This window comes from Haliotis rufescens, unplaced genomic scaffold (assembly GCF_023055435.1).
Source record: "Haliotis rufescens isolate VD_foot unplaced genomic scaffold, xgHalRufe1.0.p SCAF_11, whole genome shotgun sequence".
NCBI classification, from domain to species: Eukaryota; Metazoa; Mollusca; class Gastropoda; order Lepetellida; family Haliotidae; genus Haliotis; species Haliotis rufescens.
The window spans coordinates 2,851,875-2,915,700 of NW_025963791.1; the positions used below are offsets into that span (position 1 = coordinate 2,851,875).

At 42.0% G+C, this 63,826-nt stretch overlaps 1 protein-coding gene across 2 annotated transcripts; it reads left to right on the plus strand.

The window, feature by feature from the left end:
• The first annotated feature begins 27,813 nt into the window (after positions 1-27,813).
• LOC124144544 (long-chain-fatty-acid--CoA ligase 5-like) lies at positions 27,814-59,988 on the plus strand. Of its 2 annotated transcripts, none has more exons than XM_046513997.2 (22): positions 27,814-28,074; positions 39,645-39,816; positions 40,286-40,397; positions 41,632-41,699; positions 42,347-42,448; positions 43,242-43,341; positions 45,226-45,398; positions 46,425-46,457; positions 47,057-47,108; positions 48,253-48,326; positions 49,539-49,616; positions 50,778-50,912; positions 51,617-51,699; positions 52,247-52,397; positions 52,961-53,033; positions 53,881-53,969; positions 54,643-54,759; positions 55,253-55,306; positions 55,989-56,078; positions 56,712-56,813; positions 57,764-57,835; positions 58,404-59,988. In XM_046513997.2, exons 2-22 carry the CDS (start codon positions 39,646-39,648, stop codon positions 58,536-58,538), a joined length of 2,064 nt encoding a protein of 687 aa, XP_046369953.1. In that variant the 5' UTR covers positions 27,814-28,074; position 39,645; the 3' UTR covers positions 58,539-59,988. The 2 variants fall into 2 exon arrangements, with proteins under 2 accessions (XP_046369953.1, XP_046369952.1); XM_046513996.2 differs by lacking the exon at positions 27,814-28,074 and adding an exon at positions 28,995-29,142.
• The last annotated feature ends 3,838 nt before the right edge of the window (positions 59,989-63,826 follow it).

Sequence of the window (63,826 nt, forward strand, 5' to 3'; positions counted from 1 at the left end):
TTGTTTTTCAGATATATTGCAGGTGTGTCATGGAATAAGAGAAATATTCATATCATAAATGGGGTTGTATATACATCACAATGTCTTCTAGAGACATGCATACAAGGTGGACAGAATACGCTAAAGAAGATGACTGTTTCCCATCATCTGCTTGGAATGTCGTTGTTCTCTGTGGTGATCTCAACCAGATATTAACCCAGCATCTCAACCAGAAGCGACCCTTGTGCAAAGTTAAGGCGTTCTAAGTGATTTCTCGGACACATAATCTGATAGCTCAGTTTTATCTGCCCTAAGGTCAACCATGATTGCAATGATCACAGTGACCCTGCCAGCGTCAGTCGTGATGAAATGAAGTTCGTGTAATTACAGTTCGTGTACGTTCTTCCTGACAGTTAAACACGTAGTATCCTGTACAGAACAAAGGCGTTATGGTTCATCGGAGTTAGTGAATAGATCTTGTTAAACATTATAGTCAGGACTGAAAAAAATCAGAATTGTTGGTAGTTTTAATGGCCATACAGAAGGAATATGGACATGAACAAACTGTATGTCATTGGAAAGTGAATGATGAGATGAACTGAATGTGTTTAAATGTACATATCCAGTCTTGATTATTCGATGAAACGTATTCTATTGGACGTAAAAGGCAAACTAGCGGTGGAAATAATATGATGTCATTCATATCAATAACTACGCATGCATATTCAAAACCAATCATATTGTCTTATCATAATTAAACAGCATCCTCAAATCTTTTAGTAGTCTCACCTTGATCCCAACTACTGTCCTGATCCCAAAAATACCACACACACACACGCACACGCACGCACACACACACACACACACACACACACACACACACACACACACACACACACACACACACACACACACACACACACACACACACACACACACACACACACACACACACACACACACACACACACACACACACACTCGTCCTCGGGGACATCAGAGTTCGCACCCTCATCCTCATCTTCATCTTCATTCTCGTCCTCGTCCACTAACCATCGACATCCCAATAAGTACGTTCATCCTCAGTTCCAATCCCTTTCATGTCCCCCACATTTGGTGCACCTGTATTCTCATCACCATCCTCCCCCAATATATTCATCTATATTCTCAGTAATCACCACAAATATCCCCATTGACATACTCAGCGGTATCTCTCTCCCCGATACCTTCCTCCTTATCCTTATCTTCATCAGTTAATATCCCAACCACTATCGGCAATCAGAGCATTTAGGCTCAGGTGTGAGTTTCAATAAATACATGTCAAAGCGTTATTCTCCCCACACCATGACCATGTCGTATATCCAGTGAATCCTGTCAAACGGCACACTCAACTTCTATGTCGGCATCAGAGAAGACTGACGTCTAATATTATTTAATTTACTCTAAATTAGAAGCAGAATACAGGCCTACAATCATTACAGATGGTAATGAGCAACGCCTCACAGGAAGGCAGTGGTGACGGGGAGTCTGGCCGCATGTGCTGTTACATCAATGAAGACTTTTTACATTTCAATAATACGCTAATTATGTCAACTAAAAAATAATGAGATTATCAATCAGAAATCCATTTCCTGCACGTTATCATTCAATCGTGAGTCTTAAAACACGTGTGCATTCTTAAAAGAGTTTTATACACGAACAATAGCAATGAGGTAGCCTAATAGTTCAAACGTTCGCCCGTTACGCTGAATCGGGTTCGATTCCCTATGTACGTACTATGTGTCCAATTTCAGCTGTCCCCTTACGTGATGTCTTTGGGAATATTGGTAATAGTGGTGTGAAACAAATACTCACTCATTCACCACGCCCTTTCACTGTCACGCCTCTTGTGGAGACTCCGTGGACGGAGTCATGTAGGTCCCCTTCTATCCCAGGAGGGGCGGTCGGGTAGCCTAACTAGCGGTAAAAGCGTTCGCTCGTCACGCCAAAGACCCGGGTTCGACTCCCGACATGGGTACAATGTGTGAAGCCCAATCCTGGCGTCCCCGCCGTGATATTGCTGAAATATTGCTGAAAGTGGCGTAAAACCATACCCACTCACTCTATCCCAGGATTGTAATAAATGCCCACTGAAGAAACTAGGGTGGACAGTATTGGTTAAAATTTACCCCAATGCATGAAGGGCGTATCCAAAGAAAAGTATATAACATGTTGATGTATTTCGACAACATTGGTCGTAATACTTGGGTAGCATCTGTTCGTAACATTTTATTTTCGTATGGTTTGGGATTTGTATGGTTAAACCAGTCTGTTGGGGACAATATAGCTTTCATTGGGGTGCTTAAAACGTGTCTTGTAGATGAATTTCGTCAAAACTGGATGTCAACACTCAACAGCAGTACCCGATATATGATGTATAAAGAATATAAATCACTGTTTGAACCTGAAAGATATTTGAGCATTTACAATGGCAAACATGTACGCAGTGTTTTTATTAAATAATTAAGATGTAACATTTTACCTTTACGACAGAACGAGGGTAGATGGTAATCTATTGAATCATGTTTACGTATGTGTCCTGTTTGCAATATGTGTGTTGAAGATGAATATAATTTCGTATTGATCTGTAAACATTATACTGAGCTGCGTAAAGTTTATTTGCCAGAATTGTATTGGAAGTTTCCAACTATATATATATATAAAATTATTGTGTACAACTCAGGATGAGTAATTAAAACGTCTGCAATATTATGTTTATTATGCGTATAAACAAAGACATGAAGTCGTAAAATCTATGTAATGTGCTTCACATTGTATTATTGGCACTGCATTTCTTGTATATGGGCCAAAGGCCTACACGCAAATAAACTAATTTTGACTTTTTTTTAAATCTGGGATTTCGCCAATTACGTGTCACTGAGCCTCGTGGACATGGATCGCTGACATATTGTTATCTGTGACCTACAGCAACATTCTCTTACACGATTAACAAGCACAGGCACATACACTGTGTGGGGGTTATTTAGTTTGACTTGACAAACACAGATAATTGAATAGGAAAGGTGTTGCCATATCATAAATATACTTTTTTTTAAATAAAGATTTTGTCCCACAATCTTGACAAGATGAAGTTCCTTTAAATTTATACAACACGTCTTTGTCACAATTTAATTCAATCTTGCCTTTGTGAAACAAATCTGTTGACCAAATACGATATTAAACATAAAACAAACTCCGGTCCTCATAAACCTTCCCACAAATTGTTCCATCAACTTCAATACACTTTCTTAACTCTTAGAGAATCACATCGACATGCAGTGTAGGCGAAATGTCTGAAACAGGCCAACATCTTGTTAGGTATTGCTACGAATTTAGATCGACACAAATTCCTCAAAAGACAGCGCTTTGGCCTTATTAACGACAGCTCATCTGGCAGTCATTCTGTGAGGGTTATTTTATATGTGCGACCAATTCCTCACGCTGTCCTTTTTATGGAACATTTCTAACTTATATTACCCACTAATTAAACACAGGGGGAACACCATCATGAGTAACTGAAAGCAGTCCGTTTTCGAATCTAAGCCATTGTTCTGTGCTCTTTGATACAAGGAACGCTGCCTTCAAGACACATTGATCATTGTCTAAGGTAGCTCCATTGCTTACGACAATTTAACGTGATCACTGTCGCGGACGTCATAGACGACAACAAGGTGCCTGTGGCTAGGTTCTGTAATTCTAAACATACCCTATGATGCATCACGGTTTATTGTGCGAGACCTCGGGCTGCAGTCGCGCCCTGTCTTTAATGTCTAGAGATGCTCGTTTAAAGTTAAATTGCCTAATATTTGCGTCGTTGCAATTGTCTGTTGTTTCCACGTCGGAAGTGTACTTTTAAACGTTTTGGAGAAAGGGACATTATTATTTTGTTTGTAAATTCTTTTAATACAATGTTATTAAGAACGAATAGAATCCAAAAAAAATCGTTAAGGGAGCATCTATTTGATCTGTACGGGGGAGGGGGTGGGGTGGTGGTGTTAGAACAATCTCTATTTTCCTATCCGTATCCAACAAAGTATTTATTTACTGACCACTGTGTGTTCATTTTCACTATTCAACAAAATAAATTGACGTTTGGGTATTCCCACAAAACAAACTATTCATTTCTCACCACTGCAAACAAAAACTCATCTATGGGGCATATTCTTGAACAAACCATTGATTTAACACACACACACACACACACACACAAACACACACACACACACACACACACACACACACACACACACACACACACACACACACACACACACACACACACACACACACACACACACACACCTCTCACCCCTCCCTAGAAATTAAATGGATGGTGCAGGAGTCTATAAAGGTCAGAAGTTTTCAGCCATTTCTTAATCTTGACACAAGATCCTTGGATGACACGTAACATAAAATTAAATTTATGTTTATTAATCAAGCATAACCTTTTCTTTCGACGGAATTCAACGCACTTTAAATCTTGCTTTTTATGACCTAGTGTAGCACATTATTGTTTTAACTCAAAGCTGCGCAACACCTTTTTACGGCCTCCTTGGTACCAAGCGGTGTTTGTGCAATCAAAACAATTGGTGACTGTTAAATGTCCACGTAATGGTACCTAACAAGAGAGCAAACCGAATCAGTTCACGGCCGTTGTCACCTATGCTAAAACAGTCAAGTGCCCCAAGCCGTGCGTCTCGTCGAGATAGGATTTATCCGGCACAAACGTGCGTAGGCCGTCAAGGTTGTGTCCAGAAAAGGCGTAAAATATGGACAGAGCATGGAAGAGGACCCATTAAGTCCTTAAACCCACGTGAACATATATGATTTTCTTTGAAAAGTAATGGGTTGGTTTTATTTTTACGAAATTAGCGAATTCACTTAATTTCACCATTTTCTTTAAAGGGACAGCAAACCCGTTATCGATGGACCCATTCGCGGACAACGGCCATCACCCGATGACAAGCCACCGCTGGTTTAAGAGAGATGACTACATTAGGTTGTCATGGCACCTACATTGTAGATGTTTGTAAATTCACAGTTGACTTACTTAAAGACAACTTGAAGGCTGACAATTACTCAAGGACAAGGCTGTTTGTATGTAAACGTTCCCGAAAGGAACTTTGTTCGTGCTATCAAACACTAGTCGATACTATAGTGATACCTATTACTGTAGTATATTATGCTGAAATGTATGTGTTTAAACTAACCAGAAATTATTAAGAACACATTGTAATATTGCAGTCAAACGCAAAGTGTTTCAACCCCTTCCTTCCAATTGTTCGATTTTAGAATCGTCTTGGGTTCCATTCAAGGGTGTTATCGATGAAGTTAGCATGATCTCATGCAATATTATGGCAAAGATGCTTTCTTTAGCTTTCTTTTACTGAAAGTCTTTGTAATTCAATTGTGACATGGCTTCACGCCAACGCCAAAGCCAACGCCAACACCAACACCAACCCCAACGCAAACGCCAACGCCAACGCCAAATAATCGAAAAACGAGGACTGAGGATTATATATTTTACGCTTAATAGCTTTTTAACACATCACGTACCCAATAAAATCTAAACCTCCATTTGTTTATTGTTTTCGGTATTAGGGCACGGGTGGCCCACTTATCTCACTTCTCGCTGTGAAGAGTTACCTAACTTAAAGATGATAGGATCCGCTGATATCTTTGGTTCGATTCCCGAATGCCCTAATAGTGTCATCACCACACACGTGCTCTTGAGTTTCACCACACTGTAAAACTTAATCACTTTGACATTTCTTCCAAACTTAAGCTGAACAGTATATAACTGAAATACTGCAGCGTTCTGCCAAACTCAGCGGATCTGTTTGTTTGTAAGTGTCTTGTCTTGTTTAAAGAAGATACAACTAGCTTCCTTAGACCTATGAAAGACCAAGTGAAACTGGTGAAACTGGTGAAACAAACGACATGAACTTGTGATTGTAGGCTGTAATCGTCGTGAATCCAGGATTTTCGATGGAAATTACAAATCTAATATCAAAATGAGTAGCATCGAACCCGGACAATGGAGAGCGAAAGGACTACCCACTAACCCAATCCAATGATTTCTCTCTTCAAGATAATCGATCGCATGTCATCACAGATGTTACCAAGAAGGTGGTACGCCATCATTCTCAACATGGCAGAATTAGGCTAATGCATTGAAACGATCTATGGTCTAGCGTGCGTACTTAGCAAAAACATCATTATCTTTGCTCGCGTGTTTTTTAAACGACACACAAACAGTCGTGCTGACGTCATCCTCTCGTCTCCAACAGCTACGACATCGGTGAACGCCGAGTGACCTCTGACTAATTGAAAGCCTCGGACAGTCTCGTAATCGTTATCTGTATTTACCAATTACATTTCCCCACCTGATTTGTTTGTAATTACGGCTTTCCAGGGCAGGGTGATATGTTTAATTAATCGATAATACAACAATTAGGTCGTGGGATTAGTCAGAGGAAATCTAGGTTTATGAGGAATTAGATGAACACACAAATCTACCTGTGCACCGGAGCCCCATTCGTCTGAACCCTGCAAATCCGAAAACCAGGCTTAACGGACGATGAGTGATGGACGTGTGCTTATTCAAAATACATTATTAGGTGAAATTTGTTAATTTAGACACCTGTTAATCTGAACGAATTCATGATCACTAGGAACGGTCTTGTCTGGATGTGCGGGCAAGGGCCATAACGGCCGCCAATAACACATGGTTTATTCTAATAACATTGCCAGTCCTCTCACCTTGGCTGCATAAGGTGCACACCCCACGTTCACATGTTAACTGCGCCTTTGGACAAGTGACTTCGTGATTTGCTAGTGCAATGTTATATTCCTGGGGCATTCCAAATTTTCTCATCGCAGTCGTGCGAAAGTATCCAACACTATTCAATCTGATCAATTTGAAATTCAAATTGTTTAAACATCGTAATCTTTTTTATTCTTTAATTTCAAAAACTGTTGACATATAATTGTTTGATCAGGACTTTGGTGATATGTATTCACTTTGGATGTATGATAATATGTCTACCTAATATTGATATGAATTTCCTAGGGCGTACTATATCTAGTGACACCATACATTTGACTCAAAAGACGAATTAGGACCGCCTCCGTGGTCTAGTGGTAGAGCTTCCGCATTGAGAGCGGAAGATCCGGGGTTCGATCCCCGGCCGCGTCATACCAAAAGACGTTAAAAGAAGGTACTTGTTGTTACCCTGTCTGGCGCTCGGCATTAAGGGGCTAAAACAAGTACTGGTCGGCTCGGAGTCAGTATAGTCAGAGTGGGGTATTCATGTTAAACTGCGGCATGTTATCTCAGTGAGCGAGCACTATAAATCGGCATCAGGTCCGGACTAGTACAAGCAGCCACACACACACACACACACACACACACACACACACACACACACACACACACACACACACACACACACACACAAACACACACACGCGCGCGTACATGCACGTCGCTATATAAGTGCAATAATCGTGGACCCATTGAACCCCATTTCACCTCACCTCACCAAAAGACGAATACAATGTCACCGGGTCACAGTGGGAGGCGGTAACTCCAGTGTGCAGGTAACATTCCAATCTCTTCCCAGCACATCCGGTTCGTCTCACTCCAAAAGTACTTTGATTAAGCCAAGGAGACTGGACTGTTCGGAGCTGGGTGTAAGGGCATGGTGCCCTGACATTAATTGCTGCTCACACTTTCAATCTATGGTGTGTGGCCCATGGTCAATTCCTTTACACAAACCCATCGTGCCACGTTCTCAATGGCCACGCATTCACTTGTGATCCGTGCATTTTATAGGTGCTTCAAACAGACAGACAAAGACAGATTGAGTGAGTGGTATATCGATTTTTACGCCGCTTTTAGCAATAATCCAGCAATATCACCGCAGGGGACACCAGAAATTGACTTCACACATTGTAACCATGTCGGGAATCAAACCCTCGCCTTCAGCGTGACGAACCAACGCTTTAACCGCTAGGCTACCCCATCGCCACCACAAAAAGGCAGAGCTCCATGACACCTTACTGAAACTGCTGCTTTTTCAAAGGTTTAGAATTGACACTTCAGTGACATGATGATAATGAAGATGATGATGATGATGATGATGAATCACTCTTTTGTTGATCTATTTATCCTGTTGCCATTACTTTTACATAGATGACATGTATTAATTAACTTTGTTTTTTAGCAGCTTTTTCTTTAAAATAACTATAACTTTAAAACGTGTGCAGTTCCTTTTTATTAAGTTTTTGATATGACTCCTAAAGTCCTAAAGTAAGTATCACACTTATTGCAATGTATTGCATTTCATTAACTGCTGTCGTCGGCAGCTAGTTTTCTTCTGCTGCTCTTCTAATGATAACTGTTCAAGTTCTCAGGCTTACTGGGGACATTGATCGGTTAATGTTAAATGAATCCCTTGATTTTAAAAGACATGAAAATTGAAATCTAACGAACCGCATGACGTTTGATTTTATTCAAACTGACAAACTGATTTATGATCTTTGAAGAAATATGCCTTAAAAAGTACAAAGTAATGAAGATAAGAGAATCACGCATGGAAGTTCGTTCAAGGCAATATTACCGACGATTTTTAAATGATGCATGATTTGTGAACAGTCAGAAATTAATCACTGAGGTTTGACTTGAATGCATTGCTTTAACTCGCCGTGACATGAGCTCAGTGATGGAGTGTATCAGTGTAGGAGTCACAGACCTTTCGTCGCCTAAATAACAAGTCAGGTTTGTAATGTGGGGGCGCACTGCCTGTGGGAAGAGGAAGGGGATTAGGGGAGGAAGACTAGCCCGCCTGTGTCACATTGAAGTGTTTCCACACAAGCCCAATACAAGTATGTGTCCAGCATTGGGCAGAGAAGGGCACTATAGTACAGGGCATAGGACACGTCTCAGTATATGGGGAACGGGATGACACATCAAAGTATATGGGGAACAGGAGGACACATCACAGTATATGGGGAACAGGAGGACACATCACAGTATATAGGGAACAGAAGGACACATCACAGTATATGGGGAACAGGATGACACATCACAGTATATGGGGAACAGGAGGACACATCACAGTATATGGGGAACAGGAGGACACATCACAGTATATAGGGAACAGAAGGACACATCACAGTATATGGGGAACAGGATGACACATCACAGTATATGGGGAACAGGATGACACATCACAGTATATGGGGAACAGGATGACACATCCCTGTATATGGGGAACAGGAGGACACATCACAGTATATGGGGAACAGGAGGACACATCACAGTACATAGGGAACGGGATGACACATCACAGTGTATGGGGAACAGGAGGACACATCACAGTATATGGGGAACAGGAGGACACATCACAGTATATAGGGAACAGGAGGACACATCACAGTATATGGGGAACAGGAGGACACATCACAGTATATGGGGAACAGAAGGACACATCACAGTATATGGGGAACAGGAGGACACATCACAGTATATGGGGAACAGGAGGACACATCACAGTATATGGGGAACAGGAGGACACATCACAGTATATAGGGAACAGGAGGACACATCACAGTATATAGGGAACAGGAGGACACATCACAGTATATAGGGAACAGGAGGACACATCACAGTATATGGGGAACAGGAGGACACATCACAGTATATGGGGAACAGGAGGACACATCACAGTATATGGGGAACAGGAGGACACATCACAGTATATGGGGAACAGGATGACACATCACAGTATATGGGGAACAGAAGGACACATCACAGTATATGGGGAACAGGAGGACACATCACAGTATATGGGGAACAGGAGGACACATCACAGTATATGGGGAACGGGATGACACATCACAGTATATGGGGAACAGGAGGACACATCACAGTATATGGGGAACAGGAGGACACATCACAGTATATAGGGAACAGGAGGACACATCACAGTATATGGGGAACGGGAGGACACATTACAGTATATGGGGAACAGGAGGACACATCACAGTATATGGGGAACGGGATGACACATCACAGTATATGGGGAACAGGAGGACACATCACAGTATATGGGGAACAGGAGGACACATCACAGTATATGGGGAACAGGAGGACACATCACAGTATATGGGGAACGGGATGACACATCACAGTATATGGGGAACGGGATGACACATCACAGTATATGGGGAACAGGAGGACACATCACAGTATATGGGGAACAGGAGGACACATCACAGTATATGGGGAACAGGAGGACACATCACAGTATATGGGGAACGGGATGACACATCACAGTGTATGGGGAACGGGATGACACATCACAGTATATGGGGAACAGGAGGACACATCACAGTATATGGGGAACAGGAGGACACATCACAGTATATGGGGAACGGGATGACACATCCCTGTATATGGGGAACTGGAGGACACATCACAGTATATGGGGAAAAGGAGGACACATCACAGTATATGGGGAACAGGAGGACACATCACAGTATATGGGGAACGGGATGACACATCCCTGTATATGGGGAACTGGAGGACACATCCCTGTATATGGGGAACTGGAGGACACATCCCTGTATATGGGGAACAGGAGGACACATCACAGTATATAGGGAACAGGAGGACACATCACAGTATATGGGGAACAGGAGGACACATCCCTGTATATGGGGAACTGGAGGACACATCCCGGTATATGGGGAACAGGAGGACACATCACAGTATATGGGGAACGGGAGGACACATCCCGGTATATGGGGAACAGGAGGACACATCACAGTATATGGGGAACAGGAGGACACATCACAGTATATGGGGAACAGGAGGACACATCACAGTATATGGGGAACAGGAGGACACATCACAGTATATGGGGAACAGGAGGACACATCACAGTATATGGGGAACAGGAGGACACATCACAGTATATAGGGAACAGGAGGACACATCACAGTATATGGGGAACGGGAGGACACATTACAGTATATGGGGAACAGGAGGACACATCACAGTATATGGGGAACGGGATGACACATCACAGTATATGGGGAACAGGAGGACACATCACAGTATATGGGGAACAGGAGGACACATCACAGTATATGGGGAACAGGAGGACACATCACAGTATATGGGGAACGGGATGACACATCACAGTATATGGGGAACGGGATGACACATCACAGTATATGGGGAACAGGAGGACACATCACAGTATATGGGGAACAGGAGGACACATCACAGTATATGGGGAACAGGAGGACACATCACAGTATATGGGGAACGGGATGACACATCACAGTATATGGGGAACAGGAGGACACATCACAGTATATGGGGAACGGGATGACACATCACAGTATATGGGGAACAGGAGGACACATCACAGTATATGGGGAACAGGAGGACACATCACAGTGTATGGGGAACGGGATGACACATCACAGTATATGGGGAACAGGAGGACACATCACAGTATATGGGGAACAGGAGGACACATCCCTGTATATGGGGAACTGGAGGACACATCACAGTATATGGGGAACAGGAGGACACATCACAGTATATGGGGAACAGGAGGACACATCACAGTATATGGGGAACGGGATGACACATCCCTGTGTATGGGGAACTGGAGGACACATCCCTGTATATGGGGAACTGGAGGACACATCCCTGTATATGGGGAACAGGAGGACACATCACAGTACATAGGGAACGGGATGACACATCACAGTATATGGGGAACGGGAGGACACATCACAGTATATGGGGAACAGGAGGACACATCCCTGTATATGGGGAACTGGAGGACACATCCCTGTATATGGGGAACAGGAGGACACATCACAGTATATGGGGAACAGGAGGACCCATCCCTGTATATGGGGAACGGGATGACACATCACAGTATATGGGGAACAGGAGGACACATCACAGTATATGGGGAACAGGAGGACACATCACAGTATATGGGGAACAGGATGACACATCACAGTATATGGGGAACAGAAGGACACATCACAGTATATGGGGAACAGGAGGACACATCACAGTATATGGGGAACAGAAGGACACATCACAGTATATGGGGAACAGAAGGACACATCACAGTGTATGGGGAACAGGAGGACACATCACAGTATATGGGGAACAGGATGACACATCACAGTATATGGGGAACAGAAGGACACATCACAGTATATGGAGAACAGGATGACACATCACAGTATATGGGGAACAGGAGGACACATCACAGTATATAGGGAACAGGAGGACACATCACAGTATATGGAGAACAGGATGACACATCACAGTATATGGGGAACAGGAGGACACATCACAGTATATGGGGAACAGGAGGACACATCACAGTATATGGGGAACAGGATGACACATCACAGTATATGGAGAACAGGATGACACATCCCTGTATATGGGGAACTGGAGGACACATCCCTGTATATGGGGAACAGGAGGACACATCACAGTACATAGGGAACGGGATGACACATCACAGTATATGGGGAACGGGAGGACACATCACAGTATATGGGGAACAGGAGGACACATCCCTGTATATGGGGAACTGGAGGACACATCCCTGTATATGGGGAACAGGAGGACACATCACAGTATATGGGGAACAGGAGGACCCATCCCTGTATATGGGGAACAGGATGACACATCACAGTATATGGGGAACAGGAGGACACATCACAGTATATGGGGAACAGGAGGACACATCACAGTATATGGGGAACAGGATGACACATCACAGTATATGGGGAACAGAAGGACACATCACAGTATATGGGGAACAGGAGGACACATCACAGTATATGGGGAACAGAAGGACACATCACAGTATATGGGGAACAGAAGGACACATCACAGTGTATGGGGAACAGGAGGACACATCACAGTATATGGGGAACAGGATGACACATCACAGTATATGGGGAACAGAAGGACACATCACAGTATATGGAGAACAGGATGACACATCACAGTATATGGGGAACAGGAGGACACATCACAGTATATAGGGAACAGGAGGACACATCACAGTATATGGAGAACAGGATGACACATCACAGTATATGGGGAACAGGAGGACACATCACAGTATATGGGGAACAGGAGGACACATCACAGTATATGGGGAACAGGATGACACATCACAGTATATGGGGAACAGAAGGACACATCACAGTATATGGAGAACAGGAGGACACATCCCTGTGTATGGGGAACTGGAGGACACATCCCTGTATATGGGGAACTGGAGGACACATCCCTGTATATGGGGAACAGGAGGACACATCACAGTACATAGGGAACGGGATGACACATCACAGTATATGGGGAACGGGAGGACACATCACAGTATATGGGGAACAGGAGGACACATCCCTGTATATGGGGAACTGGAGGACACATCCCTGTATATGGGGAACAGGAGGACACATCACAGTATATGGGGAACAGAAGGACACATCACAGTATATGGAGAACAGGATGACACATCACAGTATATGGGGAACAGGAGGACACATCACAGTATATAGGGAACAGGAGGACACATCACAGTATATGGAGAACAGGATGACACATCACAGTATATGGGGAACAGGAGGACACATCACAGTATATAGGGAACAGGAGGACACATCACAGTATATGGAGAACAGGATGACACATCACAGTATATGGGGAACAGGAGGACACATCACAGTATATGGGGAACAGGAGGACACATCACAGTATATGGGGAACAGGAGGACACATCACAGTATATGGGGAACAGAAGGACACATCACAGTATATGGGGAACAGGAGGACACATCACAGTATATAGGGAACAGGAGGACACATCACAGTATATGGAGAACAGGATGACACATCACAGTATATGGGGAACAGAAGGACACATCACAGTATATGGAGAACAGGATGACACATCACAGTATATGGGGAACAGGAGGACACATCACAGTATATAGGGAACAGGAGGACACATCACAGTATATGGGGAACAGGAGGACACATCACAGTATATGGAGAACAGAAGGACACATCACAGTATATGGGGAACAGGAGGACACATCACAGTATATGGAGAACAGAAGGACACATCACAGTATATGGAGAACAGAAGGACACATCACAGTATATGGGGAACAGGAGGACACATCACAGTATATGGGGAACAGGAGGACACATCACAGTATATGGAGAACAGAAGGACACATCACAGTATATGGAGAACAGAAGGACACATCACAGTATATGGGGAACAGGATGACACATCACAGTATATGGGGAACAGGAGGACACATCACAGTATATGGGGAACAGGATGACACATCACAGTATATGGGGAACAGGAGGACACATCACAGTATATGGGGAACAGGATGACACATCACAGTGTATGGGGAACAGGAGGACACATCACAGTATATGGGGAACAGGATGACACATCACAGTATATGGGGAACAGGAGGACACATCACAGTATATGGGGAACAGGAGGACACATCACAGTATATGGGGAACAGGATGACACATCACAGTGTATGGGGAACAGGAGGACACATCACAGTATATGGGGAACAGGATGACACATCACAGTATATGGGGAACAGGAGGACACATCACAGTATATGGGGAACAGGATGACACATCACAGTGTATGGGGAACAGGAGGACACATCACAGTATATGGAGAACAGGATGACACATCACAGTATATGGGGAACAGGAGGACACATCACAGTATATGGGGAACAGGAGGACACATCACAGTATATGGGGAACAGGAGGACACATCACAGTATATGGGGAACAGAAGGACACATCACAGTGTATGGGGAACAGAAGGACACATCACAGTATATGGAGAACAGGATGACACATCACAGTATATAGGGAACAGGAGGACACATCACAGTATATGGGGAACAGAAGGACACATCACAGTATATGGGGAACAGGAGGACACATCACAGTGTATGGGGAACAGGAGGACACATCACAGTATATGGGGAACAGGAGGACACATCACAGTGTATGGGGAACAGGAGGACACATCACAGTATATGGGGAACAGGAGGACACATCACAGTATATGGGGAACAGGAGGACACAATGCAGTATATGGGTAACAGGAGGACGCATCCCTGTATATGGAGAAAAGCAGGACACATCTCTGTATATGGGGAACAGGAGGACACATCCCTGTATATGGGGAACAGGAGGACACATCACAGTATATGGAGAACAGGAGGACACATCCCTGTATATGGGGAACAGGAGGACACATCACAGTATATGGGGAACAGAAGGACACATCACAGTATATGGGGAACAGAAGGACACATCACAGTATATGGGGAACAGGAGGACACATCACAGTATATGGGGAACAGAAGGACACATCACAGTATATGGGGAACAGGAGGACACATCACAGTATATGGGGAACAGGAGGACACATCACAGTGTATGGGGAACAGGAGGACACATCACAGTATATGGGGAACAGGAGGACACATCACAGTATATGGGGAACAGGAGGACACATCACAGTATATGGGAACCAGGGTGACACAATGCAGTATATGGGTAACAGGAGGACGCATCCCTGTATATGGAGAAAAGCAGGACACATCTCTGTATATGGGGAACAGGAGGACACATCACAGTATATGGGGAACAGGAGGACACATCACAGTATATGGGAACCAGGGTGACACAATGCAGTATATGGGTAACAGGAGGACGCATCCCTGTATATGGAGAAAAGCAGGACACATCTCTGTATATGGGGAACAGGAGGACACATCACAGTGTATGGGGGAACAGCAGGATTTTGTATGGGGCGCATGCGGTCAAGATTCTGTATGAAGCAAGTGAGGGCTGGCTGATGTATGGGGCACGTGAGGACAGGATTCTGTATGGGGCACGTGAAGACAAGATTCTGTATGGGGCACGTGAAGACAAGATTCTGTATTGGGGGCATGAGGACAAGCTGATGTATGGGGCACGAGAAGACAAGATTCTGTACGGGGCATATGAGGACAAGATTCTGTATTTGGCACGTGAGGACAAGCTGATGTATGGGGCACGTGAGGACAAGATTCTGTATGGGGCACGTGAAGACAAGATTCTGTATGGGGCACGTGAAGACAAGATTCTGTATTGGGGACATGAGGACAAGATTCCGTATTGGGCACGTGAGGACAAGATTATGTTTGGGGCAGTGAAGAGAAGATTCTGTATGATTCTTAGATGAATAGTTTGTTCAGAAATGTGCCCCATGTGAATAGTTTGTTGGCAGTGGTGGAACAAATGAATTGTTTTTTTGGAGGAAGATACCCAAATGCCAATGTTATGTATTTATAGTGAAAAGGAAGAGATTGTTAGATGATGCTCGGTAAATAAATAGTTTGTTGAGTACAGATGGGGACAAAAATAGATTACTTTCACTGAATCACACAAGTATCGCCGTATCACAGCAAGTGTGCTCGCCCTGAAATGTTGATTTGTTAGACACACCCATAACAGACATAAGGTCGAGCGTTACTAATTTCATTATGAAGGAAAAAGTTGAACTAGATGAACGCCGTGAAAATTACTTCCTTGTACTTGGTTTGAAATTGAGCAATATGTCAGCGAAGCCAGTTTGGACAGGATATGTCATTTCCACAGTGCCAATTGTCTGCACGGTGTCAGATTGCCAGATTGCGTATCACATAAAGATACACGAAATGAAATAGAAAATTATATGTTACAGAAGTCCTCGAAATCGGTTACGGAGCATCCATTTTATGTCTAGTTTGGGGTGGGGTGTTGAGGGGTGGGGGTGGGGTGTGTGTTATAGAGGGTAAATGACTAGTTTGTTCAGAAATATGCCCCAGTTGCAGAGGTGAGAGAAAAATGAAGTGTTTGTTTTTGAGGAAATTTTTGGGAAGATACCAAAATGTCAATGTTTGGTGTTAATTGTGAAAAGGTAGAGATAGTTAGATGGTGCTCAGATAGTTTGTTAGATACAGCTTGGGACAAAGATAGATTGCTCTCAAAACAAATATCCACCCACCCCCATACAAATCAAATGGATACACCCAAATGGGCCATAGTGCATGGAACACCATGGTAGCATCTCCCGTTGAGGGAGAACCGTTTGGTGAAGGTGTTTTACTGAGAGGGGTGGGGGCTTAAAACAGACGGAAATTATCAGTAGATGATGAAGAAAGGAGTCGGAGAATGAGTTGGGTCGAACAGTATTCCAGTTACATTACAGCGGGTCAGCTCAATTTGGGAGGAAAGCCCGAAGTGATGCAGATCTCTGACGTTTATCACTGTGGTGAAACCCGTGAGCACGGGCATGGTGCTGACAAACCTAGAAACATCGGGCCGGACAGGGACTCGAAGCCACGATCACAGGTATCTAGCGTGTCCAAGGGACGCAACTCTGCACAGCGGATTGAGACGCCTCAGAAGACCTGCCCCGGTAGCTAAGAGAGAAAACAGTGGGTTACTTAACACGATATGTGAGGTTGCAGGTCCGATTCACTTCATGGAAATGTGACTTTTAACCAATCATCAAACACAATTGTGTTCACATAAAGAGGCAAGTTTATGAAACGTTAATTGTAAAACCAAGGTATTACAAGGGAATGGTTAAAGCCTTCGCTCGTCACGCAGAAGACCCGGGTTCGATTGTGTGAAGCCCAATTCTGATGTCCCCCGCCGTGATATTGCTGGAATATTGCTAAAGCGGCGTAAAATCAAACTCACTCACTCACTACAAGTGAAAGGCCGGGAGTTTACCAACATTTTGAAGAACCTTCTGTTACCGTAGTGTGACGTCACCAGATGTTTCTAAATGTTGTTTAACGCCGATGGTGTTCCAGCCATATCACTTCAGTCTGTAAACAATCGTGTGTGGTCGAAACAAACCGGTGACTGATGGCATGAACCTGAAGTCGGTGTATAATGACATCAATCAACGTTATCTTAAATGTGACCACCTGATCCCCACTTAAGATCAGAGTAATTGGGACCTATTCTTTCGCGGAATCCACACCTGGTCGGTAGATGATGGATAAGGAAGGTACCTGGACCAGACAAACTAGTGGTTGATAGCATGAGCAACGCCCCATGTCATCGGGGTACGATGACATGCAATCAACCGATTCACTCCTGTAATCTCATTTTAGTCGGTTCCTACAAGCATGAGATACTGGGGGCCTATTCAGCCCCGGAATCCACACAGAGCTGGGGGGAATGATGCGCAGACTACATGTACATGTTGCTGAGACAGGGGTTCTAGCAAACAAAAGAGTCACAAAGGATGTAGGAATGGAGTTTAACTATTAAAGATGTAAAACGATGAGGCCGATGAGGTTACAATACACTATGAGTGAGTGAGTGAGTATGGTTTTACGCCGCTTTTAGCAATATTCCAGCAATATCACGGCGGGGGACACAAGAAATGGGCTTCACATATTGTACCCATGTCGGGAATCGAACCCGGGTCTTCGGCGTGACGAGCGAACGCTTCAACAACTAGGCTACCCGCGCGACCCCAATACACTATGAAAGCTCGTTTATCAGGACGACACTGATATTATTAGCGAAATCATCAGATCTATATAACGAACTGTTTTATGGTCACGTCCATGTGCTGTATATCCCCTTGTTATAGTTTTTTTGATGGTTAAGAAACACACGTAGTTTTTTACTCTTATCACATGAACAAATGTAAAACATCTCATTTACTTTTAAAAGAAGCCATCATCTGAGTATTTACATGGTTACACAGCAGAACGTCCTCCTGTCGAACTCGTGGGACCTTCGAAAATTTCGTACATGTATATAAAAAAAAATGCCCAGAAAGCGTATGACGGACACACAAACAATTAGCATTTGCTTACAATAGATAAACATAAACATAGTGAAACAACACCGAAGCGCATGTAAAATCATACAGTAACTGCAACAAGTACATGTATATATTTTGTTTTTGTATGTTGTTTAACGGCGCACTATTAACTGCAATAGTCCAGGTATAAGACGGAAAGCAGATGCTATATGAAACCTGATCCAGGACATGTTACCTGCTACTAGCACATCTTTGTCAGCTACCGACTGCGACTGTCAGTTACAAAGACGGACTCTCCGCCCCTGGAGACTAACTAACACTACTAGCTGACGGTACAGTCGAATAGTATGTCTACAGTGGCACATTTCACGACATAATGGAACACGCAATGTCCGACACATCAGAGGGTAGGATGTCTGTCATCATTACGACATTTACCAAAAGACGTTAAAAGATGGTACTTGTTGTTACCCTGTCTGGCGCTCGGCATTAAGGGGCTAAAACAAGGATTGGTCAGCTCGGAGTCAGTATACTGTGTCTGAGTTGGGTATTCATGTTAAACTGCGGCTCAGTGAGCTAGCACTATAAATCGACATCAGTCCGGACTAGTACAAGCAGCCACACACACACACACACACACACACACGCGCGCGCACACGCACACGCACACGCACACGCACACACGCACACGCACGTGAATTCACGTCGCTATATGAGTGCAATAATATTGCACGTGATGTTAAACCAAATTTCACCTCATTACGTCATTTATCTCCGGCCATGGTCATAACTGGGTCGTAACAGTTACAGCCAAAGCTAATACCAGACTTGGTATCTCCATATGGTATTACATGTATTTGATACACCACCTAATTACCAGCAACCAATTGATATAAATTTACATGTAGTAATCCGGTTCTAATTATTATATTAGATGGTTTACAGCTTTTATTCATACATGTGGTTGTTTATTTTAATGTGTATATGTTTTGATATAACTATCTATAATTGTAACAACAATCGGTACAATTTTAAAATATTGGCAAACGACAGATCGCCCTGTGGTGGTTAGAAAGAGTTATCGCCCTTGGCGCTCAGTTTTCGATCAATTACATGTCGGTCAGATCTTGCTATTTGTTTATCTGTACTTACTTGCTAATTGGCCATAATGTTATCTAATCTTTGCGCACACAAATGTTTTCCAATACAGTCTACAACCATTCACGTTAGTTTCTTTTTTTTATTTCCAGATACTCAGATCAAGAACGACAGACGTCAACGTGCCTCAGACCGCCTCCGTGATCTTAGTGGTAGAGCGTCCGCCCGGAGAGCGGAAGGTCCGGGGTTCGATACCCGGCCGTGTCATACAAAAAAGACGTTAAAAGATGGTACTTGTTGTTACGCTGTCTGGCGCTCGGCATTAAGGGGCTAAAACAAGGACTGTTCGGCTCGGAGTCAGTATACTGTGTCTAAGTTAGGTATTCATGTTAAACTGCGGCATGGTATATCAGTTAGCTAGCAGTATAAATCGGCATCAGTCCGGACTAGTACAAGCAGCCACACACACACACACACACACACACACACACACACACACACACACACACACACACACACACACACACACACACACGTGCAGGCACGTCGCTATATAAGTGCAATAATCTTGGACGCAACGTTAAACCCAATTTCACCTCACCTCACCTCACCTCACCTCACCTCACCTCACCTCACCTCACCTCACCTCACCTCAACGTGCCTCTGTGCCCGATGCATGCATGTATTCTACGTCTATATGTGTATATCATCAGGGAAGGGTCTTATCTCATCTGGTATGTATGTATGTATGTATGTATGTACGTACGTACGTACGTATGTATGAACGTACGTACGTACGTACGTACGTACGTACGTACGTACGTACGTACGTATGTATGTATGTATGTATGTATGTTCGAGAAAAAACATATTCAGGGGAGCTGCAGAGCCACAAGGCTGTATATATTATAAACACCTTTAGTTTAACAATATCTCTGTCCATCATGAGGACAGTCAGAAATAATGAAGGGGAACTTATCACACGTGTATCAGTTTTATGACACCAATACAATGGGTACATCTGGCCTCAATGAGGTTGAATCTAGTATTCTGTGATTATATGAGCTGACGACATTGAAGCCATATTGAACGTTATGTTGGCCAGGTACTCATGTATGACGTAATTCATTTAACAGGCACTAATACTATGTTTCAATGTGCTGTTTCAATATGTTCCATTTGGTAATGCTGTCATCTTTCACCTTTATGTGCCCTCATAATGTAATGTACGAGTAACAACCTTGTTTTTGCATATTTTCCCATGATATTTTTTGAGAGCTGAAGCTACGATTGTGTATAGTTGTATATATGTATTATTCATGCGCTCCACCAATCTTGTCAAATAGTGTTGTTTTCAGATTGGGGGCGGTCGGGTTGTCGGTGTCGGTGTCGATTCCCGTCATTGGACCAATGTGTGAAGCCCATTTCTGGTATTCCCCGCCGTGATATTGCTGGAATATTGCTAAAAGCGGTGTAAAAAAACATTCTCACTCACTCACTGACTTTTCAGATTGCAGACTTCAGATCCAGTTCTGGAGATACAACTAAAAATCTGTGTCACTGAGGCAAATGTTACCCCATTTCATTCTATACAATAGGTTTTCGCTTTTCGATTAGTTTTTGATCATGCCATGGTCATACCCTTTGCATAACCCTTGTATCTAGATAACCTGTATTTAAACACCGTTTGGACTGATCCAGTTGCATCCAGCGAAGGTAACAGGCATCTCCTCGAAACGTAGATTTCATGTCTTTAAATATACTGGTTGTAATAAAGCATAGGTTATCTCTCCCTGTCCCTATTTAACTGTTTTGTCAGACATGTCACAGATTGTTGTAAAAGGCCACATTATTATGTTTCAGAAAGACTTTTTTCAGGAAAATACTTGTTGAATAGTTGAATACAAAAAACATGGCCTGCTTAACTTTTGTCTGATGTTTGTCGTCCCGACGCATTTATTTATCAGAAACCACAGGATTTATGAGACTTCCGTCCGGAATTCATGTTCCTCAGTTCATGATGACGTCAAATGTCTGGACAACTCGTTCCTCCTTGGAAATAAATTGAGAACTTAATAAACAAAACAGAAACAATCTCCAGAAGGCTGAAGCTTTGTGGAAATGATGATGATAAGCTGTAGCGTACACGAACTGACGGTTCAAATAAGCTTATGTCATGGCTGTCATCTCTGTGTTCATCTGTACCAAAGGAGAAAAAACTGTGGTTCGTTTTGGGTGGTGTAAATTTTCTGTTTCATATTGTAAATAACAACAACACATTCATTGCCAAAACCCATTCCTCGTAACAGGAGACAGAGACAAGCATAAAAGAGGGGCTGTGTAACAACTCAATTAACAATGTCAATATAGGGTGTGACCACCATTTGCGTTGATGCAGCAGTGCCATATTGAAGAATTGAAGACACCAGACGTACCTTGACATCCCTAATGTTTACATCTTTGTGAAACTTAACCGATGTCGGGGATATTTTGTCACCATAAAGTATATGTGTTTGATTAAAACTATTAATAGCAATACTCTTTCCACCATTGTTATAAGAATTGAACGTTATAAAAAATAGTTATGCTCCTTTTTTGCTGACTATCTGATTGTGAAAGGTGTACAGATAAGTGCGAGGGACCTATTAACAACACGTTTAGACTTACGTTTTAAATGTTGTGGACCAGACCATGGAGCCAAGTCTCGTACATTTTAATGAATTCTAACAGTTGTATTATATGTATATGACACAGCAATGATATACGTACTAATCGGAATATTAATTGTGTTATAAGGCAACATGTGTCTGTTGCAAATTGATACAAACATTCTGTAATCATTATCATCAATACAATAGCAGATTGTAATACTAGAGAATCAGATGATTACAACATGTAATTTGTACAACTAAACATATTAAAGATGTGCCCATGACAATGTGGCACTTGCCGCCTAGACAATACAAATAAATGCAGTTGTTATAATAATGCCACACTGCAAAAACAGATTCTCCTTGTCGAATCATATTCTAATGATATTGGCATGTCCTTTGGATTCGACAAATACAACAGTCTTCATCTGAAACGTGGCAAGGTACTAGTAAGTTGGAGGATCAGTCAGTTTACTTCGGGGAGGAGTCATTGACCGACTGGTCAGGCCTATAGGTACTCAGAGATGAAGTTTAGAAACAAATTTATAAATAAAGCGACAAAACCCTTTCCATCTCCAATAGAAATCTCTACAGTTCAAAGTGTTCGCGAAAAAGTGAGCGTATTCTGCCCATCGGTGGCATTCGTCACAAACACATGCAAAGGCAAGTCAATTGTTCACCTGAAAAACACGGGAACATATGGTACAAGTCAAAATAGGGCATTGTATCAGACATCATTTTTGTCTCTGATGCGTCAAATTTGGAAATGTCCTCCACTTTTTGAAAGCTTGAATGTTGTGTAACCTTGATCAAACAACGTCTGAGCAAGAGTCGTATGACGCGCTTTGAAAATCTTGGTAAAAAGAGCATGCTCGATTGAATCTCAAAAGTTGCGAAATCTAAACACCAAAGGCAGGAGCTGCTGGAATACTGCTCCACAAAAAGGGTAAGTTGACTATTGGAAATTTGAAGTCATCCCTATTGTCATACAGTCTTGTGGAGAGCGTTTTCCCACTCTGACTCTTTATGCATAGATCTAAATATGAAACAGATGAGGCGGTCTCATTGGCGGTCCGCAAAAAGGGGAGCACGATTGGTGCCCAACGGGATGCCTACATCTTGCCTCATTGTCTTACCCCCAGACTTTACACAGGTGTTATCAATGAGGAAGTCCAGCATTTCACATATTGTTTTATCAGTAAACTTCAGATAGCATTTGCTTTCATTTTACACAAATTGTCCTGAACCTCTCAATATAGATACGTAACTGTATCTGTGTTCACCACGTTTTGTAAACAAAAGCCGCATTGTTCAAGGAATGAAGTTTTTCCTTAAGTTTGCCATGTGGGATAGTGGTGTACAAAGTTGAAAAATCAAATGTTTTGACAGAAAGGAATTTGGTTCTTTCTGAGATTGCAAAAAGTCAAGCAAATCCTTTGAGGTTTTTGAGATTCTTCATGGTGTTAATTCCACTTGTATCTAATACTTTCTGTGAATATGAAGAAAGACTTCAGGTAAACTTCTTCTGAGACAAACTTCTGGCAGAAGACAAATGTAGAAAATCTGGAGTTCAGAGCAGATCGCTCGCAAGCCACAAATACTGATGATGTACCCGTCCTTTCGTATTCGTTTGGTGTTATTGATTGGACGAAACAAGAAATTCCGGGTATTGACACCCTCACACGAAATATCATGTCAGACAATAGATCGCACCACCCTCTCTCTTCCTAAATCGCTTATATTTACCAACTTTAATCTGAGGGCGTGGTTTGATTAACGTGGTTGGTTTTCATGATAGAATTGTATTGTGCGCTTTGTACACATGTATTTGTCGAATGATCCTCTTGTGAAGCATGTCAAGACTCGTGATGAAAACAAGGCAATCCACTGTTTTCTTAAACGAACCAAGGATGTGGGACATAATCTCAATGTCAATGTTGATTTTGTTGATGGTTCTGTCCGGCTGGACGGTACAGAAATGAGTGTCAACCAAGTGAAGTGCAATGTCCCAGACTCGTTTTTCAAGGAGAGGCTATCTGAACGACCACTGCATCGAGTTATAGTACAGTTGAGAAGATCAGCAACCCCACAGAGTCCTTCTTGGATGAAGTCGGCTGGCCTGAAAAGTGAAACAGAAGGCATTCTGTTCGCTCCTCAGGACCAGTCATTTCCCACTCGAAACCGTCAATGTGTGATTTGGCATCAAAATGTGAATATGAAATGTGGATAATGCAATGAATTTTAATGAGACTGTCCAACACCGTGTCAGTGGATGCCAAGCTTTGGCAAAAACACAGTATCTTAAGCGACATGATGAAGTGGATCGATCCTTCTATTACCTTCTTCACCATAGTTGTGGTTTTGACACAGACGTCCATCCTTGGTACGACCTAGAAAATCTAGAGGCCGTCATGGAAAATGATAAATACAAACTTCTTTGGAATAGGCTCGGATATAGCGTTAGGCCTATCCTGCCCAACAAACCTGATCTTGTCCTTTTTGATAAATCCATTGAAGTCATCTGTATCATTGAATTTTCTGTCCATTCTGACAAAAATGTGATTGACAAGATTCAGGAAAAACATTGCAAATATGCGGACCTCGCTTTCGAAATCTCACGCTTGCATCATCCTAAGTACCAAGTTGTCCGACTCCCTATTGTTCTCTGTGCCTTAGGTTTGGTACCTTCTAATCTGTTGCCTGACATTGGGAGAGTACCCGGCCGGTTTGTTGCCAGGAATACAGCCCTTCTGACAATCTGGGTAATGCAGAAGGCTGCAGTGTTAAGGAGTTTTCACATTCCCCGAAACGTTCTGGGTGGGTTTAACTAGGCAGCGTTTCCTGGGAGAAGTCCCATTCGCTGTCTGGGCTGTGTGTACAGGGGGCAAGGGCCCTGAGCCGATGATGAGCCTCACCAGCCTGCACAGGATCACCCAAACCCTCTTTGCCGCATTGTTTAGTTTAATCTGTAAATAATAACTTTGCACTGCACTTCTCCTACTTGTATAGAAAATGTACCACCCAATTGGAAAAGGATCCGAGAAGTAGAAGGATCTTGCATGGATTGCTGAAGACCAATGGAAGGATGTTTGTCCCAAAGAATGGGTTTTGATGTTTGGGACACAAAATACTGGTACATCTCCTGGTACTGTTATTTGACAAGAAGGTTTTATTTCCATTGCTTTTATTCCCTCAAACACTAAGAAACGAACACATGTGTTCTTAGTCATAATTAAGCTGTACTGGTACTGTACAGTCAACTCTTATTTTGGAGTATTTCAGAAATAACAGAACTACTGCAGGCCGGTAGACAACGTGAATAAGAAAATTATGATATAACCCTGTCAAACATCACTACTTGGCAGCTACTACACTATGACATACGATGTGTGAACAATGACATTATACTTTAGGGATCTGATTATCCTTACTGAACAATAATAATGGATTCTCAGTTTCTTTGCTCATGGACAGATGTCGTGTCTGCTACGGTGAACATTCAAACATTCACCCATCACCCAACTGTATTTGGTTGAGTTAAATGGAGACATATTCGTCAACCAAATGTTGTTTTTCTTCAGACATTCAGTTATCGGACGATAAGGTAGGTAGTTATAATCTTATGCAGATTTAAATATTCAGGTTTAAACGGATAAATTTTATTTCTGTTCACAGAAGTTGCATATAAACAATACAGATGAATATGTAGACTAGTGTAATTAACTTAAATTAGGCATATAGTGATCATTATTTATCATGACGTCTATCAGCCCTTCTTCTGGAAACAAGAAGTTACAAAACAATCACTTTCACCAGCACGACCAGGGACACTAGGTGATGGTGTTTTAGAGCATTTTCAATTGTTTAGGACTTGAACAATTTTTCTCCCTCTAGTGCATACTGCTGAAATGTAAACAAAGTACGGTATATAATGGTACTTACTACTAATTTGGCTGTAAACAAAAAGGGCGAAAACTCAAAAGTAACAACGTGACCCAATCGTCTTTGGACGTCGATGGCAGATCTCAAAACATGGGCGTTTGACACCAGACGACAACTCCAAGACAAAATACAGTGGGTAGTAGGCCAAACTGTAATGATGAAAGGATAACAATATTTGTTTAAAGAATAAACGACATTAATGATGCGTGACCTTGCTTGTGCACGTCGACGCTGTTTCTCGGAGCGCAAAGAATGCAAGGTCAGTGATGCGCATATAGCCTAATGCCAGAAGAAAACCAGCACAACATTACGTACCCATGTGTATAAATGGCAGGAATATTGAAGAGTATTCATTGTAGGTGAGAGTATGGTTTTACGCCGCTTTTAGCAGTATTCAGGCAATATCACAGCGGGAAGCCCCAGGAAATGGGCTTCACACATTGTACCCATGTGGGGTATCGAACCCGGGTTTTCGGCGTAACGGTCAAATGCTTTAACTACTAGGCTACCCCCACCGCCCCTTTATTGTAAGTAAAACACACATGCTGTGCTTTAGTTAGAGAACAGACACAGTTAACTATACCTAGGCTGAGTAGTAGAAATGACGTGACCTGACACAACATGGCGGCCGCGGATGATGTATGACGAGGTCATGTGACCAGGAGGTTATGTTTATTTTAATTATTTGTTATAATCTACCAACCACAGTATATTGTTGTTTATTTCAAGTTTACTTCTATATATAAGCGAAAGATGGTTAACGTTCTTCCTCACTGGTTAAAGGCTGTAGTTGATCTGCGATGATCTGTGATTTTTCAGTAGAGACAGAGCTCGGCTTGCATACGGTCTACGTTGTCTCGTTAACCAATGAAAATCAAAGACATGCTACTTTGCTAGTAGCCTGCAGTAGCAGTAAATGTTCGCCTCCAGGCGCAGAAAGGCAGCCTTTGTAACTGCTACTAGCAGCTCACAGTAGCTAATAAGATGTGCTAGTAGTAGGTAATATTTCTTAGATCGGTACAGAGAGACTGATAGATTTAACTCTATATATACTAGATGGAGATAAACAATAGATAAATATCTACCATCCCCGCTTGTTTGACATATGACGTGTCGTTATCACTCCACACAACGCCACACTCTTGATATTCACAATCTTCAGCTACTTGATTTTCGGGGGTCAGCAGTCAAATGTACGGTCTGCAAATCATTGTGTGCGTCCACAGGCCCTGATTGTTGTACACTGAGCACATATGGGTTACGACAGGGCATGTTGACATATTGGAGGGACAACCCCCTTTTCCACGTGGTTAGTCTCGTCGTCGGACTTGTAAAGACCTGTCCATTGCTCTTGAACTCTGACCCTTGGAGTTGATACGGGTAGATTTTAACTTGTACATTCAAGGATCGATAGCAAGGTAAGTGAATGTTTATGTGTATAAGCATGGATAGAGTTTATCCTAGTGTGGGAGTAAACGTTTCTCTGAATAATTAACCGTAGTTAAATATTTGGAAAGTAGTCCAAATACCGTTAGATGGGAGACACATGACCATAAGCTCACTCGATATTGGGATATATCAAAAGATCTTATCGTGTATGAGCCAAGACCTGTGTCCTGTCATAGTTTTCACACAATACCCAAGTTATAATATATTAGTAATAGAGCCGTAGCAAAACCTTTATAAAACAGAATCCTTGTTTAAAACAAATCTCACATACACACTCACACACACACTCACTCACTCACTCACACACACACTCACACACACTCACTCACTCACTCACACACACACTCACACATACACACACTCACACACACACACACACTCACTCACTCACACACACACACTCACACATACACACTCTCACACAAACACATACACACACACTCACATTCACACACACACACACACACACACACACACACACACACACACACACACACACACACACACACACACACACACACACGTCCAGAGGTTGACGTCCTCTGTAACAGCGTATATTTTCCACGTCTATAGTTTAGCCCCATCATTCCAAGAGACATCGTCCGGATTTATATATGTCTGTCTGCAGATGGCCTTGCAGATATCAAATCCGTGTAAGAGTGACCCTGTTACAATTCGATAAAATAAATACTTCCCTACATTCTACATTACCAGGAATTTGCATTTTCGTCTGCTCAAACTCTAGATGTAACCTTTTCCCATACTCTCGGCTATGACGATGAATGTGGCGACAGAATCCTCCCAGGGACTCAAATCTTCACACACATACACACGGTTCACGGTGAGGGTTGCTGCGACCCACACGCGTTCCCGGGCTAGCGAGCACACAGCTGAAACATACCATGTAACAGGGCCACACATTGTAGAATCATTGTAGAGCTGCAGGAGTGTTCCGTTAGCTGCAACCCCCGGATATAGACGAAAACCGTGGTTGAAGTTGCACTGGTGTTGACTGTCCTTATTACTTGATCCTGATGGTACGTATCGTAGAGTAGAAACCGGTTTCAGTGCAACTAATTAATTTGGATCATAGCTTATCATGCATTAAACCCGTTTTGTGTTGATCTTGTATTGAGAACAGTTATATTGTCATATGTTAACACCGACTCGACAGTATTTTGTCCCTATAACTGTGTCAGTTTTAGGTGGAGCTGTACTGATATATTAGCCCAGCAGCACAGGCATGTTGTGCTAGTTTACACTGTTGAGTTGTGTACATCTATTTAATACATGCCTTCTCTTATCTGAGAGAGCTGCTTTAGCTAACATGACGTCCTTTAAGCTGTTACATTGTGTATGGAAGTGAAAAGGTGTTACCAAAATTCTTGTCAAGTTGTTCAGCAATCCGTGTTGCGTGCGAGTGGTACAAGCTAGCTGAGGCGATGACGGTCTACGATATCAGGGGGATTTCATTTTACGATGACCGTTAAACATCGTGATGTCATATGTTTGAGAGTAGTGTTGGTGTGTAAGTGTGCGTACGTGTGTGCGTGTGTAAGCGTGTGAGTGTGTGGGTGGTGGTGGGGTGGGTTGTGGGTGTTGTAGTGACAGTTCTGCAAAAATGAACTCTCCTTGGATGATGTACAGGTGTAGTCAACAACTTACAGCTCGTCACATTTCGCATTGTACGAACAATTTCTCCACCATATCCAAAATAGGAATTGAGTGGACAAACAGTCGACGTGAAATACTCGATATCTGCCCTCTAAATCATGATAGTATTGGATCGACGAAACAGTCTGTTTAATAATGTTCACGGTTGACATTCACGTTTTTCGGACTTTGGGATATATCTCGGAACCGAAGGAATAAATAATTAGATATTTTAACATAAAACTTCACGCTTAGTTCACTCTTATCTGGCAGTCGAGTACTGAATGAGTAATAGCTCAGTTTGTAACACAATTCACATTTGTTTCAAGTAATCCCAGGAAATGGTTATCTTTAGGCCAGGTTCACAGAGTGCCGATTATGGCTCCCGTTTGAGATCAGACAGCGCTACGACACGAAAAGTGTAAAAGTCGGATTACTATCCTCAATGATCTGGAATGTACTATCATTGTCTGAACGCAGTCGTATACGTTCGTCCTACGGATCGGGAAAGGTCCAGGTCGGCCAAGCACTCTCGACAGTATGGTGCGTCCCGTAACATTCGGGAAACTCAGCCGATGTAGTCTAGTGGGCTTACAATCGTGACTATGTCGTGACAGATTCTGTTGTATCGGATCAAAATCGTAACAATGTCCTGTCTTGTCTGGACGGTGTCCTGTGGATCGGAACGCTGTCGTGATGAACGGGCATGAATTGTTCATTGCTGTTTCTTGTCGATATAGTCCAGATTGCGCCCAGATCTTGCCGAATGCGAACCGTCTTTGTCGGTTCACTGTCCGGTCATTGTCTGGTCTCTGTCGGGTCGCATTCGGGAGAATCGGGACGCTTTCGGGAGAGATTCGGTCGTTTTTTACCATGCGGAAGATACAAATCGGATCAGATTCGGATTTGAGAACGGGAGAATCGGGACAAATTCGGCTGGAAACGGCTCAGTCGGGACGCTTCCTGAACACTATCTGATTGTTTGTGAATTTCCCGCCACGAATCACAGGATCTTGATCAGACTTGACAAATTTTAATCGGGAATGGTCCTATCAAGGACGGCAGTAAAAATCCTGAATGTGTGATTGAGCCCTTACCTGATGTGGCTGTAACGTTGTTTGTCGTTTTGCGATTCGTGATTGTAAACCGCAACTATGAAAGTAAACATGTTTGTTTGGTCTATATGAGTCAAGGGAGGAATTCACACGGGTCTTCCAGAATCCCTGTCGTGGCCGTTAACAGAATTGTTCAAGCGTGGTAAAGTAGGCGGGTAGGTTTGGGACTAAACAATTGCTTAGGAATGTGGTTGTAAGGGACTATTACTCTAAGCGTTGGGATTGGATAAGACATACATCAAGTGCAGTGAACAGTGCAGCATTTCTGTATGAGGGGTGCGATGACCCATTTATTCACATTTCAGGTCACATTCAGTGTTACAAACAAGTTACCTACAAATGTTATAAAAAAAAAAACCATCTCAGAGTTGTGTCCCTTTCCCCATGACAACTGCACAACAACAATATTTCAAGCTGTGGTTGATAGTACGACCAGCATGCACTGCCGGGGTGCGATGACATTCACTCAACCACGCCGGCCATTGTAACCATCTGATCCCCAATATATACGAACCTTACAACAAGAAACGGTAGACTTGCTTGGTGTTTGGGGGGGCCTATTTTGTGTTGTTCAGCAATAGTCCCGCTACAGAAAGGCGGTCTGTTACAATGGAGACAGTATGGGTATCGATCAAAGCAACTGGGAGACGATGACGCGAAATCAACCAAGTCAACGATCCTGATCACCCGATCCATTTAGTCGCCTCTAATTGGCATCCACGAGTTGGGGTACTTGGGTTATAATTTACTCCGTAATTCCCAAGGGGAGCCACGTATATGGATGGAATACTTGTACCTATTCTACCCCGAAAATCCCCACGGGAAAACCCAGGATTGGATACATGAGACCTACTCTATGGGGAATTTCAACAGGTACGGGGGCGGTCGGGTAGCCTAGTGGTTGAAGCGTATGCTCGTCACGCCGAAGACCCGGGTTCTATTCCCGACATAGGTACAATGTGTGAAGCCCATTTCTGGTGTCCCCCGCCGTGATATTGCTGGGATATTGCTAAAGACGGCTAAAATCAAACTCACTCACTCACTAAACAGATACCGAGCAGTAACACATCACTTGCAGTCACTGACCTAGCACTGACCCCCCCCCCCCCCCCCCCCACAAACCCCTCCCCCCCCACACACACAAACAAATACGTGCACATTAATTCAGCTCACTACCTCTTTTCTACCTAATAACAATATACAGCATTCTGTTATATTTACAATGGTAATGTCGAGTAAAATGCGTTATTACGTTTTTTCATTATCATTTCAAAATCTAAGCCAGCTGTGGTTTGTAATATATACTCGTTTATATTTCTCCAATATTGTATTTCCATGTCAGAGCCTGGTTATTAATGTGAAATCTACAGATTTTTCCTGTGAATAGTGTAATCAATTTATTTGAAATTGTCGGAAATGTAACAGAAACTTGATATATTATTTTTTGAATCTGGCGTTAAATCAAGTACAGATGTTGCCGTGATACACCAGTGTACACTTCAAACGATAGTTGGTGTTGCTATCTAATCTTCAATTTCACTTCCAAGCCACGTTCAACTCAGTAAGTATAACCATAATAATTAAGCATATTATTACGCACACCCTACAGGGGTATTTTAATTTCGTATGTAATTGAACCTGGGCGCCGTTACTTAGTCACGTGATGGATCACCTAACTTGCAGTGATAACGTCTATAAAACGAATATCTAACGTTTCACAAGAAGGCGTTACGCTATAAACGTTTACACGTGTGTGTTTTTTGTGAATGTTTGTTTATAAGAACAGTGTTTGTGAAACGTTAGAGAGAGATTTCAAATACGTGGTCACGTGACAGACGTTGACAGAACGTTTTCTACAGTGTGGTTAAACAGATTTTCGTGAAAGGTTGCAAAAACATCCGTCAAACGTAAAATATTAGCGATCGTTGTTTCTAATATTCAAACAACGTCTTGGAAAACCTTGGCCGAAAATTATGTACACGCTGTGAAACAGCACGCATGACTCTTAGGGCAGCTGACCAGTGATGTTTTTGTTTGTTTGTTTGTTTGTTTGTTTAACGCTGCAATCACGAAATTCCAACTATCGGCGGTATGTAAATAATTGAGTCGGGGTACCACTAAGTCTCCCAACTACAAAAGTAGTTTTTGATATAGGGACTAAATTTAATCCAGTTTAATGAAAATGTTTTTGAAAGTCACTGTGAATGTCTTGTGAGTTGTTCGTGAGTGAGTTGGGTTTAAAGCCGCTTTGAACACTATGTATTTCTCTGTGTGTCCAATGTAACGTATGATGTAGCAAGAACGTGGAGCCATATTTAGGAGAAACAAACGATCAGGGTAGCTATTCACGATTACGGGACGCAACTTTCGCTTTAGACAACTGCTCGGCCGTGGATTTGATACAAACTATGTAAAATTCCTTGACACAAACTTGAAAACGTTATCGCCATACTACTCTTGCTCAAAAGTTCCTTGATCAGGGTAACAAACTGCAAGTCCTTAAACGGTTTTATGTAGACATGTGGGAGACGTTTATAAATTCGGAGACAAAAATTATGTTCGTTGCAATTCCCTATTTTAACTTGTACCATATGCCCCCGTGTTTCTGTTTCAGGCGAACAATTGACTTGCCTTTGCATGTATGATTTTCTGGTCCGTGCTCGAGTTCACAAGTGCTGCGTTCTTACCTATTATTACAATGATGGTGTAGTTCAGGGTAGCAAACAATTGTGATAAAAAATAGTCATCAAAATATTACTCATATAAGCGCCTGTAAATGATCTAAATAGCCAATGAGCATAAGTAAAGAAAAGTGAACGAGTTGGATGCGACGTCGCTTTAAACAGTATTTCAGTAACATCAGAGCGTGTCAGCTTGTCGTGGGAGGAAAGCCTGACGTGATGCAGGTACTGGACGTTAAGCACTTTGACGAAACCATGGGCGCGGGCATGGTGCTGGCAATACACATCATCCACATAATATACATAATTTAAGAAATGAGCAAATTTGTAGATATTATTATGAGTGAGTGAGTGAGTGAGTTTAACCCCCTTTTTTAACAGTATAACAGTTATACCGCAATCTCATTAAAATCAGATCTAAGTTTTAGCTACCGCTAAACAAAGATCTGAGGACATCCCATTATGGGTCACGTCAGAACGACCTTTCGCGAATTTTGACCGACCAATGAAATGACTGACAAGTAATCGACATTGGCCAATCAGAAGGTAGCTTTCTCGAGCTTTACGACACTGGTTTCAAACTGGCGACTACGCTTCGAAACATATTTTGACATATTCTCGATTAAATTTTTTAGAACTGATAAGAAGAACATTCTGGAATGGCTTATAGATGGCCTAGATTGTATGGATATAATCATAAAATCCGTAACTATCGTTCGGAAAACCCCGTGTTAAATATATCGCGGTTGCATGATTAGAAAACACATTCCGACTATCACTTACATGATCTGGTAAGCGACGCTTTGATTGGTCGGATGAAAGGTCGTTCTGACGTGACCCGTAATGGGATGTCCTCAGATCTTTCTTTAGCGATAGCAAGAACTAAGATCTGATTTTAATGAGGTTGGTTATATCGCGGCGTGTTAGCTTAATGTGGGAGGAAAGCCCGAAGTGATGCAGGTCTCAGACGTTTAAAAAATTCGATGTGACCCACGAGAACGGGTATGGTGCTGACAAACCTAGAAACATAATCGGGGCGAACCGGGATTCGAACCCACAATCATAGGTTTCCAGCTCGCCCAAGGGACGCAACTCTGCACAGCGAATCGCGGTGCCTTAGACGACTGGGCCACCCGTGCCCCAGATATTGTTATGAAAGTAACAAGATGTTTACAAAAACTAAACTACAACTGTATCTTCATTTTGACACACACAAAACGTACACTTGAAAGTTAACATGTGCTCAAGAATCTGTTTTGAGATGTTTTTAGTATGAATTGTGTTTACATTTGAACAAGAGCAAGCTTTTGGCCCAAGTTAATTTTCGTACCTGATGGAGACAAGTTGTACACACATGGTAAAATCTTCATAGTTAGATTGCTCTTAAATTTCGAAAGTCGTTTTGGTCATAGTAGTAAATTCTTTGAAAATATTTGATCTTGGCAAAAGTCCAAAACATACGGACCTTTAGTAAACAAATGCTACATGAAGTCGTAAACCATTTGAACATGTGTGATTATTTTAATACCAATATTTGACCGCATACAGTAACATTACATTTTCCAGTGCGGCGAAAAAATCCTTTTCCTATCCCGTCCTTCCATGTGTCTTACACCTGATCTCTCGTTAGTAGAGTCCTCGTGTTTATAGGTTGCTCACAAATGGTAACTGACTATGACCTACATCTACGTCACCATCATGTCCTGATATTTTATTTGGTGCAAATCTGCGTTAAATTCACCATCAGTGACTAACGCAGTTATACTTGATTAAAACCAATTAATTTTCGAAATTAATGTTCTCTTAACTAATTCAAATTAACAGCTTTCAATAACGTATGGCGTTGAAACGATTAGTTAAGTTTACTTTGATGCATGTTATGTGAAAGCCTGTTTATATCTTTCTAAATCAACCACACGTGTGTCTGGTGTTTCAATGAAAAATGCACAGCTCAATGAAAAACCACGTTGTTTCTATAAGCGGAAAGTTAGCATTTAGCATTAATCAGAAAAGCTGAGACTAACATTTAGTTTCTGAAATATATACATTTAACTTTTCTTGTTAAATTGTCTTTCAATATTTAATAAAAAGAAACCCAGAGAATGTCGTCATTTTCAGAACTGAAGAAATCTCTATCTTTAAGTGGCACTGTTGAAGTTGTTGTATCACTGAAGCCTCACAGAGTTGACCTTTGGATTTAATCTTCTTAATTCTTTCAGGGCGATGTTTCAGCACAGGTGCTCGAACCTTTATCAAGTATGAACGATAAAAACAATAAAAAAGTTGAAACCCATGAGCAGACCGCTGAACTACGATGAACATGCTTATGAGTTTTCGTGTATTTTTGTTTCATGGTATAAATTGTATTTGATAACAGTACTATACTTTAACAACTGTTTTTTTCTGTAAAACATGTTCATTTCAGAGACTAGATGTTAGTCTATTAGCTAGGGTCCCGTACACTACATTATATGTCTAGGGTCCGGTACACTACATTATATGTCTAGGGTCCGGTACACTACATTATATGTCTAGGGTCCGATAAACTACATTATATGTCTAGGGTCCGATACACTACATTATATGTCTAGGGTCCGATACACTACATTATATGTCTAGGGCCCGAAACACTACATTATATGTCTAGGGTCCGATACACTACATTATATGTCTAGGGTCCGATACACTACATTATATGTCTAGGGTCCGATACACTACATTATATGTCTAGGGCCCGATACACTACATTATATGTCTAGGGTCCGATACACTACATTATATGTCTAGGGTCCGATACACTACATTATATGTCTAGGGTCCGATACACTACATTATATGTCTAGGGTCCGATACACTACATTATATGTCTAGGGTCCGATACACTACATTATATGTCTAGGGCCCGGTACACTACATTATATGTCTAGGGCCCGGTAAACTACATTATATGTCTAGGGTCCGATACACTTCATTATATGTCTAGGGCCCGGTAAACTACATTATATGTCTAGGGTCCGATACACTACATTATATGTCTAGGGTCCGATAAACTACATTATATGTCTAGGGTCCGATACACTACATTATATGTCTAGGGCCCGGTACACTACATTATATGTCTAGGGCCCGGTACACTACATTATATGTCTGAATGTCAATCACGGTCAAAGACAGACGAGTCAAACAACCAGAACAAATTTCATAGTAAAGTTCACGCAAGGGCATTGTTGTATCCCCTCGTCCGTTCCTCGTTAATTATCAAGTTGACTGTTTTCTGTCAGTACTGGGGGCTACGGGGCGACCCGTTGGAAAAGTCAATGCGTACTGTATGAATCTGTATGTCAGATTGTAGAGAAATAATAAATCTATGTTTAAAGTATTCCTAGTTTAACCAAATTTATTTAATTATTTTTTCGATTAACGCGATCATGAGGTATAGTTCTAAGGGAGTTGAGAATGATAACTGGAATGCATATGGATCCACTGTTCGGGGAGCAAATAAACGCATCTGGACATACACAAGTACCTGGATTAGTGCGGTATTATATATCAGTTAACGGTTTATTCTTCCCCGCCCTTAAGGCGGGGAAGTATACGGGAAACGTTAAATTTGTGGCATGTATGTCGACATGTTGGTTTATTTGAAATTTCAAGCCACGCATTTACGGAAACAAAACATACAAATCATGTGCGTCGAATGTTGATGCTATTCTTTTCCAGCAATAAGAGATACTTCAAAATCGTCTTTATGTAGTTAATTGATGCATCTGACCGTTTCTGGTCATTAGCTGACATTATTAAACCATTCATGTGTAATCCGATGTCCTTTTTTCCTCAAGGACTAATTTTCTGATTTTCACGGTGTATACAAAAGAAGAACTGTGCTCCGGAGATCGTAAATAACAGCATAATAAAAAATATGTTCTGAATATGTTTATTCATGAACAACGACGACATCTCAATTTAAATGTAATATGGCTGAATTCCATATTCTACATACCACACTTTTGATTGTTTGGATGCACATGTTCACTGGAAATATTTGGAATAGTTATATTCCGTATTTTGAATTAACCCAGTCCCCCGTGTGTGTTTTTTAATCAGTGCACCGCACATAACCACATGTGAAACGTTTGATAGCAAAGTCAAAGCAAAATCGGAGTAGTGTGTCAGCGAATTTGCATCAAGGCTGTAGTATTTTTCAACCGTTTAATGGAATTCAATGTACAGCCGTAGCTCTGGTCATTCATATATTTTGTGTCCCATAGCTCAAATCTATTTGCGTCTGTACCGTGTTCCACTGACCTCGATAATCTGTTGGATGAAGGCACAGCTCTCTACAGCCACAAAGTTAACACCGAAGGCTATGAGGAGTATTTAGGTCATAATCAGTCCCCAGCAGCCACTGCCTCAAGCGATATTTTCTACATAACAGATCAGTTTTATGGCTCCGTCACAGGTGCTCCAAATATTGAAGCAGGGAAAACAAATTTCATAGAATCATTTCAAAAAGCAATATTGATATCCACGTCACTTTTGGTAACTTTTAATGATGTCTCCATTGCAATTTTTACGGATTTCGATTCGTATGCATTATTTGACTGTCATCAGCGGAATGGTCTTGGTCAGATTGATCCGAATGGACAAGCGGTTTTACTTCTGTTAAATAGTATGGATGAATTGTCATGTTACATCTTAACAGTATATATATATCAGGCTACTATGCTTGTCGTAAGAGGCGTCGATCCCAATTGCGTGGATCGATGCTCATGATATTAGGCACTGGATTGTCTGGTCCAGACTCGATTATTTACAGACCGCCGTCATATAGCTGGGATATTGCTGAGTGCGGCGTTAAACGACAAACCAATCAATCATCATCATATGAACTCAAACCAGTCATTGTTACAAGTAAACCACATTCCACAACAGTTACTGACACTGGATAAAAGACAGTATATAGAAAAAAACCAAGTAACTCAACTCATCATGATCACAATTACTATTCTTTGAAAGAAAGAAATACAAAAAAAACTGACCAAAAAACGTAAAACAAGGGATCTCCGTTATTGATTAGTCCCGGTATTGAAATGTTCTCCAACTACGTGATAATATTTTGAGTATGTGCATCTGTGGTTGTGACAAAGAGACCTTATCTAGTATGACTTTTTTTTGCCATATGGAGCCCTTAGTATTTGCATTTACATTATTATAACCAAATGCTAAGTGTAAAAAGAATGTGATCTATTTTTTGAGTATGTGCATCTGCCAATGTTGTTGGCAGTTTTGATACTATTTCCACATGTTTACATTTGTGCAAGAAATTGCTTCCATTTCCTTCGATCTACTTTTTAAATAAAGACCCAGGTAAGAATAGGTCTTCAGCAACCTATGCTTGCCGTAAGAGGCGACGAACAGGATTGGGTAGTCAGGCTCGCCGACTTGGTCGATGCATAACATCATATTCCAATTGCGTAGTTCGATGCTCTTGGTGTCAATCACTGGATAATCTGGTCCAGACTGGATTATTTACAGACCTCCGTCATATGGCTGGAATAATGCTGAGTGCGGCGTTAAACAAGAAACTATTTTTAAATAGACCTACCCTATGCAAATGTATCAACTGTATTGCCCAATACTCAAAATAAATAATATTTTTTTCCACAACAGCGTTGTGTTATTTGTGGTTAATATAATTATGCTCCATCATGCCTTTCAGTAACATCATAATTATGCGTTTGTGAGGCATCACATATGGCGGGGAACTTTGATGCTCTGCATCAATGTTTTCTTGTTAACAGTTAGTCCAGGTAAATCAGCTTGTAACTAACGAGATTCAACTGTAGGTTTTGCAAAGGCAGCTGAATATACAAAGCTTACCTAAACCTAAGATATCATTATAAAAACGCTAAAAGCCGTCAGATCGTTAAGGGGTATGGCAAATAAGCAATCAGCCAGAAAATGTATTTCCTTCTTTGGTACATACTTGATTATACTTTAATAAATTTTATTTTGTTTAAAATCTTATTGTCGATGTTTTTAACTGTTTGTATCACGACACGATAATTGTTTTTGTAACATACATTTCAGGATGTCTGACACTTCGTCGGCGCTGACGGAAATATTCGAGGGTCACGTGGGGTTAATCGGTGCGAGTGCACTAACGGTTGTTGGATTAGCGGCAGCAAGCTACTACATGACGTCACGGCCCCCGCAGGTGGTCCCCCCAGTGGACCTCAGTGACCAGTCGGTGGAGCTCCAGGTGAGGGGTTGAGGGGGGGGTTAACAGTTATCTTAGAACAATTGGTAGTTGTTGTAGGAGGAGGTGGAGGAGCAGCAGCAGCAGCAGCAGTAGCAGTAGTAGTAGTAGTAGTAATAGTAGTAGTAGTATAGAAGTAGAGGTCGTAGTATTGGTAGTAGTGGTTGCACTAGCATTAGTACATGTAATAGTAATAGTAATAGTAGTAGTAGTAGAAGTAGAAGTGTAGTAGTAGTAGTAGTAGTAGTAGTAGTGGTGGTATAGTAGTAGAGGTCGTAGTATTGGTAGTAGTGGTTGCACTAGCATTAGTACATGCAATAGTAATAGTTATAGTAGTAGTAGTAGTAGAAGTAGAAGTGTAGTAGTAGTAGAAGTAGTAGTAGTAGTAGTAGTAGTAGTAGTAGTAGTAGTAGTGTTATCACTTTAATCATCATCATCATCAATTTCATGATGACATACGTTCTGACTTCAGGATGGAAGTCGGATGACCGCCTACCCGAAGGCCAGGGGTCAGTTGATGCACTACCTGTACAAGGACGCACAGACCCTGTATGAAGTCTTTCAGAGGGGCATACGCCAGTCTAGTAAGTTCAGACCTGTCCGGCTACGCCCGTGGGTCTCTGCAACGGTTTTTTATCCAGGTTTTATTCCCAATGGTGAAATGTGTTGGGTACAAGTTGACCAGCTTAAAACAAAACCTGATACATTTCTGCTGACAACGAGGCCACTGAAAAAATTCAGAAAAAAATCTTTTATTGGTATTGACATGTTACGTTAATGATATCGCGGAGTAAAATATGAAACTCGATTTGGAAGTTCTTCTGAAAATACAATCGTCGATATCAAAATATACATAGGCGTGTGAATGTACCTGGGCCCTATTCCACAAAGCGACCGCAGCGGTAAGGAGATTGTAACATCCAAACTTTAACACAAACTTACGACAGTCGTAGCCCTACGATCTCTGTGTGGAACAGGTAGCTGGTCTTTACATGTATAGTGGAACCTCGTTAATCCGGACGCATTCTCAGTGAAATCGTCAATCGTGACAGGCAACTTTCCGAATAAGTGAGTGAGTATTGTTTTACGCCGTTTTAGCAATATGCCAGCAATATCACGGTGGGGTACATGATCCTCCAAATATCATGCTTGTCGTAAGCTGCGACTTATAGGGTATAGAAATGGAGTACTGTTTGTTGATTGGATGTCACGGTTCACCAACACCGGACCGTGCGGTTGAGTGTAGATGGAACAACTGAGGCAATACAAACAATATATTTTAATAACGATTTCTGTCGACATTAATGAGCATTGTGTCCGCCTCAATGGTCAGGTGGTAGAGCTTCCGCCCGGAGAGCGAAGGTCCGGGGTTCGGTCCTAGGCCGCATCATACCAAAAGACGCAATAACATGGTACTTGTTCTTACCCTGCCTGGCGTTCGACATTAAGGGGTAAAACAAGGACTGGTCGGTTCGGAGTCAGAATACTGTGTCTGAGTGGGCATTCATGTTAAACAACGGCATGGTATCTCAATGGGCAAGCACTATCAACTTGGCATTAGTCCGGACTAGTACAAGCAGCCACGCACTATGTAAGTGCAGTAACTCCATTTCACCTCATATCACCTACAATGGGTATAGGCTTGGAGTACTACTTGGAGATGCTGATTGTATGTCACCGTACGTCGATTCCGTGGATCGATGCTCATGCTTTCAGTCACTGGTTTGCCTTACTCTGAGTTGATTATCTTCAGGCCGCCGCGATGTAGATGACACAAAATATACACACATAATATCCTACTGTTTCACCTCATTGCAGACAATGGCCCCTGCCTTGGAGCTAGGACCGGCCCCAACAAGGAATTTGAGTGGCTATCTTACAACGAGGTAATGACATTTAATATTTCAAAATACTATCTGATAGTCGCAGTTAAGTGTAATGCCGCTTCGGAGTATAAATATGCCAGATTCGCCCCGATTATGTTTCAAGGGTTGTCAGCACCATACCTGTGCTCGTGGCTTTCACCGAAGTGGTGACCGTGCGAGACCTCAATATTCCAGCTTTCATTGACTCAAGCTAACACGCTGATGCAACTGAAATACTCCCAGCTCTCCCAATCTAATATGTGGTATTCATGCCATAATATTATATTCATTTTTCTTAGGATACGGGTTAGAATAGGTCTTCTTTGCTTGTCGTAAGAGGCGTTTAACGGGATCGGGTAGTTAGGCTCGTTAACTTGGTTGATGCATGTCAACGCATCCAAATTGCGTAGAACGATATTCATGATGTCAATCACTGGATTGTCGGTTCCAGATTATTTACAGACCGCCGTCATGTAGTTGGAATATTGCGCAGCGCGGCGATAAACAACACAGAAACAACACAGAAAAAACCTTTAACTGTTTCTGATTGGCCATTAAATCTTATAAGAGCATTTACGTTGACCTAATTTCTACAAAGATGTGACACGTTTCAATATGGCATCACCCACAAACCCTACAGTATAATATATGTCTGTCTTCACGTGAAGGTATACGAGAAAGCCCGTGCCTTTGGATCAGGTCTTCTTCACAAGGGAGTGAAGCCAGGGAAAGACTCTTTCATCGGAATATACAGCAAGAACAAGATTGAAGTAAGTATCATCCTCGATTGTCCAGGGCAATATCTCTACCGCTATCATGGTAAGAACCCTGGATCTACCAACTTCATGGTCCACCTCTCTAACAGTAACGCCCATGCCACTGAGTGTTATTTGATTGGGTGCGTGTTTTTAGAAGTGAAGGGGTTCAGGGTTTGTATAGATATAGATTTGAGATATAATTAATTCGCCGGATAAAGTTCGTAACTGCAATGTTTCGAACCTTTAACCCGTAGATGGGAGGTTGATGAGTGAGGTTGTACTCAATATTCAAGCAATATCACGGCGGGGAACACCAGAAATGGGCTTAACACATCGTACCCATTGAGGTACATTAAGGTGGATGAGCTACAAAAACTGAAATAATTTGCATCTATTGTAACGTTTCAGTATGCGGCGAAATGCACGCCCTATGCATCTACCAAGCTCTTACCACTAAGAGAAACACAGAAATTGACCGCGAATCTCCCTAAACTTCGGAATCTGAACGGGCTTGACAACGCCACCTTCCTCCATCACATAGCTGTAAAGGCTCGTGAAGCAATGACTGTGCATTAACCGATATGTTTTGCGAATCATCCTGTTAAGATCTGCATCATATAGAATCCCATATTGTGTATGTTTATTGTTTTACAGCAGTCTTCAATACCCCAGCTATATATAGACAGACGATAATCATGTCGGACATGTGTCGGTCAAACCAATGATTGGAAGCATGATCACCACAATGTTAGGTTTTCAACCTACAGTACACTCGTTTCATTTTCTACCCTTTTCATTCTTTCAGTGGACAGTGGCTGAGCAAGCCAACAACATGTTCTCCATGGTAACCGTGCCCTTGTACGACACCCTAGGGATCCAGGCCTGCATCTACATCATCAATCAGAGTAGGTGATGGAGAGACGTTGCTCCAGATATTGACTATATGATTGACGTTGACAATATGATTGACGTTGGGATTCATTCATTCATTTCTGTATGGACAAGGTAGGATATCCGGGTCCTAGGACACCTCAGGAACCTCTACTTGTAAGGACCGACTCGAGAGAATCGGATGGTCAGTTTGTGTGATTTGGTTGATAGCGTGTCATCATGGCGTGGATCGTTGCTCTTGCTTTCAACCACTGGTCCAATACGCGACTGAAGCCGCCGAGATGGAGCTGTAATATTGCTGACTATGGCGTTCAACAAGCACTTATTATCTGTTATCTGTTATCTAGTCATCTGTTACCCGATGTAACAACTATATATCATGTGCTTGACTTTAACAAACTACAGAAAACTACGTTTAAAACGAACTGACGGACATAATGAACTGGTTGTTTATTTTGTCCCGACCATTTCCTGTATATATGCTTATAACGAACTACGTTTATAAACGAACTAAAACTAGTGGTCCCTTTGTGTTCGTTAAAGCCGTAGTTTACTTTATAAGGACGAGTATCTTTGTAAATATATGATAATTATAGATTGTGGTACACTTAATATGCTTTTATCGAAGGATAAAAGTCACAAATTTGGTATAAAAGGGATTTTTACTTAATTTATGACGATGCATGTATCAGCTGAGCTGAGCACCATGGTGTGTAACAGTCATGGTTACGTGATGTCATACAATTTGTGACAATGCACTTATAAATTGTCAGTTGAGCTGAGCACCTTTATGTGTGACGGTCACCGTATGTAATGTCATACAATTTGTAACAATATGTTTCCGACAGCCGAGCTGAGCACCTTTATGTGTGACAGTCACCGTATGTAATGTCATACATTATGTAACAATATGTTTCCGACAGCCGAGCTGAGCCCCGTGGTGTGTGACAGTCACCGTATGTAATGTCATACATTTTGTAACAATATGTTTCCGACAGCCGAGCTGAGCACCGTGGTGTGTGACAGTCACCGTATGTAATGTCATACAATTTGTAACACTATGTTTCCGACAGCCGAGCTGAGCACCGTGGTGTGTGACAGTCACCGTATGTAATGTCATACATTATGTAACAATATGTTTCCGACAGCCGAGCTGAGCACCGTGGTGTGTGACAGTCACCGTATGTAATGTCATACATTTTGTAACAATATGTTTCCGACAGCCGAGCTGAGCACCGTGGTGTGTGACAGTCACCGTATGTGATGTCATACATTATGTAACAATATGTTTCCGACAGCCGAGCTGAGCTTCTTGGTGTGTGACGGTCACCGTATGTAATGTCATACAATTTGTAACAATATGTTTCCGACAGCCGAGCTGAGCACCGTGGTGTGTAACAGTCACCGTATGTAATGTCATACATTTTGTAACAATATGTTTCCGACAGCCGAGCTGAGCACCGTGGTGTGTGACAGTCACCGTATGTAATGTCATACATTATGTAACAATATGTTTCCGACAGCCGAGTTGAGCACCTTGGTGTGTGACAGTCACCGTATGTAATGTCATACATTTTGTAACACTATGTTTCCGACAGCCGAGCTGAGCACCGTGGTGTGTGACAGTCACCGTATGTAATGTCATACATTTTGTAACAATATGTTTCCGACAGCCGAGCTGAGCACCTTGGTGTGTGACAGTCACCGTATGTAATGTCATACATTTTGTAACAATATGTTTCCGACAGCCGAGCTGAGCACCGTGGTGTGTGACAGTCACCGTATGTAATGTCATACATTATGTAACAATATGTTTCCGACAGCCGACCTGAGCACCTTGGTGTGTGACAGTCACCGTATGTAATGTCATACAATTTGTAACAATATGTTTCCGACAGCCGAGCTGAGCACCTTGGTGTGTGACAGCCCTGACAAGGCTCAGCTCATACTGGACCAGGCACAACATCTGCCCTCGCTCAGAAGGATCGTCATGATAGAGGCGATCTCCCAACAGAACCAAGACACTGCCAGCAAACACAACATCGATATGGTCCTGTTCGGTGACATAGAGGTATGTGTAATTAGAGACCTTCAACAAATGAGCAGTGTTCGAAATAGCTGCTTGCCCGTCATACCGTGACCAATAATATTTCAGGCGGACCACATATTATTCAAGTCGCTTTCCTCGTATCCTTTTCCCAATAGCTTTCACATAAAGTGAAACCCCTTTAATCCGGACAGATCCGTTACCCTTGAAATCGTCCGAAACATTTAAAAAACATTGACTCATGGATACATTCGTTCCCAACTGTAATTGTCCGCAAGGCAGGGTTTTCAGATTAACGAAGTTTCAACTGTAATTTATAATAAAGTTTCTCAATCTGATTTCACATGTTACGGAGTTACGGTGGTCAAATCGTTAAGAAAACTTTGTAAAACGGGTCCGTGTAATGTACTTTGCATGCAGCAGGATGGTAGGATGAGAGGAGATTTTATATAATTCCCTCACATACGTATTTTACTACATTCAGGTGCTAAATAAATCTTATTCAAAGTAGAGATAATTTACGGATAGTAACTTCTTTATTCACAGACAGCATAGTGCCCAGATGTAATGTCTAGTATATAGTGTACAACTCAACCTGGCACATGCTGATCTTAACGCGTTCCTCACGGGTTTACCTGTGTTCGTGTTTACGGTCCTTGAACAAATCGGATTTTCGCCCCCACTTGGGTACAATGGGTTTAGCCCATTTTCCGATCTCCCCCGCCGTGATATGGCTGGAATATTGCTAAAAGCGGAGTAAAACAATACTCACTCACACCGATTTCCGCGTCCCCCGACACCTTGTAGTCAGGCTTCTAATCCGTCTATTAGTAAAGAATACCCATTTCTATTTATATAATAGACTGAGGATCATTCTATTAACTTTAAAATAAGAATCGAGAAGTAGATGCTGTTAATATTAAAAATATGTAACATACTTTAAAGTTAAGACTTCTAGGCATCACACATTGTGTTCAGACATCAGAACCAATTTGTATGTGACCTTACGTTTCATTGTAGCTATGAAACCATTTGGTTTTCTGTTTTCAGAAACTTGGACGTGAGAATCCCAAAGACCTAGTAGTAAGTGTTAGCCTCACGTTCTTTGTGGTGACATGTTGCTCGTTAAAACAACCTGAGGGGCAGAAGAAAGTATTCCGAGTAGTTGTTTATGTAGTTGAAAAGAATTACGTCTGTTTAACCATCACTCATTCCTGCAAAAGTATTCTGTGGCTGGGTAATTTTGAGTAAATATGTATTAGTTCATTGAAGACGGGGGTAAGAAATGAATTTGCAACTACATGACCCCTACCATGTTTGAAATGTTGTACAGTTGTGCCGGAAGAGTTTGCAAGTTCTTGTTGTTTGTATTTTCAATGACCGTCCTCTTGTAATGAGGGATCCCCTGATCGTCTGTTCGAATCCCAGAGTCACCCTGGTCAATGTCTTTGGTATCTTTGCACCACTTTTGTTCCTGGGTTTCACCGAAGTGACAAACATCTAAAACGTTTTCACTTTTGACTTTCCTTCCACATTAACATGATCACAACACCGTAATGTCACAGACAGGCTGTACATAACGGCATTGAACACACTCAGTTACTCCAGTTATCCTAATAGTATTCTATGGTTTCTGCAATCGTCAGTGTGTTAACCCTGTCCTTGTTTGCATTCTCTTGCAGCTTCCCACCCCGTCTGATCTAGCCACCGTGTGTTACACCAGCGGCACCACAGGTGATGTACCGTTCCTTCAGTCAATAAGGTTCCCAGTACCTCCTGCGTGCCTCAGTGTGGGGATAACGGGGAGAATAGGTCCCCGACCCTGTGAGAATTACAGTTCAGAAGAGGTCCCCAGCACCCCATGCTTGTCTCAGCGTATGATTTCAGGGACAGAACAGGTCCCCTCTACCCCATGCTTGTCTCAACGATTGATCCCAGGCACAGAACAGGTCCCCTCTACCCCATGCTTCTCTCAACGATTGATTTCAGGGACAGAACAGGTCCCCTCTACCCCATGCTTGTCTCAACGATTGATTTCAGGGACAGAACAGGTCCCCTCTACCCCATGATTGTCTCAACGAGTGATTTCAGGGACAGAACAGGTCCCCTCTACCCCATGCTTGTCTCAACGATTGATTTCAGGGACAGAAAAGGTCCCCTCTAACCCATGCTTGTCTCAACGATTGATCCCAGGGACAGAACAGGTCCCCTCTACCCCATGCTTGTCTCAACGAGTGATTCCAGGGACAGAACAGGTCCCCTCTACCCCATGCTTGTCTCAACGATTGATCCCAGGGACAGAACAGGTCCCCTCTACCCCATGATTGTCTCAACGATTGATTCCAGCGACAGAACAGGTCCCCTCTACCCCATGCTTGTCTCAACGATTGATCCCAGGGACAGAACAGGTCCCCTCTACCCCGTGCTTGTCTCAACGATTGATCCCAGGGACAGAACAGGTCCCCTCTACCCCATGCTTGTCACAATGAGTGTTTCAAGGGACAGAACAGGTCCCCTCTACCCCATGCTTGTCTCAACAAGTGATCCCAGGGACAGAACAGGTCCCCTCTACCCCATGCTTGTCTCAACGAGTGATCCCAGGGACAGAACAGGTCCCCTCTACCCCATGCTTGTCTTAGCGAGAAATTTCAGGGACAGAACAGGTCCCCTCTACCCCATGCTTGGGGTTATGACCCAGTGGTACCTGGGAAAACTAGAGCCCCTATAGCCGCTGCTTATCATTGCATATCACCTTGAGCATATTATCTTTTTTAATTGATGGGAACTATCATTCATTGTTGAATGCATGTCCATGTATGTATCCTTAACATTTACACATACATGACGTGATATATATAATTGTAAACTTGTATTTCAGGTGACCCTAAAGGGGTGATGTTGTCCCACGCTAATCTCATCTCCAACATTGGCGCTGTTATGTTCCACATATTGGTAAGAAATCAGCGTCATTAACTCTGAGTCTCGCGGACCTACATGTCCATGTTTGATATATATAAAGAAGCCAAAGTGTCCTCTTTCGGCTGTGTAATCATCAATATATATAGAAATAGTCATCAATAATCAAAAGGTTATGGTAAACTTATATTATTTTAGAGTTTTACACGCGTAAAAATATGACTCTTGCAGAGTCCTGTCTTAATCAGTCTAACATGTTTAGTTTAGACAGATTCCAGTGTGTTTATTAAAGGATCAACCAGTGTTATCAGATAGAAGATGAGGCGAATGCCTTTTCAATATTTTATGTACGGATCCAAGAAAAGTGGACACAAATAGAATATTTTGTATTGATACCATACCTGGCCATCACGCTTAGGAAGAACAACAATTTGTTTCCCTGCCTGCCCTACAGTCTTGTAGACAGGTGCTACATGATCAAAATAGCAGTAACTGTTCGCTTTAATACCAGTTATAGATACAGTTGTACTCCAATCAATGTGTGGCTTTGTTCCCACACTTTACAATTTATAATATCTGTCACATAAATAAAAGTTCCTGACGGTGATATTTAAATCCTAAAGATCCTATGATTTTACGAAAACAAAAGAAATAATTGAAGGATTTAATTTTGCCTTTACCCTCATTTCGACTACCGACTAAAGGTTTTTAGAAAAGCGAGAAAGTTTTTCTTTCGACAGATTTTTTCAATTAAGCATCCATAATTCAGAAATTATTCTCCCGTCCCCCAATGTCTACAGTCCACCATGCCGCCAAAGGAGGATCTGGTGGTTACAATTTGAGATCTTCCTGATTGAGTGTCACCGCATCCTGACGGCGTGGATTCTTTCAACCGCTTGGTTGCCTGGCCAATATTGTATTATTCGTGATGTAGGCGTAAAAGTAGATTCAATCACAGGCTACAACAATGGCTATATCACGTACCGCGCCCTATCGTAGTGACTAGCATTCCATTACAAGCTGATATCGCCCAGTGAAGATCCCGGTTAACATTTGTCTTCAGCAACCCATGCTTGTCATATGAGGCGACTAACGGGATCATGTGATCAGACACGGTTGATGCATGTCAATCACTGGATTGTCTGGTCCAACCTCGATCATTTACAAACCGCCATTATGTTGCTTGAATGTTGCTGAGTGCGGCGTTAAACAACGAACAAAACTCAATGTTTTTTGTTATTTCTGCAGGATCACATTGATCTTGGCCCGAGTGACCGCCATCTCTCCTACCTCCCACTTGCCCACATGTTTGAAAGGGGCATGCAGGTATGCTACAGTAGCCATGGTTACCGTATCTCTCCATCCATTCATCGTTTAATATAAAAATATTTCTATATGTCGATGTGATCGACCCATTAGAAACATCTGCTGCTACAGGTTTGGGAAAGCAAGATGGCCGCCCCACGAAAACGCTAACTGTTTTTGTTTCCGATCTTGAATCCTTATTCAAAGATCATTTTCGACGGCAAAAATATACGTGTTTGTAGGTATGGGATTGAGAAAGATAGTAATAATATGGTTTGCCAATATTTATGAATTTGTAGGCCGTCTGAGATGAAGAATTGAGCTGTAAATCGTACACAGTGATAGACGTCTCTAACGGGACATCCGTAGCGGTATATAGACAATGTGATATTAATTATATTAAACGATGAACGGAGGAGATACGGTAACCGGGATTAACAAAGCACCGTGCTCACACACCATTAAACAAAAAATGATGATTCTGTAAATGTCAACCTTAAAATTGGTGTGCAGCAATTTGTCGTTGAAATAGCTGCATCCCCACTGTGGGCCAATTATTCCTCGCCCGGCCACCGACTTTTCATTGCAAACTACAAATGTATTAACGTTGTTCTGAGTATAACCATTGAGGATCGTCAGATTATTATTGAAATGAATACAAGACGGAGGCCAAGGGAGGCGATTTTAGGAACGATACCAATGTCAGCGTGCATTTTCCAATGAAGACAATATGTAGAATTAGTAGTGGTAGTAGTAGTACTAGTTGTAGTAGAGCTGTAGTGGTAGTAGTGGTAGTAATAACAAAAGTAGCAGTAGTAGTACCAGCAGCTGTGGTAGTAGTAGTAGTGGTGGTGGTGGTGGTGGTGGTGGTGGTGGTGGTTGTAGTAGTAGTAGTAGTAGTAGTAGTAATAGTAGTAGTAGTAGTAGTAGTAGTAGTGGCATCAGTAGTATTACATGTAGTACCTGTAGTAGTAATAGCAGCAGCAGTCGTAGTGGTGGTGGTACCAGAAGCAGCCGATGCAGACTGATATCTTGCGTACATAACATTCTCAAGGCATAGAGCGTTTGCTCCTCGATTCCTGGGTTTGATTCCTCACAAAACTCTATCAACTGAAGCCCTTTCTTTTAGTCTTGTTGTGATACTGCTACAATGTCTGTACCGCCATGTTCTCCATCACCCAGATACTGATGTTCACGGTGGGGGGACAGATCGGCTTCTTCCAGGGGGACATCAAGCTCCTCACCGATGACATGAAGACCCTCCAGCCGTCATTCTTCCCCACGGTGCCCCGCCTCCTCAACAGGATCTACGACAAGGTGAGATAAACATTTATACGTGTGTATAGACTGACTCTTGTGGGGTTGGATAGTCTTACAAAATGGCTTGTTCTTTTAAATACCCGGACAGAGAAAGAGCCGACTGATGAGTGAGTGAATTTGGTTTAACGCCATTTTGAACACAAAGTCAGTCATATCGCGGCTTGGTGTGGGAGGAAAGCCCGAAGGGATGCAAGTTTTACACGGTTACCACGTTGATGAACTCCGCGAGCACGGATATGGTGAAGATGGGTGGGTTCCAACGTGGAACCTGGCGTAGATCTGCGTTCATGTAGATCTGTCCTTCACGGACTTGCCTTCTCTTGGCTCGAATATCTACAAGCCGCCTTCATAAAGCTGGAGAATTCAGATTGTGGCGTCAAACAATATTTACCCATGCATCCGTCTGCAAAATGTCAAAATCAAAATCACACTCACCTGAAAAAGGCGACACTCCCGTTGGGATTCCGGGTAAAAACAGGTCCCCTAACAACCTATGCTGGCGACTTAATGGATCGGGTGTCGTGACTCGGTGAACTGGAAGATTACATGTCAATGTTCCCCTATCACTGCTCATAATACAATCACTGGTTTGTCTAGTCCATATTCAATTATTCAGGGACCGCCGTCATATAACTGAGACGTTAATCAACAGAGAAACAAAGATAACATTAAATATTGATTTAGTATATTTGGTATACCAGGTGATGAACGGCGTCCGTGGCAGCTTCATTAAGACGACGTTGTTGTCGTGGGCGATCAACAGTAAGCTGGTGGAAGTGCGAGAGTGAGTACTGTAACGCTGGTCAAGTTCATCCTTGTTCCACCATTTAAAGATGTACCGGTGACTAGGTTTGGGGTGTTTAAAGGTCTGGTTAGGACGGGTGGAGTAAGATGCCTTTACGCCGCATTTAGCAATATAGAACCCTTTCACGGCGTCCAGAAGTAGGGAATCGAACTCGGATCGGGACGGGACAACGCTTTAACCACAGACTACCCTCAATGGTTATACCACGTACCGGGCCCTATCGTAGTGACCAGCAGTCCATTACAAACTCATATCGCCCCGTGAAGATCCAAGTTAGAATAGGTCTTCAGCAACCCATGTAAGAGGCAACTATGCTTGTGGTAACAGGCGACTAACGGGGTGGTCAGGTTCGCTGATTTGGTTGATGCCTGTCATCGTATCCCAATTGCTTGGATCGATACTCATGACATCAATCACTGGATTGTCTGGTCCAGACTCGATTACAGACCGACATCGTTGGTTTTAAACCAACTTCGTACATACACTGTGGCATGTTTATTTTGTTTTTGTTTTTTTATTTATCTAGCTGTGTGATCCGAAAGAACACAGTCTGGGACCGGCTGTTATTCAAGAAGATTCAGAAAACGCTAGGGGGCAAGATCAGGCTCATCATCTCGGGGTCCGCCCCTCTCTCACCCCCGGTCTTGGACTTCCTTAGGGCATCAATGGGATGCATGGTAGGTGGGGGTTCGCTGTGGGTCGCCTCGCTTCATGCCTTCATAAGCAATGAGCCATAAGAATTTATGACAGACATGGAAAAGATTGGAATATTTTCAGACTACAACAAATTCTACGTTTAGTCTTCTGAATCCTTACAAACAATTTTGAACGTTGTGTATTTAAGGTTTAACCAAAAAAAATTCGTGAACACATAATTGGTTTGTTGGCACCATAGATCTATATTTAAGGCATATGCTGGGGACAAAACCTTTATCATGTGCACATCCACCAGGAGAAATCTTGGATTTTTGATTTTATGATACAATTTGTAATTTAGAATTATTAAGTTAATCCGATAATCCGCACTGGGCTTGTGAAATATGTCCACATGGCGCCCGCAATACCCAGTGGAAATTTGTTTCCCTTGTTCGTGCCAGGATCCGCTGATCGTGGTTCGAATCCAAGATGTGCTCACAGGTTTGACAAAAGTGGCTCACCTCCCACTTCAAGCCGATATGCGCCATACATACGAAATACTGTTCAAAGCCGCGTTTAACACAACTCACTCACTCATCCGTAGGTGCTGGAGGGGTATGGCCAGACGGAATCAACAGCTGGCATCAGCTTCAATATCCCAGGAGAAAGCTCTGCAGGTTTGCTGGACAATCTTATACACCTGTTATCACCTGTTCGTTTACCTGAAAGAATACGAGGGGAGGCCCTCCTGTCAGCAGTCATTATTGATACATAAATGCGTTGTTAAATAAATGCGTTCAAAGACCACTCGTATTTGGCGCATTCATTTTTCTCTCGCATTAATTTCAAGATTTTCAGTATTGGTCATGTGAACAATTGAACAATAACTGTTCCTCTCCTTCATCATTAGTTAAGGGGTCCGGTTTCCTAGTCTTCTTTAGCACGGCAATTCGCTTGTTGCGTCCCTTTGGCATGCCATAAACCTGTGATCGTGAGTTCGAATCCAGGTTCTCTCAGATCATGTTTCTAGGTTTGTGTCAGCATCATACCCGTGCTCATTGGCTTCATCAAAGTGGAAAATGTGTTAAGATCTGCAATATACTGCATTGCTTCGGACACGCCGTTAACCACCTCACATATTTAATTACCCATCCTTCTAATAAAGGGGGCAAGACAGTTTCATATGTTTTCATAAATATATACAAAGCGACATCCTTTTTCTGGAAACTCCTGTATACGGAGGGTAGCTGTAGTGAGAATTTGAAAAGCACATTATTCCTCAACAATGATTCAATATTCTGGGAATTTGTCAAATAAAAATTATCTCGCAAGAATTTAGATCAACAGAGCAATGTGATATTACTGTATCGCTAAAAAACAAACTTTCGAGATGTCGACATGTTTCATTGTTTATTTACATTTTTGTTGGCTAAAAGCGCAAAACTGGGTTCTCTGACCAACAGTGGGACCAGTTTAAGGTTTTGGATTTATACTGGTTTTGACCTATGTATTCTTACGCTGCAGGTCACTGTGGACCGCCTCTGGCGTGCAACTACGTCAAGCTGGTGGATGTTCCCGAAATGGACTACTTCGCCAAAGACCTCAAAGGAGAAGTATGTATTACTGAGACTCAAAACAATTCTTAATTAAAAAAGTTATAATTATTCATACCCCGTCGTCTAAGGCATCGCAATTTGCTGTTTACGGTAGGGTCAAAAACCAAAAACCTTTGATCGTGGGTTCGAATCCATGATTCCCCCTGATTGTGTTTCTTGGTGTTTCGTGTGTTTCACCAGAGTGGTGAACCGCTGTGACCTGCACCACGTCGGGCTATCCTCCAACATTAAGCTGGCACGCCGTGATATGACTGGAATACTGTTCAAAGTGACGTCAAACCCAACTCACTCACGCAGTTATTGGCTTGTCTTATGGTGACATCGGGGGCACGAATGTCCAAGTCGTCTAAGGCGCCGCGATTCGCTGTGCAGAGGTGCGTCCCTTGGGCACGCCACAAACCTATGATTGTAGGTTCGAATCCCGGTTCGCCCCAATTATGTTTCTAGGTTTGTCAGCACCATACCCGTGTTCGTGGGTTTCACCAAAGTAGTAACCGTCTGAGACCTGCATCACTTCGGGCTTTCCTCCCACATTAAGCTGACACGACGTGATATAACTGGAATAATGTTAAAAGCGGCGCCAAACCCAACTCACTCACTTATGGTGACATCGTTCCAAGAGTACATTCTGATCACACACTGGTGTCCACTGACACTGTTTTCTCTCCAGGTCTGCATCAAAGGTCCCAATGTGTTCATTGGCTACTACAAGAACCCAGAGAAGACAGCTGAAGCTATAGACAGTGATGGCTGGCTACATACCGGCGATGTCGGGGAATGGCTGCAGGTACTGCCAGGAACACTAGTTTGTAACACACAAAATTCGGACCACTGGTGGGCTCTCGGGTCATCTCGGCTTTTTCCGCTACGAACATAATACCTCGAACTCGGGCAAAAGTGGAACAGTGATAGTACATGAATTGACTTTAAACCGCGTAACGACAAATCTCGCCGCATATAATTCGTATTTTGAAGACAAGTTTCATTCTTTGTTTAACTAAAATTAGGTAAACACATTGATTTTACGCAAAAGGAGGGGGAACAAACAGAACAGTTAATAGTTTTACGACTGCCGACAGTTTTTGTCCAATTGTGTGATAGTCACGTGCACGAAACGGTTTCCAATATGGATTTCCTCAAGTGCTGCCGAGGCTTTATTTGACTGGGACGAACCGAATGACTACTGGCTAAGTTAAAAAGCAGTTTCAAAGTTCGATTGTGGGATAGAATTCTTGTGTGTTGTTTGTGTTCTTGTCTTTAAACCTGATTCATTTTCTCAGGAAGGAACTCTGCGGATCATAGACAGGAAGAAGAACATTTTTAAACTTTCCCAGGTAATTTTGTTGTTGGCATTAACGAGACGAAAATACCTTAATGCGATTTAGTTCAAATCATCCTGATAAACGGGTCAGGGGTTGCCAATAAAATTCTTTAACAAGTCTAGAGTTACTAAAAAGAGGTTACGTTTTACACGTTTGATCCTTTTTAAGATCAGTTATCAAAATATCTATTGGCGAGAAGTCAAACATGTGAAATAATACCAAGATTCATTATGCTTTTGCACGTTTGTTTATTGTTGTTTAACGCCGCACTCAGCAATATTCCAGCGATATGACGGTGGTCTGTAAATAATCAGGTCTGGACCTGACAGTCCAGTGATTGACACGAGCTGACATGACATAAGCATCAATCTACGGAACTGACGCAAGTTGACATGCGTCAACCAATTCCGCGAGACTGACCACTGGATCCCGTTAGTCGCCTATTTTGACAAGCATGGGTTGGTGGACACCAATTCTAATCCGGATTCTTCACGGGGCGGTTTTGCATGTAAAGAAACAGTCTAAATGTACCTTTTTACAGGCGATGTACACACAACGTGTTAGTATAAACGTAAATGTAGCTAAAATAATAATTGTTATTGTTGTTGTTATTATTATTATTTGTAATTGTATGTTGTTAATACCCCTGGCAGTTACAGTGTTTATTTACTGGTGTGTCCGGTTCTTCCTCCAGGGCGAGTACATTGCCAGTGAGAAGATCGAGAACGTGTACATGAGGAGCCAGTTTGTGGCGCAGTGTTTCGTGGAAGGGTACAGCACACAGGTTCGTGTACAAGGAGGTGACCAGATGGGATGTTACGATGCGTAGGGAATATACATCTTACCGTGTAATACCCGCATGCCTATGTATGGATTCAGATCTAAATCTGTATTAAATGTGTTTCGCGCAGCCGGGACTCGGTCGGTGTGACAGAATATAACGAAGGGATAAAAAAAAAAAAATTCTTGCAAGTGATATGCATGTGTTCGTATTTGTGTCTCGGTTCAACAAGACATCAATTTCATCCATTCAAGGGACGTAACTCCAGCAGTACTGCTTGTTTTGCTTTCTGTTAGTAAATTTTCAAAGGTCGGGTTGTTTGAGACTGGAGTAAACTAATATATCCGGATTCTGAACTGAGCTTCAAATAGAAACGTCCGCCTGAATACACTTTCCACTCATTATTAAGATCTTGACTTTGATGAATTTACTGTTGAACTGGTGATTGAGGGATTCGTGATTTGACGTTATAGCTTTAAAAGAGTTATTTTAGTTATATACAAACTGTATCTTAATGTCAGTGTTTTGATAGTTTAATAGGTATCGTAAAGTGCAGAGGTGGTTGGAGTTCGAACCCCAAGACGTACAATAACTTTCTTCCACTCAAATAATTACCCAGTCCCCTTGCCTCTTCAGTCCTGTGTGATGGGCGTGGTCACTCTCGAGGAAGAATACATCACCAAGTGGGCGAGTAAGCACAGCGTCAGCAAGACACCAGCTGAACTAGCTACAGACAAGGTTCGTAGAGAGACCCCATTTAAACATACAAACCCAAGATAAAATCGACCTCAACGCTCAATTAATCCAATAATGATGTGTAAATAAAGACACGTCAACGCCCGAGAATATCAAGTCTCGATTATCCACCGAAACGGATTCCATTGGGCGTGATAGGCAAAATAGCGATGAAAAATTTATGAATAGATCACTGAACATCAGTGATGACACCAGGTGTTCGCAAAAAGGTAACGTAAAGAATGAACGCATCGGAATCACGAATTTACCTTGTTTTAAGCTATATGTCGAGTTATCAGAATTCGTGTTAACGAGGTGAACTTTGCCATAACAATGCAGGTATAGATCGGGGCATCAACAACTACACCCCGTCCTATAAAAGGAATTAAACTCGGGATATACCGAACTCTGGATATACCGAACCCCCGAATATAACGAATTTCAAGTCAATTCATCTTCACAAAATTCCGCAATAACAATGACCAGAAGCGTAAGGAGATGTGGTTAATGTTGCTTGGTGAAAATGACGTTTTGGACATATCCAGTTGGTGATTTGTTTGTATGTTTGTTTGTTTGTTTGTTGTTTAACGCAGCACTCAGCAATATTCCAGCTATATGACGGCGGTCTGTAAATAATCCAGTCTGGACCAGACAATGCAGTGATTAATATCGTGAGCATCGATCCACGCAATTGGGATACGATGACATGCATCAACCAAGTCAGAGAGCCTGACCACCTGATCCCGTTAGTCGCCTATTACGACGTACATAGTCGCCTTTTACGGCAAGCATAGGTTGCTTAAGACCTATTCTAACCCGGATCTTCACGTGTGATAATCTGTTGATGATGTGTTATGTAGTGAAAATAAAATGACAGTTAAATGTCGATCATGCATACGCTAATACATCAATTACTTGAGTGTATATTTGTGTATTCCCCTGTTCTGCACCAGGACTTGAAGGCCGCTGTCCTGGCTGACATGCTGTCCGTGGGCAAGACCGGTGGTCTAAAGAGCTTTGAACAAGTGAGTCTACAGTCTTGTTTATAAACATTTATATCTGATCAATGCCTGTACACATAAGAACAAGAAACGCTTTTTCTCGAATATTTAAGTTTCTGAAAGCTTTACTTGACCTTTATATTTCATATTTTAATCGAATGCAAACTTTCCCTTTTGCTTATGAAATATTTTAACGAGTAAACGCCAAACGTGTTGAACGTATCGTTTCATTTCATTAATATCGATGTAATAATCGTTTTATTCACGAAAGAGTGAATGAGTGAGTGAATGTATTTTTACGCCCAGTTATTGATATTAAACTACACATAGACATGCGTGTAATCAAATAAGTGAGGGAAAGTAAGTCCGCTGGGGCTTCGGACAAAAGACCCGTCAAAAAGGCGTGCGTCGTCGTCAAGGTTTCACGGTCTTGTGTACACGACGTTCCAGCATCACCCCTTTATACACACGGCCGGTGTTCCGTGGAGTCGCGTGGGGGAACCTGGCGTCAACAAACACGTGAAGTACTGACAATGGTCTTCCGGGATGTGAAAAATGAACTAGGGTGTTGATAGAAATGTTATATTGCCAGGTGAAAGACATCTTTATTTTCCCTGAACTCTTCACGGTGGAGAACGGGTTCATCACCCCCAGCTTCAAGACAAAACGCCCAGCTCTGCGGAAAGCTTTCAAGAAGGAGGTAGAGGCAATGTACGCCAGGCAGTGACCATTTGCCAGCTCGGCAGAAACACATAATACTCAGTGAGGGCCCTTACTGGTCTAAAATTGGCCCTAACCAGGTATCAGAGGGAGAAATTCAAAAGATCAATACAGGCTTAACAATTCAATTCTGTAAGTTTTGAGACACTCCCCATCCTCAGAAACTAACATAATAGTGCAAATGTTGATATCCTCAAATATGTTTGTCTTGCGAATCCTACTTTTTAGAGTGAAAAATTAACGATAAGAATGGTTCATCCTCTGTAGAATTGTTCTTGTAGGACAGGAAACCCGCTATTCTACTTTTTGGATGAAATAGAATCTTAAAGAAAATAACCTTTAATTTCAGCCGAAATTCCCAGTAAATGTTGAACAAATATAGTGATGAGGTGAGTAGTTGCGTTTCCATGGAAACGTACCCAGACTATAACCATAATTATCATGCATGTTACTAAACTGATCACCCCTCTGATGTTGTATAGAGCATGGACGCTGGCACGTGCTGGTTGTACAGCGCATGGAGTCTTAAATTCTGTTAAATTAGATTGTTTAGCTTATCTAGATCTGCACAAAAAGTAAATGTTTCAATACCTTCCTCAGCCCCAGACGAATTCTGCAAATCATTATTTTCAAGCTTTTCTATCGAATTGTGCTCTCGATAACATGTGATTAACACATGACAATATGAATCATGCAATAAAGTGATAAAGTGAAGTTTGAAATATAAAATTCTCACTTTTAAACGTTCTTTGTAGTAATAATATTACATAAACTATGTTTACCTCTAACCATTAATACATACCAGTGACACTAAGCATAAGTCTTATCCAATGGCAACTGTTTATAATGACAGTATGTGGAATTAGTTCTTGGTCGCAAAATGAGTTTGTAATAATATTTTGTTAGATATTTGTGATTTTAGCAGCAGATGTTTGGTAATTTAACCGAAAAATGTTGATAATTGTATCGCAGGATTCGCCCAGGACTGCATACTATAGGTATGTATACACGGGTAGTTTGAGAAAAGTGGGTTAATATTTTGTTTGAAAAAGAAACTGAGTGAATTTTCACTTATTTCACATTTAAGCATGCTCATTGAGGCAATATTATTACACAATTTATACATGTTTCGTTATAATCGGTTTCTGTGCATGTGTGTGTGTGTGTTTTTCAGTATGTTTATCGACTGCTCTATGAGGATAACACTGTATAATGTATGTGTTGAACATAAGCGGCGGTATCAAAGTGTGCAGGTTTCATGATAACAACGCTTGTTATAATATCAGGTGTACATAAATATATTGCAAGGTAGCGGAAACTGGATTTTCATAGTCAGTTAACTCCCTTGCCTCGGGAGTACATTTGTACAATGTTTTATATATATTGATAAAAACCATGTCCAAATTTGTATAATTCTCTGTGTACAATATGCAATAAAACAAGCTCTCTACGGAAAATCGTGTCCTTGTGTTTTTACCCCATTGCGACAGAGGACCGGGATTAAATGGGGATTGAGTGTCTCCAATATGTTACCAAGGCTACTGGTATGGCATGGCGTTCGCTCATTCCATCAACCACTGTATTCCTATATGACGTCGGCCTGTAAATAATCAGGTCTGAAACAGACAATTGGTTGATAGCATTGATAATACCACACGTCGTCGGGGCAGGATGATGTACACTTGGCCACGTCACAGAGACTGATCACTTCTCTCTATCCCATTTCAGTGTGTTTGTTTGTTTGTTTGTTGTTTAACGCCGCACTCAGCAATATTCCAGCTATATGCCGGCGGTCTGTTGATACTCGAGTCTGGACCAGACAATCCAGTGATAAACATCATGAGCATCGATCCACGCTTTAAGGATACGATGACATGCATCAACCAAGTCAGCGAGCCTGACCACCCGAACAAGCATACATGTAGTCGGCTTTTACGGTAAGCATGGGTTGCTGAAGACCTATTCTACCCCGTATCTTCACGGGGCGATGTCAGCTTGTAACAGAATGCTAGTCACTACGATAGGACCCGGTACGTGGTACAGCCATTGGGGTAGCCTGTGGTTAAAACGTTGTCCCGTCACGATCCGAGTTCGAGTCCCTACATCGGAAACAATGCGTGAATCCCACTTCTGGACGACGTGAAAGGGTTGAATATTGCTAAATGGGTTACTGGAGGCCTTCTCACCCGGAATTTCACGGGTGTCCCATTCCAGTCCGATCTTACGACAAATGTAAGTTGATCTTTTTTATACGCAATCCCCAACGCGACGGGTTTGTCTGATCCAATGATGGTCCAGACCGTGATGGAGACGTAATGGTACCGACAACCAGAAGACAACATTTAGTCATCTTGTGAGGGTTGCATACAAAAACATTTCTCGGGCACGTTTTTTTCTCAACAGTGGGGAAGGAGATAGATATTATTTAATGAAAACAAAAGTTATGAATGAGGATTTTTTTATTTGTTTTACACCAATTATTCCAAGACACACAACTGGGCACACATTGAACCCGTCCCTTAAATGCAATGACAGTTGTCATGCATGGATAACAGCGTTTGCTTCATATGACGCGGGACATTTGTATTGATTTTATTGTCAATAAGAATGACAAGCAAGATATAGAATGAGGCGCCGATGCCCGACAAACAACTTCCTGCTTTAGCCTTATCACAATTACGTACCTAAAGACCACAGATTTATGTGGCAAAAAGAGTGGAATGTTGGAACTAAAAGTCCAGGAAACAGGAGACACGGGTGGCACAATTGTCAAAGTGCTGTTGTGTTTGTTTGACTTCAAGAATCGTCTCGATTATGACAGTACCATTCCCGTTCTATTAGGAAGAAGAAGAAGAAGAAGAAAATTATTTTATTTTCGTGTCACACACTGTACAGCAGTGACAATAAAAATACACAAATAGTGTGTACAGTGTCCGGCCATTATGGCCTACGAGACACGCAGGACATCACTTACATATATGAGTAACATATTAGGTAACCAAGGCGGAGAACGTCAATGAACTGAGTGGGTGTGTAAATTTAGTTAAGCGATACAATTAAGATCTTTTCCAAAGTGGCGTTGCCCCAACATCTCCACACCTATGGTTATGGGTTCGACACCCTGTTCGCCCGATTGTTTCTAGGTTTGTCAGCATCATACCCGTGCTTGTGGGTTCACAACAGTGGTAAACGTCTGAGATCTTCATTACTCCAGTCTTTCCACCCACAATAAGCTGACACGCCGTGATAAAATACAATTGTACATGTCTATTCCAAAATTGAAACAATATGTTAACCCAGAAATCTGTACGTACAAGAACTTAGTGTGAAACAAACAACCAACAAGTGGTATACAATCAACAATTGTATGACAAAATTCACTACAATTCAATACAAATTATTGCGCAGCAATTACAATGGCAGTAAACAATAGAGCGGTAGTACACTATTCCATGGCAATAATAATATGATGACAGTGGTCAGTATGAAATAGTGACAGAAAAAGTCAGTATACCCAGCGGCGACAGTGATAGGTTAGGCAGGGAATCAGTGATGATGAGCGTTTCTCACATGAAATCTGGTTCGGATGTGATGAAAATGCGTGAGAGACGAAACGTGTGAGAGATACCTAAACACGCCCTTATATACACGTCCCACTATACATGTATATACACTCAGCCAATTAAGCAACTTGAAATTTCTATACTGTGCCCTCACCACATAGAGCATTACATAAATTTCCATTACATACTATCACCGCCCGCGGTATACCGTACCGGGAGTTTATACACCACACTGGTATCTAAAGATAGTAGCTTCGTGACGACTGATCACTGTCCAAACACAATGCAATGAGCGTCTGTCGCATCTCAACAGAAACAATGTAGCACAGTTACAATCATTGTTAAACAATAAAACATACTGCCATAAACAATAATCACGACCAGTAGAAATTTAGGTGGGTAACAAAACATCACTTTATATACAACATGATGTTATCAAGTTTATAGTCGGAGAGAAACAACAATGAAATGTGTTCGTTACGTCAAAAATCCAAGACGTTTCAATATGCCTTAAATTTTGTTGATCATATATATGCCATAAAGCACTGACTATAAATTGTGGCTTGGTAACCAATTTCTTTCGTAAACCCTCTTGGGGCGTTAAACAACAAACACACAATCCCAGCACGTTGTGTCTCATATATAACAGGCAGTTTTGTGAACAAGTGAGTGACTTTTTAAACCACAACTTTTAATGATATGGTAAAAGACCGTAGTTATCATGATGTGCAGAGTTAGGCACGACATCATCCTATATTATCCTTGATTTGTAGCCGGTTCCTAGGGAAAAGTCAACAATGTCACTCTGTTCCACATTAATATTACATAACGTGATATATCTACTTTTCAAAGTGAGGTTATATTTTCAGGGAGATAGTGTGTTTAAGTGAGTGAGGGAGTTGGGTTTAACGCCGATTTAAACAGTATGTTAGTTACATCGCCGTGTATCAGCTCAAAGTGGGGGGAAAGCCGAAAGTGATGCAGGTCCCTGACGTTTACCACTTTGATGAAACCCACGAGCACGGATAGGATGCTGACAAACCTTAAACAACTGGGCCACTCGTGCTTGGCAACAGACAACGGGACTTCATTTACATAAATCTGCATACACAACACCTTTATTGTTAAATAATCATGACATATGTCGGAACGCTCAGATAGAGTTTTGCTTATACAGACATATGATACTAATTGAGATGCAATTCTAGGAGAGCTGGGAAGAACATCATTGTGTGTACACTATTACAGTGGTTGTATTACGTACCGGTGTCGACTACTTGGATTACATGAAACAAGATATCCGTATGCCTGTTACCATGTGTGAAAAGCGTTTGACGAAAATGGTCAAACTAACTGGGTTTCTTACATAAGACAGTTATTGTTTCAAACTGGGTTTTCATATGTGTGGTTGTCTCAGGATTGCGGCGATGGGAAATGATTCATGGTTATATGCAAACAACGATGTAAAGATATAGAATTCCAAAACTGGCATTACAAAATCACACATTCTTCTTCCCTTGATGTTTATTCATCTTATAAATCATTACTCGAACCAGAAAAATAACTGTTCACTTTAGCATGAGAAAGAGATGTTCTTAGAGCTTTATGTAAATTCCGTTGTTTAAGCCATAATCTAAATGTACTGAAAACTCGATTTAATACAACCAACGTGTCATCGTTTCGTTTATGTATGAAATGTAACCGTCATGAAATTATGAATAAGTATATAATA

Bases quoted from the DNA above. Each gene is read 5' to 3' on its own strand.
- LOC124144544 (XM_046513997.2), top strand. From the start codon at position 39,646: ATGTCTGACACTTCGTCGGCGCTGACGGAAATATTCGAGGGTCACGTG. The intron at 43,342-45,225 runs GTAGGTGATGGA...TGTTTCCGACAG, and splicing joins CATCTACATCATCAATCAGA to CCGAGCTGAGCACCTTGGTG. The intron at 45,399-46,424 runs GTATGTGTAATT...TTCTGTTTTCAG, and splicing joins TCCTGTTCGGTGACATAGAG to AAACTTGGACGTGAGAATCC.